Below are 72,089 nucleotides of genomic sequence, written 5' to 3'. Positions count from 1 at the left end.
TCTGAGAATGCCATCCAATGGCCATCTGAGCATGTAATCATCAAGAAGGCTGCTACGGTAAATCAGGTTGATACTTTAAATACACTAACGCAACAAATTATTTCTTTGGCACAAAAGTTTGAAACTTTTCAGGCGAATACACAACAACCAAGCCAATCTGAGGCTTGTGACATGTGTAGAGGAAATCATCAGAACCATAAATGTCAAGCAACCAATCATAATGATGAGCATGTCGATGTCATTGGTTACAAGCAGTATCCTTTTGAAAGTCCAATGGCACAGAATCATCCAGGTTTTCAATAGAGCAATCCAAATGGTGCTGAGAACTCTCAAAGCTTCCAGAAGCAACAAATACAGGATCCACTCGGATACCAGAATCCAAACCATGGTCAATCAAACTTCAGACCTTATCAACAAGCAACACCATATCAGCAAAGGCCTCAACAAGCTGATCCTAGTCTTGATGACCTTTTGTACAAGTACATTAAGGTCACTGATGAAAAGATGGAGAGCCAAAATTTATCCCTCAAAAATCTGGAAATATAGTTGAGCCAATTGGCAGCTCTTGTGTCAGAAAAGATTCAGGGTCCCTTACCAAGCAATACAAAGAAAAACCCAAAAGAGCACCTTAAGGCCATCACCTTACGGTCAGGTAAGGAACTCGATGAACCTTATGGAGACAGACAAGAAAAGAACCAACCAGAACAACAGGTAAACAATGGTAAGAATATTGAAAAACCATCTAAACCATTAGAGAAGAAAGAATTCAAGAAAAAGGAAGAAAAGAATATTGAAAAATTAACTCCTCTCCCTGTGACAATTCTTTTTCCACAAAAAATGAAAAGAGAAAAGCTTGATAGTCAATTTGCAAATTTTTTGGAGATTTTAAAACATATTCGCATCAATATTCCGTTCACTGATGCTTTATTGCAAATGCCTTCATATGCCAAATTTTTAAAAGAAATTTTGTCAAGCAAAAGAAAATTGAAAGAGATGTGAAGAGACAAACTTGATTCTTAATTGGGAAAAATGTCATTTTATGGTTACTGAGGGAATTGTTTTAGGACATAAAATCACTGCTAAAGGGATAGAAGTTGATAAAATTAAAATTGATCTTATAGCGGGATTACTCCCTCCCACAACTGTTAAAGGCATCAGAAGCTTTCTAGGTCATGCAGGTTTTTACAGACGGTTCATAAAAGACTTTTCAAAGATTTCAAAACCATTGACTAACCTTTTGATGAAAGATATTAAGTTTGATTTTTCAGGTGATTGTTTGAAAGCATTTGAGACCCTTAAGGAAAAGTTATCAATCGCCCCTGTAGTTATGTCCCCAGACTGGAATCAACCTTTTGAGGTCATGTGTGATGCTAGTGATACAACAGTTGGAGTTGTTTTAGGCCAGAGAAATGATAATATCTTTCGCCCCATTTACTATGCTAGTAGAACAATGAATGAGGCTCAACTAAATTATGCCATAACAGAAAAAGAGTTACTAGCTGTAGTATTTGCTTTTGATAAATTTCGATCTTATTTGATAGGAACCAAGGTCACTGTTTTTACTGATCATGCAACTTTAAAATACCTCTTAGCAAAGAAAGATACTCGACCTAGATTGTTAAGATGGATTTTACTTCTACAAGAATATGACCTTGAGATAAAAGACAAAAAAGGAATAGAAAATCAAGTAGCTGACCATTTGTCTAGATTAGAAAATCCCCCCCCTGAGTTTAGCGAAATAAAGGAAGAATTTCTCGATGAACACATTTTCTCAGTTAACTCAATTGTGGCTAAATCACTCTGGTTTGTAGATATTGCAAACTACTTGGTTGGAAAGTGGACACCCCAAGATCTCTCTTACCAGCAAAGAAAAAAGCTTATATCTGATGCAAAGTATTATTTGTGAAATGAACCTTACTTGTTTAAAAATTGTGCAGATAATATCATTAGAAGATGTGTGCCTGAATATGAGATGAACAAAATTTTATATCACTGTCATGATGGAGCAATTGGAGGTCATTATGCGGCAAACCGAACAGCCTTTAAAGTTTTGGAAGCTGGATTTTCCTGGCTGACCCTCTTTAAAGATGCCCGAGCATATGTTGCACAATGTGACAGGTGTCAGAGAACAGGTAACATCACTAAGAGAGATGAGATGCCATTACAATCAATACAGGTATGTGAAATATTTGATGTTTGGGGAATAGATTTCATGGGTCCTTTTCCTTCTTCTTATTCTTTTGAATATATCCTTGTGGCTGTGGATTATGTGTCAAGATGGGTTGAAGCCATCCCCACAAGGAAGAATGATGCTCAAACTGTGTGCAATTTTCTCAAGAAAAATATTTTTATCAGATTTGGCACACCACGAGTCATCATTAGTAACCAAGGGACTCATTTTATGAATAGATAATTTTCTGTTTTGCTGACAAAATATGGTGTGACTCATAAAACATGAACACCATATCATGCTCAAACTTAAGGGCAAGTTGAAGTTTCCAACCGTGAGTTAAAAAGAATTCTTGAAAAAATGGTTAGAATCTCAAGAAAAGACTGGGCTTTAAAATTAGATGATGCATTATGGGCATACCGAACGACGTTCAAAACGCCAATAGGAACAACCCCATATAGATTAGTCTTTGGGAAAGCTTGTCATTTTCCAGTTGAATTAGAACACAAAGCTTTTTGGGCACTAAAAGCACTAAACTTTGAATTAGCCTCTGTCACGACCCAAACCGATAGACCGCGACGGGTACCCGGTACCTTACTCAACCGAGTACCAACATAACATATCTTTTCGTATCATATTATCATTGATAACTGAGCCGTAGAGGCTGCCGTGAGATAGGTAGAATACAACATGTAATACCAACTTATACATAAGACATATGGGCCTCTAAGACCAAAATAACCACTTGTACACTGAACATAGGCCGACAAGGCCATACAATCTTTTACGTACATGACATCTGTCTACAAGCGTCTAAGAATACATAATTATCATAAAGGTCGGGACAGATCCCCGCCATACCAAACAATACACATCTAAATCATACTGACCAAACAAGCAACTCCGAAGCAAATGGAGTGCACCAACATCTTCCGCTGAGCTGATCGCCTACTTGGAGGACTCTCGACCTGTCTATCGAGACCTGCGGGCATGAAATGTAGCATCCCCAAGCAAAAGGGATATCAGTACAAATAATGTACCGAGTATATAAAGAATGAAAATCAGTAAATAATAGACATGAGAGAAACATGGAGTAAAAGACTCGACATGTATGTCTGAATAACTCTGTGAATCATTTCATATTTATAATGTCATGCATATGCGTATAAATATCACACCATGTATATGTATCATAACATCATCAAGCCTCTGAGGGCATCCCATTATATCATCTCGGCAACTGTGGGCAAATCATCAACGTATACCAGCTGATCAGGTGGTGGTGCGTATATAACGCCACAACCTTTTCCCATATCCCATATACATATAATATGCGCGTATATAACACCATCTGGTCATGGGTCAATGTACATTTATAAATACATGAAATGCATAAGAAATGCGTTAATAAGATTTTCTCGAAATGTCATAAAAATAATATGCCTGTCGGATAAAACTTTATCAAATACGTATTTTTCTGAGACCCATGAACAAAAGATATAATAATAATTCACATGAGGAATCAAGAATATATATATACCCCTAATATTTCTATGAATAGTCATTTTGTGGAAATTATGCATTTGCTCGTTTCGTTCGTGCCGTATAGATCATGCCAAAAAGGAAGAAGAGATAGCCTTAACATACCTGAGTCAATTCTCTTGAGAAAGATTACACCGTATTCCCTTAATATTGCAAAATCTCACGTTAATTAAGGTGCTCTGAAATCTCGGGTTTTTGAAGTGTTGAAGACGCTATGGAATATCATACTTTGAATTCCTGAAGAGCCTTGAAATCTCACGTTTTGAAGGAAATATTGAAGCAACCCACGTTGCTAAGATGATAAGAAATTATTTTGATTGAATTCTTGGAGTTTCATCCGTAAGCTTTTGCATCCAAAAATGAAGCTTTGCACTTTAAAATGAATTCTTCAAAAAAGTTACCTGGTAGGCCCTACTAATTTTGATGACTTAGCCCCTTTAGTCTTCCAAATGTGCCATGTTGCTTCTTAATTCAAGAGCCATTCTTTTAGCTCTTATTGGCTTCCCCGTTAGGGGCTTCAACCTTATCCAAAGATTTTTTTAAATTAATCTCCCACTAAAATTTATTAATTATCCTATTATCCACCTAATTAGGAATTATCTCAAATTACTCAAAATACTACTCACTTTTAAAGCACTTTGTATACCTTACTATTATGGCCATGTGGTATCTTGTATGACACTAGTCCGTAAATATCGGGTATTTTAGCTCGGGCCGTATTTTATCTCAAAATGTCAAACTTCGATGAAATTCATTTTCTTCGATTTGCTTACCCTCTCAATTTCACGAATTTACTCATCACTTGTTTGAAATAGCATAATGCTTATAATTTCAAAATAACCTCATTCCCGAATTCACGTTGATTAACTTACGATGAAATTTTAACGTACAAAAATGCGGGATGTAACATCTCATTTCCGAGCTTTCATCAATTTATTTATGGCGTACTTTCACGTACGAAAATATGGGGTGTAACATCATTCCCCCCTTTGGAACATTCGTCCTCGAATGTTGACTGATGTATTTATCATTCTCATTACCCATAGCTCTTGCGAATACTTTAGTACTCCTCTTGCCATCTAGGCAACTGTTCTGTGAATGAATCCCAAATGCGAGGGCATTCCCCCCTTTTGGCCTCTTTCTCACACCACGACTCGTGGTCGGAATCATCCCAATCTTGTAACTGTTGCTATCTTTTATCTTGCAGCCTGTACGACTCTGACTTTGTAAGTGCGCCTATGCGACTCTTCTCTCCTTTTTCTTCCAGCTTTTAGCCAATCCCTAGGACTCATTTTGTGAACATATATAGATCTTAATAAGATGTTCCTCTGGGCATCTATAAGTACAATAAAGTTCTTCGCTCGATACTTTGTTGAACATACGAATATTGTTATATCTTATTTCATAGACCCGGTTATCCATTCGTGACTGTACTGCATCTAGGTAGGTTATACTATACCATAACTCTTACTTCGATTTATCGTTACTGGGGTCTGCTACCAAACTCCAGGTTACTCTTTCGCTGCTTATCATATATGTATAAATCTAAGTCCTTTAATGCTTCCTCATTACTGTTCATCTTATGAATGACGGCCTACTCTCATCTCATATTTTGTAACCCTTATCCATCCATTGTTGATTCACCTCAATATTGATCTACACTCTACAACTGATAACTTGAAACCTCTTACATAATCACTAGGTCTCATGTTGCATTGAGGATCATTTGAAGGGATTTTCCTGATCCACCTGGGGGGTGATACAATGTTATATTTCCATAATTGTATTTCATAGCATCCCAATGTCATTTACCTTACGTGGACAATCGAAGGCCCACACGTCATCCTTCATCTATCACAATTATACCTTCATTCTACTACCAGGGCAACATTCTATCTCTTCTAATGCTGCTAGTCTTAGACTCCTTTGAGTTCATTCAAGCAACACTGAGCTTTCCATAACTTAGAGAAACCATCAGCTCTCTTATTTCATGGGCTTAATCCCGAGGACTTATCCATTCTCGTCACCTCCTCACTCGCCCTTTCTTATCCTTACTACTGCCTTCCTAAAACCTTATCGCTTTACCATACTTTAGCTTGTGACCTACACATATCTATTTATATTACTCGCAACCTTCCTTCAACTTGCTTGCACCATAGATTTCCTTATGTTATTCTGGAACATCAAACGAGACATCACATCGTCTGAAACTCTTCTTTACTCTTTTAACTAGACCTCTCGATACCTAGAAATCATAGGCCGGAAGATATGTCGCTAATGACACCGCTATCCTTCCTGGATACTGAATCCCAACGCTTCTAGCATTCTATCTGAGGTATGAACTATTTACCACTTTCTGCATTTGAGTATCTCGTACGTTGTTCATCTTTACCTTACTTACCTTAAAATCTCGCATCACATCTTCTATCTCTTTCATGACCTCCCTTCCATAGAGGTATAATTCACATCGACAACTTGAAGATCTATTGTAATACTTGCACCTCTAGTACATACATAATCCGGTGAGAGCTTCATACTGACTTCTTATGAGGCTGGTACTCTTCTAACTGGCTTTCTCATAGTGCCGTTATATAATATGGTTGTTGTACTTCTCTCTTGTACCTATGATATTAAGGGTGATCCTGCAATGTTCTCAATCACAATTTCTATAATTTTTTGGATCCAATAATCAAACTCCTGATTTACTTGGTTGATGTAATTCTTTAGGTTTCCTCTTCCTTTTGAGCAGCCTTCATGTAAGCTTAAGCTATCTTTCGATCTGTGGCTCCTGGTATTAGTTATCACTTTAGCCTTTCATGGCGAATATCCATGATATAATCTTCTAACAATACAATCATTTATCTGTGCCCTCGGCTCAGTTCTTTCTTTTAACTTATACCGGAGTCTTCTACGGATGTATGAATGTTAATATATATGCTGCATGGATAATACTTCGAACTCTTAAGTGCGTTCATAACGTAACTAACTCTGGATCATTGATTGAATAATTCCTTTCATTCCATCTCAATTTTCTTTAAACATAAGCAATTACTTTTCCTGGTCTTTCTGCCCCCTTGTTGCGTGCATACTTAGCTTATCTTAGTTCCCATGCATTTCATAATTTTGTGCAATCCATATGGTCTCGAATATTACTTTTGGTTTCATTTTCCGCTCATTAGCCATGCTAGGTGCCACTTCCTTATGGAGTTCATACAATGTTGTAGTGAGACTATTTTTACATGACCATTTCCTCTTTAGGTCACTGTGCTTAGGTTGAAGCCTTCTTCCTTACTTCCCCAGCTAGTCTTTTATTGTAGTATTTAGGGAGGATCCTCTGACTCTTATAAAGTTGCGAGCTCATTACATCATATTCCCGATAGAATTTTTGATGTTCGTACTCACCTACATTTATCCTTAGTTATTTACCTCCACACTTATATGCTTGTAGGGTTGCTTTTGAACTGATATTTTGACTGTCTTCCTAGTGGCAGTCTCTTTTATTTTTGTAACACTCATACGGTACCTTTAACTTCCTCAACTCCTATCTGAATATATGTCAAGTATTACAATGTCATAACTATAAGGTTGAATTTACTATATTGGGTTTTACTATGTTTATCTGGCATGATCTGTTGATTTGTCTGTAACCTCTTGTCTAGCCATAACTAGTCTCTTCCTGAATCAACTACTAACTGCTCGTTGGTCCATTTTCATATCTGTATTTCCGCGTAATCCCTCTTGGGTTATTCCATTTGTCTTAACTTACGTCTTGCACTGGCTCCTTATTTATCAATAATATCTCGGGTAGGAACCCTTACTTCCTTTCCTTGACATCGTGTTTGCATAATGTTCTGGAATCGTAGCATATCTGTAGGATTTGAATCAGTGCAATCTCATTCCTGTTCTTATTTTTTTTGTATTCTTTTACCATTCCATAGTTACTAAAACCGCTTAATTCTGACTTAATGCCACATCACTCCATATCCCTCATTTATGGGAGTACTAAGAGTTGGAGCTAGGACAATCTACCGACATATGTTTTACCTCTTCATCTTTAACGTCTTTTCACATCATCGATGACCCTTACTCGCCTTGCGGTAATCCTTCTATACCAAGGATAACAAAATTCCTTACTCGCGATGGTGACACTTAGTATAACTGGCACATACAGTCCCTTAATCTTAACTTTGCTCATATTGCTTGCTTTAGGGAAGTGTCTTCCTGGATAACCATTCTATGAATTTCTCATGAATCTTCTTCCGTTGTCCATTCTATTATCGTCGGAACGTAATATGAAATTCTCATGATGCTGACTATTATCGAATCACTCAGTCCTTAACTCACGTTTAGTTTATCTTGTTCACCATCCCATACTGATTTCTATTATTCTGGGGTATAACTTTTCCTTCTGGTAGTCGCGTTGGAGTCACAAACTTATTTCTCGAAATAAGGATACGACTTTATGGCCTATACTCTTTTATCGTCTCAAGGCCTGTCACCTCTCGTCTTTTCCTTTACTTGACTATAGACTTTGTAATACTATCATCTTTTTGACCTACCATTGTTATCCATGTATTACATCTTACTCATAATGCTTCATTAACTCTTTTCTTATTTTCCGCTAACATTTATGTCTATCACTTTATTCTGAAAACTCGAACAAGACATTCTTTTGCTTTTAGTTCCCCTTGATCCATCTACTAGCTCTTTGGGTTGCCTAACATTCTTTCTCCACCATGGACGGAAGCTACACTAAGGTAATATTTATCCCTTCAAGGCTTCCAGACTTCCAGTACCTATCTTTGTAGTATTCATATCTAGTTGTACTATTTTAGAGTGCACCCTCTAGGTGCCTCGCAAGGAGATCTATTAGTACCTTTGTAATATCCTTTGGAAATGTCAACTAACACAAACAATCCATTCATTATTTTTGGGTTACCCTAACACCAGTTAGATCCTGATATCCCGCTTTCTCTTATACTACTTCTGTTAGCCCCCATAGGGCATAAATGAGATGGGTGTGGCCAATTGTACATACCTCTATTATTGTTGAAGGTAACTCGAAAATCTTATATTCCTCTGCGATAATCTTCATTAGCTGGGTAGCCCGTACCCTTTTTCATCTTGCTTCTTTTACTTGCTAAACTTGTGTCTATCTTTTGAATCTCTCATTACCTTTCACCATATGGGTGGATAGATATTCTTGCCTTAAGGTTCCTTATCAAGAGTCTTACACGTTTTAGTACACACATGATCTGCTGAAGACCTTATATTTATCCATCATAAGCAGGATGCAAAAATCGAGTTCTTCTGACTCAATTCTTCCACAACTATATCTCTTACCAATCGTCTTTCTGGATGTAGGCATCGTCGTATTATGAATAAGATAGAGTATAGGAAATTGAGTTCTTACAACTGGGCTCTACCACACGATCTAGGGTAAGAAGAAAGAGTGAAAGTCCTAAATGCCCTGTAACCTCCTGCTTATAAGTGTGGTGCACAACACACCCATAAATAAGACTCTACTAGACACGACTTATAGACTCCCTAGGACAGAACTGCTCTGATACCACTTTTGTCACGACCCAAACCGATGGGCCACGACAGGCACCCGGTACCTTACTCAACCAAGTACCAACATAACATATCTTTTCGTATCATACTATCATTGATAACTGAGCCGCAAAAGCTGCCGTGAGATAGGTAGAATACAACATGTAATACCAACTTATACATAAGACATATGGGCCTCTAAGACCAAAATAACCACTCGTACACTGAACATAGGCCGACAAGGCCATACAATCTTTTACGTACATGACATATGTTTACAAGCGTCTAAGAATACATAATTGTCATAAAGGTCGGGACAGAGGCCCACCATACCAAACAATACACATCTAAATCATACTGACCAAACAAGCAACTCCGGAGCAAATGGAGTGCACCAATATTTTCCACTGAGCTGATCGCCTACTTGGAGGACTCTGGACCTGTCTATCGAGACCTGCGGGCATGAAACACAGCGTCCCCAAGCAAAAGGGATGTCAATACAAATAATGTACCGAGTATATAAGGAATAAAAATCAGTAAATAATAGACATGAGAGAAACATGAAGTAAAAGACTTGACATGTATGTCTGAATAACTCTGTGAATCATTTCATATTTATAATGTCATGCATATGCGTATAAATGCCATACCATGCATAGGTATCATAACATCATCAAGCCTCTGAGGGCATCCCATCATATCATCTCAGCCACTGTGGGCAAATCATCAACGTATACCAGCTGATCAGGTGGTGGTGCGTATATAATGCCATAACCTTTTTTCATATCTCATATACATATAATATACGCGTATATAACGCCATCTGGTCATGGGTCAATGTACATGTATAAATGCATGAAATGCATAAGAAATACGTTAATAAGATTTTTTCGGAATGTCATAAAAATAATATGCCTGTCGGATAAAACTTTATCAAATACGTATTTTTCTAAGACCCATGAACAGAAAATATAATAATAATTCACATGGAGAATCAAGAATATATATACCCCTAATATTTCTATGAATAGTCATTTTGTGAAAATTGTGCATTTGCTCGTTTCGTTCGTGTCGTATAGATCATGCCAAAAAAAAAGAAGAGATAGTCTTAACATACATGAGTCGATTCTCTTGAGAATGATTACACCGTATTCCCTTAATATTACAAAATCTCACGTTAATTAAGGTGCTCTGAAATCTCGGGGTTTTGAAGTGTTTAAGACGCTATGGAATATCATACTTTGAATTCCTGAAGAGCCTTGAAATCTCACGTTTTGAAGGAAATATTGAAGCAACCCACGTTGCTGAGATGATAAGGAATTATTTTGGTTGAATTCTTGGAGTCTCATATGTAAGCTTTATCATCCAAAAATGAAGCTTAGCACTTTAAAATGAATTCTTCAAAAAAGTTAGTTGGTAGGCCCCACTAATTTTGATTATTTAGCCCCTTAGTCTTCCAAATGTGCCATGTTGCTTCTTAATTCAAGAGCCATTCTTTTAGCTCTTATTGGCTTCCCCGTTAGGGGCTTCAACCTTATCCAAAGATTTTTTTAAATTAATCTCCCACTAAAATTTATTAATTACCCTATTATCCACCTAATTAGGAATTATCTCAAATTACTCAAAATACTACTCACTTTTAAAATACTTTGTACACCTTACTATTATGGCCATGTGGTATCTTGTATGACACTAGTCCGTAAATGCCGGTTATTTTAGCTCGAGCCGTATTTTATCTCAAAATGTCAAACTTCGACGAAATTCATTTTATTCGATTTGCTTACCCTCTCAACTTCACAAATTTACTGATCACTTGCTTGAAATAACATAATACTTATAATTTCAAAATATAGCTTTTTGGTTTCGTACTTATAGGTATTAATTGGCTAGCTATATGAGGGAATAAATATACTAATAAAAAAAATAAAAAAATAAAAGGAAAGGGGAAGGACTTTGGCAGATATAAGCCAAGTCTCGTTGGATTTAGACTAAAAGTTAGGCAAAGTTACCTTGGACGTGTCTTGAGCAATCAGATGTGGAGTAAATTATGGAAAAAAGGTGAAAAAATCTTGGACGTGTCCAAGCCCCTTTCAACGCATCCAGGGTAAAATTTCAAATCTTTTTCATATCTTTAAAAGAAATCAATGGGACCATAGAATTCTCAGAGTCCTATTTTCACTTTTACTGTCCTGTTTCTAGAAATTCACTGTACCGATCTTCCTTTCTCACTTTTTTCTAAACTTCTCTTCCTTACTTTCACAAATCTTTCAAAGATTAATCATCTTTTTGACCTTGACAATGTTGATGATCAAGTGACTAATAATTTCATAGAAGATCATATTTGGGCAGATATTGAAGGAGATACCAATATATTTCCTTTTGGTATAAATTGGACTCTTGATGGCCATGGAGAAAGGCAAAGCTTGTTGGTGCAAAACGTCGGGTATGTGGCCAGTGCTATTCTTGCTTTTCTAAGTACTAGGCTTATACCTAGTACTCATAAATATTTTGTGTATGTTCCAAGAATAGCACTACTCTATGCCATTTTTAATAAGATGACCATTTATGTTGGTAGAATCATCCATGCTGGTTTTGAGGCTTATAAATTTGATCTGACTGTGCGCAGTATATTTTTTCCTTCCACTATCACATTGTTAGTCAAAGATGCTGGAGTTAAGCGAACTAAGAATTTGTACAACACTCTCTCTAACAGTATGATAACTAAAACTTTTTGGAAAAAACTCGAGAAAACTGATGGTCCAGAGAGAAAAAAGGGGGAGGAAGAAAGGCCAAGACAGGAGAGGAAAACTCAATTGGTAGTTCAACAAACTGATATGATGAGGCAAATGTCTCAACATATGGAAACTTTATTGCAAAATGTTGGACAACTGAGTGGAAGATTTGATAAGGTCGAAAAGCGTTTGAGGAGTATCGAGATAATAAGTGAGCATAGTTTTAACAGACAAAACAAGAATCAGATGCAAGATAATGTGGGATTTGTAAATTTTTCAGGATATGCACATGTTCCTTAGGAAAATCCAGCCACTGATCTTATTTCCGAATTTTGCTCTGTTTTCGACTTTATGGATCGGCAGCTTCAACTCACTCCGCACCAACAATAGCTTCACCAATGATGCTAGTTGTACCTGATCCTATTCTTACACATAATAGAAATTTGTTTGATGATTTTTCTGATTGGGATAATATTTCATTGGCACAAGAAGACCTCTCCAGTTTGTTTGCTCCTCCCAACAAGGTAAAAGGTGTTATAATTCAGGAAAGTGCACGTCCAAGTAAAAAAGCAAAGACGCAAGAGGATGTGGTTGGGAAAGGAAAAGATAAGATGACAGAGGAACCTATTGCATCTGATTCTGATGATGAAGAGGGTATGGATTTGACTTTGGCTGATTGTTCTCAAAGGAAAGAAAAGATGAGGAGGGTATGGATTTGACTTTGGATGATTGTTCTCGAAGGAAAGAAAAAGATGAGGAGGGAATGGATTTGACTTTGGATGATTGTTCTCAAAGGAAAGAAAAAGATGGGGAGTAATTGGTTAGCTCTCACGCGACGTAGTTCTTCTTTTGGGAGGTTCAGGTTATTTTTGGGTATTAACAAGCTTTAATAGTTCTTCTTTTGGGATAATGTTTCTGTTGTTTATGTGCATAATAACTAGCAGCAGAATGGTTTAGAAGCTTGCAAGAAAATGAGTTTTTGTCCATGATAGCTAACCATAGTGTTAATATTTCTTTTGGGGATAATATTTAGTATTTCTTTTGGATGATGTTTCTGCTGATTATGTATATATAGTACTAAAAGTAGAATAGTTAGGCAGCTTGAGAAAGAAAATGAACTTCTGTCCTAGATAGTTGTCCAAATCTTGAAATTATTTGTGTAAAAAACTATGGTTCGCTATGTGAAGTTGTCTCTATTATGAATTATTTTTTTTACTAACACTTGGCTTTGTACTAATTTTTTTTTTTTTTTTTGATTTTGTGGTCAAGATATGTACTCACGGAGAGAATATGGTATGGTATGGGCGATCAAGAATCTCACTTATAATTTTGTTACTACCTATTTTTGATGATGCATAGAAGAAAAGATTTTTTTCTGCCAAGGAAATGCAAAAAAAATAAAAAACGAAAGAGATTTTCTTTTTAGGCTTCAAAGGTTCACTGTAAATACATCTAAAAAAAAAGAAGAAGAAGTATATCCTATGTATATAATTTTCTAATATATTTGTGAATATAAACTACTAATTTTCTTTAGTTTATAATCATCCTTTATTCGTGAGTATTGCTCTTGTACTGTGTTAAAGTGTTAAGATAAAATTTTACATACCTTCGAACATAATTTTTCATGTATGTCATCTAACTTCCAAGTTTGTGATTTTTGTTTTTATGAAGGCAAAGGATGAATATCTCCAAATATGAGAAATTGTTGAAATTGAGAAGTGTACGACCCAAAATCTCACCACAAGCGTCGTGATGGCACCTAGTCTCTAAGACTAGGTAAGCCGATTTCTATCACATTTTGAAGCAATTTTTTTTAAATTAAATAAGTAACCAAAACTAACAGCGGAATAAATATGAATATACAACCTCCCAAGGTTGGTAGGACTGAGTCACGAACTCTAACTAAATATATGGAATGATCACAAGGACCAAATATACAATACTGTTTGATTAAAATTAATAGTACAATAAAATAAAAAGACTCCAAGAGACTGCGACGACTAAGCAGCTCTACCTTAAATCCTCACGATCCCGCTATACTCTGCCCAAGTTCGCTATCTCCAATACCTGGCTCTACACAAAAATGTGCAGAAATGTAGTATGAGTACACCACGGTCGGTACCTAGTAAGTATCAAGACTAACCTCAATGGAGTAGAGACGAGGTACAATCAAAACACTCACTAGTCAAATAATCTGTGCAATATAGCATACAAAAATAATAGAAAACAAATAACAATAAGGGCAACACCAATCAACTCGTGATTTAAACAGCAAGGCAACAGGAACATCATAAATATTACTCAAACGAATGATAAACACACGTACAACCAATTAATCAAGTCTTTCAAAATATACATCTTTTATCTATAAGATTTTCAATGAAAGTCTCTAGAATATAATCCTTTTCAATAAATATATCTTTCGAATATAATTCTTGCAAGTAAATATTCTTCAAATATAATTCTTTCAAGTAAATATCTTTCAAATATAATTCTTTCAAGTAAATATCTTTCAAATATAATTCTTTCAAGTAAATATCTTTCAAATATAATTCTTTCGAATAAAAGTCACAATGTGACGCCTCATTTATCTTTCATGGCGTGAGAAATATATTCAACACATCACATCAAATGTCACGGCAATACCTTCGTGCACTTATCTCATTCTCACCTAATATATATATATATATATATATATATAGATCAAATCAATTGGTATGGCAACACCCTTCGTGCATTTATATCTTTCTCACAGTACATACATACAACAGTACCAACTAAGTGGGAGAAGTGCCAATAACAATAAAGAGATTAAAGTAGAGGCACACAGGAATCAACAACGACTACAAGTCACATAGAAAACATAGGTGCACAATAACATCTCAAGATAAAGGCATGAATGTATACACAACAAACAATATCACAATATAATGTAAGTCTCTCGTCCTCTCCCTACACGGAAACACCCTTCGTGCCATGAGTATATGATAATATAAAAATAATTGTACGGCATCACCCTTCGTGCTTTTACTCTCATCCTCACCAGATAATATAAATAAAACGGCACGGCATCACCCTTCGTGCTTTTACTCTCATCCTCACCTGATAATATAAATGAAACGGCACGGCATCACCCTTCGTGCTTTACACTCTCAATGGCACGGCATCACCCTTCGTGCTTTACACTCCCCCTCACATGATAATATAATTCAAATGGCACGACATCACCCTTCGTGATTTACACTCTTCCTCACCAAGCACATGTATATCATTAACAAGCAAGGTAGGAAGCATAAATAACGTCAAGGAGAGTGTTTAATCCACAACACAATACAACAATTCATATCACAATTTGTCACTGACCACAATCAAGTTCCAAATATGTAGCAGAATCAATAAATTTCTCAATAAATAGCCCAAGGCTCCACACAACGTATATAAAACCTCAAAACAGTCAACAGAGGTGAAAAATACTCAGTATAGGGCAACATCTTCATTAATCCACATTCTTGATAATTATATTAACTCCTCAATTTAAACTTATTTAATAAATATTTGCAGATAAGGATTCCATCATGAATTTAGTATCAAGAAACATATCAAATCAACAAACACACGGAATTCGCATAAAATCCAAATAATAATAATACCAAATTATCATATAAAATACAAACTTGACAAATAAGGAATGCAGCATGATAATTCAAGGATTTACTAGTACCAATAATTATCCAATTGAATACATAAAGATTCCTAAAACTTTAAACCAATAAAATTTACACATATAAGCCCGAGTACGTACTCGTCACCTTGCGTACACGGCTTCCAACCACACTATTTTCATATAAGACTCAATGCCTAAGGGTTAATTCCCCTACTCGAGGTTAGGCAAGATACTTACCTCTTTGAAGTTATGCCGATATTCCAAAATTGCCTTCTTACTTGAATTGACCTCCGAACCGCTCAAATCTATCCAAATTAATTATATAACTTCATTAAAATTCATCGAAAATAATTCCGGATAATAATACGTCGACTTAAAATTTTATTCCAAAAAAGTCAATAAAAGTCAACGCGGGACCCGCCTCTCGGAACCCAACATAATGTTTATGAAATCCGAACACCCATTCCGATACGAGTTCAACCATACCAATTTTATCGAATTCCAATAACAACTCGACTTCCAAATCTTAAATTTTTGTTTTTGGAAGATTTTACAAAAATCTTGATTTTCCTCCATTAAATCCGAATTAAATGATGGATTTAAAGATATAGTCATGAAAATTAATCAAAACTGGATAAGAATCACTTACCCCAAACACCCACGCAAGAATCTCTCCAAAAATCGCCTTCTACCGAGCTCCAAATTTGATTTTGAGTTATGAACTCAAACCCCTTTTCTGGGGCTTTTAATTCTGCCCAGATAGGCCTTCTTCGCATTCGCGACCATTGGTTCGCGTTCGCGAAGGCCAAAACCAAACTGCCTCAAATCCTTCATCACGTTCGTGACCTCCTCGTCGCCTTCGCGAAGACCAACTGTTTCTGCCCCATCATTTCCTCTTCGCGTTCGCGAACACCTCGTTGCGTTTGCGATGAGCAGCTGACCAACTCCTTCGCGTTCGCGTTCCACGCTTTGCATTCGCGGAGGCCAAACGACCCCAGGCGCCAATCTTCCTTTCTTCTCCGCGTTCACATTGCCTGGGCCGCGTTCGCGAAGGCTTGCCCTGCTCCTTCTTCACGTTCGCGTCCACAGCTTCGCGTTCGCGAAGGCCAAACCATCAGTCCCTCAAATTCCTCTTCGCGAACGCGGGACTACCTTCGCGTTCGCGAAGAAGGAAACCAGACTTCAGCAACAACAGTCCAAACAACTCCAATTTGGTCTGAAACTACCCCAAAACGCACCCGAGCCCCTCGGGACCCCGTCCAATCATATCAACCTGTTCCATAACATAACACGGACATGCTCGAAGCCTCAAATCACATCAAACAATATCGAAATCATGAATCACACCCTAATTCAAACTTAATGAACTTTGAAACTTCAACTTCTACCATCGATGCCGAAACCTATCAAATCACGTTCGATTGACCTCAAATTTTGCACACAGGTCACATTCGACATTACGGACCTACTCCCACTTCCGGAATTATATTCCGACCTCGATATCAAAAAGTCAACCCCCGATCAAACTTTCCTAAATTTTGAGTTTCGCCATTTCCAGCTTAATTCCACTACAGACCTCCAAATAATTTTTCGGACATGCTCCCAAGTCCAAAATCACCATACGGAGTTATTGACATCATCAAAATTCCATTCTGGAGTCGTTTGCTCAGAAGTCAACTCTCCGGTCAATTCTTTCCATTTAAGCTTCAAATTAAGGATTGTTCTTTTAATTTAATTTCGAATCTTTAGTAAATCAAACTCGACCACACCCGCGGGTCATAACACATATTGCGAAGCTACTCGAGACCTTAAGTCATTAAACGGGGCGTAAATTCTTAAAACGACAAGTCGGGTCGTTACATTCTCCACCTCTTAAACACAAACGTTCGTCCTCGAACGTGCTAAGAATTATTCTGCGGTTATCAAATTGATGATTTTATTTTTACACATATACTCACGGTTGATTCTACGCTACTGCATTTGAGATAAGCATGACAACATCATCTCATTTGAGATTATTTCTTTTATCCATACTTGAAAACTTTAAGGCCATTTTTTTATGCTCCAATATTTTCAAAAGGTCTGATTTCTCACAACAACGCATAGTATTAGTCTCAACTGGCTATAGCAACTCGTACCTATGCACACATCAATCAAGTTTTTTTTTTCATAGTGTTGAAGTACTTAAAAACTTTCTCTGGGTTGCTATATTCTTCCCCCGCTTAGGATCATTCGCCCTCAAACACATAACATATTTATCTCTTCCTTTGCAATTCTCAATACTTCAAATTTTACTAACTCCCAAATTTTTCAAAAATTTCGGCAGAATCTCTCCTGTAATTGGGTCTATCCACATACCAGAGTAACACCAAAATAACTCCTAACAATATATCCACAACCCAATAAAATACCACAAGGTATATATGTCAATAACACTTATCTCAGCATTACAAGCACTGCATTATCACAATGATATCAGGACATGGAGCACATCATATTTATGTCCATCATCTCTAGTCTTAAAAGCTGTTCATAATTAATTCCAGCATCATCAATTAATCTCATATTAACCACCACCTCGTTTCGAATTTTTACAATACTGACAACAGAATGTGAGGCATAAAGACCTCATGATTACTTACTCGGATCAATGAGTCACATTTAACGTCACCTGGGCACTCATCTCATATGTTAAAACTCAATGTTTATAGCACGAAAACAGCTGAATATGTACAGAAAATATACAAGAATTATCAAATAAGCCTAACAGGCATGACTCCCTATTAATACTATTGTACAATTAAATTTCACAAAGGGAAGATTTTTTTAAACTCATAAATATTTCACCACAAGGACCTCGTCCTTACATAATTTCCATCGCAGCTTGCAGCCCGGTTTAAATATTTCACATCATGAAAAAAAATGCGAGGATCTCATCTTCAACTCCGAATCACAAGTATGTTGCATATTGTGCCAACTGAAATTTTTAATTTTCTTTCTTTCTTCTTTTCAATATATTTCGTAAACAGTTTTCACAACACATAATGAATCCTCATACCGGTAGGACATATAATTCATAAAAATTGGAATCAATTATTCCGAAACACATTAAACCCACTGTGATGAATAATAAAAATTACTTTTGTACTTATAGCCCTCAATGGTGCACAAAAATAAAAATGACAGATACGGGCTCACATCCTCAATTCTCCCAACAGGGATAACATATAAGTGGGTCACAAAATTACGAAACTTACCCATAAGCGGAGCATAATAGGAGGACTCACCTCAATATTCAAAACCGAATCAAATTAAGGGAAGATATCCTTTTATAACAAAATCAGGATCGTACCTGTAACGACACCATCTGGTGTCTTGGCCTTAGCCAAATCATAGCGATTATATCAACGGTTCGGGCCTCCACCTCTTAGGCGCTCTCTATCCGCCTGTCCTCCACCTCTAACTGACCATGCACGTGGAGTATTAAGTGGAATAACCACTGTAAGAACCCCGTGCCGATGGTACATTAAAAAAACTTACTGTAGCACCCCGAATATTTAAAATTGTTGTTGTGACCCCGCTGGTACTGAAATATAGAATTATTAAGGACGCAGGAATACCGCAATCCCCAGCATCATCCCATACAAATCTCACCCTTTAATCATATACAAGTTTCGGAGAACCTTTCATTACCACATAAATACATCTCAGGCCAAAACTGATATAATATATGACCTCGCAATTTGATCGTTGATAATAGACTCCCCTCACTTGGCGCGAAGCCATAGGACACATGCCGATGATCCACAATACTAACCTTCACCGGTCATAAGACACCTCAAGCCATTTATTTGGCGCATGTCACCCTCGTGACAGTTAAACTCGCTTTCTCCAGTGCCTTGGCTGCCAGTATGTACCCTTTGCTAAATAGAAATCTCATACGAACTACATAGTCTCTAATACCACAAACTATCTTTATATCTACATCCACCTCATGACCCTACCACGCTTGTGGTGATTAGGCAATTAATTAAACCTTCTTAATATCATACTTATCAACCAGATGTCAGAACCTGCTGCACCCCAATGTGCACAACTGACTGATCTCTCAATACTTCCGCATCCTCGATCTGGACGACATGTTGTAATAATGGTTGAGAAACCCTGGCTCCCTTATAACCCCTCGGTAGTATCACAAACCGTTAGCGCATAGTTGATACCGAATGCGCGATTTCATACATGAGTGGATGCAAAAGGACATAAGATATATGCTTCAAGCTGAATAAATACCGCACGATATGGAATGAAAGAAGTGAAAATTTTTCCTACTAGTTCTGTAGCCTCTCGAAGATAAGTACAGATGTCTCGGTACCGATCCGAAGACGCTACTAAACTCGCTCGTGACTCGTAGAACCTATGAACCTAGAGCTCTGATACCAACTTGTCATGACCCAAAATCCCACCACAAGCGTCGTGATGACACCTAGTCTCTAAGACTAGGTAGACCGATTTCTATCACATTTTGAAGCCATTTGTTTTAATTAAATAAGTAACCAAAACTAACAGCGGAATAAATATGAATATACAACCTCCCAAGGCTGGTAGTACTGAGTCACGAACTCTAACTGAATATATGGAATGATCACGAGGACCGAATATACAATACTGTTTGATTAAAATTAACAGTACAATAAAATGAAAAAACTCCAAGGGACTGCGACGACTAAGCAGCTCTACCTTGAATCCTCACGATCCTGCTTTACTCTACCCAAGTTCGCTATCTCCAATACCTGGCTCAGCACAAAAATATACAGAAGTGTAGTATGAGTACACCACGGTCGGTACCTAGTAAGTATCAAGACTAACCTCAATGGAGAAGAGACGAGGTACAGTCAAAACACTCACTAGTCAAATAATCTGTGCAATATAGCATACAAAAATAATAAAAAATAAATAACAATAAGGGCAACACCAATCAACTAGTGATTTAAACAGCAAGGCAACAAGAACATCATAAATATGACTCAAACAAATGATAAACACAGGTACAACCAATTAATCAAGTCTTTCAAAATATACATCTTTTATCTATAAGGTTTTCAATGAAAGTCTCTAGAATATAATCCTTTTCAATAAATATATCTTTCGAATATAATTCTTGCAAGTAAATATTCTTCAAATATAATTCTTTCAAGTAAATATCTTTCAAATATAATTCTTTCAAGTAAATATCTTTCAAATATAATTCTTTCAAGTAAATATCTTTCAAATATAATTCTTTCGAATAAAAGTCACCATGTGACGCCTCATTTGACTTTCATGGCGTGAGAAATATATTCAACACATCACATCAAATGTCACGGCAATACCTTCGTGCACTTATCTCATTCTCACCCAATATATATATATATATATATATATATATATATATATATATGAGAGAGAGAGAGAGAGAGAGAGAGAGAGAGAGAGAGAGAGAGAGAGAGAGAGAGAGATCAAATCAATTGGCACGGCAACACCCTTCGTGCATTTATATCTTTCTCACAGTACATACATACAACAGTACCAACTAAGTGGGAGAAGTGCCAATAACAATAAAAAGAATAAAGTAGAGGCACACAGGAAGCAACAACAACTACAAGTCACATAGAAAACAAAGGTGCACAATAACATCTCAAGATAAAGGCATGAATGTATACACAACAAACAATATCACAATATAATGTATGTCTCTCGTTCTTTCCTGCACGGAAACACCCTTCGTGCCATGAGTATATGATAATATAAAAATAATTGCACGGTATCACCCTTCGTGCTTTTACTCTAATCCTCACCTGATAATATAAATGAAACGGCACGGCATCTCCCTTCGCGCTTTTACTCTCATCCTCACCTGATAATATAAATGAAATGGCACAGCATCAACCTTCGTGCTTTACACTCTCAATGGCACGGCATCACTCTTCATGCTTTACACTCTCCCTCACATGATAATATAATTCAAATAGCACGACATCACCCTTCGTGCTTTACACTCTTCCTCACCAAGCACATGTATATCATTAACAATCAAGGTATGAAGCATAAATAACGTCAAGGAGAGTGTTTAATCCACAACACAATACAAAAATTCATATCACAATTTGCCACTGACCACAATCAAGTTCCAAATATGTAGCAGAATCAATAAATTTCTCAATAAATAGCCCAAGGCTCCACACAACGTATATAAAACCTCAAAATAGTCAACAGAGGTGAAAAATACTCAGTATATGGCAACACCTTCATTAATCCACATTCTTGATAATTATATTAACTCCTCAATTTAAATTTATTTAATAAACATTTGTAGATAAGGATTCCATTATGAATTTAGTTCCAAGAAACATATCAAATCAACAAACACACGGAATTCGCATAAAATCCAAATAACAATAACATCAAATTATCATATAAAATACAAACTTGACAAATAAGGAATGCAGCATGATAATTCAAGGATTTACTAGTGCCAATAATTATCCAATTTAATACATAAAGATGTCTAAAACTTTAAACCAATAAAATTTGCACATATAAGCTCGAGTACGTACTCGTCACCTCGCGTACACGGCTTCCAACCATACAATTTCTACATAAGACTCAATGCCTAAGTGGTAATTCTCCCACTCGTGGTTAGGTAAGATACTTACCTCTTTGAAGTTATGCCGATATTCCAAAATCGCCTTCTTGCTTGAATTGACCTCCAAACCGCTCAAATCTATCCAAATTAATTGTATAACTTTATTAAAATTTATCGAAAATAATTACGAATAATAATATGTCGACTTAAAATTTTATTCCAAAAAAGTCAACAAAAGTCAATGCGGGACCCGCCTCTTGGAACCCGACATAATTTTTATGAAATCCGAACACCCATTCTGATACGAGTTCAACCATACCAATTTTATCGAATTCCAATAACAACTCGACTTCCAAATCTTAAATTTTCGTTTTTGAAAGATTTTACAAAAATCTTAATTTTTCTTCCATTAAATCCGAATTAAATGATGGATTTAAAGACATAGTCATGGAAATTAATCAAAATCGGATAAGAATCACTTACCCCAAGCATCCACACAAGAATCTCTCCAAAAATCGCCTTCTACCGTGCTCCAAATTTAATTTTGAGTTATGAACTCAAACCCCTGTTTTGGGGGCTTTTAATTCTGCCCAGATAGGCCTTCTTCGCGTTCGCGACCATTGCTTCGCGTTCGCGAAGGCCAAAACCCAACTGTCTCAAATCCTTCATCGCGTTCACGACCTCCTCGTCGCGTTCGCTAAGACCAACTATTTCTGCCCCATTATTTCCTCTTCGCATTCGCGAACACCTCGTCGCGTTCGCGATGACCAGCTAACCAACTCCTTCGCGTTCGCGTTCCATGCTTCGCATTCGCGAAGGCCAAACGACCCCTGGCCCCAATCTTCCTTTCTTCTTCGCCTTCGCGTTCCTTGGGCCGCGTTCCCGAAGGCTTGCCCTGCTCCTTCTTCGCGTTCACGTCCACAGCTTCGCGTTCGTGAAGGCCAAACCATCAGTCCCTCAAATTCCTCTTCGTGAATGCAGGACTACCTTCACGTTCGCGAAGAAGGAAATCAGACTTCAGCAACAACAGTCCAAACAACTCCAATTTGGTCCGAAACCACCCCGAAACGCACCCGAGCCCCTCAGGACCCCGTCCAATTATACCAACCTGTTCCATAACATAACTCGAACCTGTTTGAAGCCTCAAATCACATCAAACAATATCGAAATCATGAATCGCACCCTAATTCAAACTTAATGAACTTTAAAATTTCAACTTCTACCATCGATGCCGAAACCTATCAGATCACGTCCGATTGACCTCAAATTATGCATACAAGTCACATTCGACATTACAGACCTACTCCCACTTTCGGAATCAGATTCCGACACCGATATCAAAAAGTCAACCCCCGGTCAAACTTTTCAAAATTTTGAGTTTCGTCATTTCAAGCTTAATTCCACTACGAACCTCCAAATAATTTTCCGGATACGCTCCCAAGTCCAAAATCACCATACAGAGCTATTGACATCATCAAAATTCCATTCCGGAGTCGTTTGCTCAGAAGTCAACTCTCCGGTCAATTCTTTCCATTTAAGCTTCAAATTAAGGATTGTTCTTTTAATTTAATTCCGAATCTTTAGTAAATCAAACTCGACCACACCCGCGGGTCATAATACATATTGCGAAGCTGCTCGAGACCTTAAGTCACTAAACGAGGCGTAAATTCTTAAAATAACAAGTCGGGTCGTTACAAGAAGTATTATGATCACAAACAGGTAGAATCAATATAATTTAGCTAGAACTTGCCCCAAATGTCTATCGAGGCGAAATTTTAGACAATATTGATTTTTAAAAATTAGGCTTTCTTTGTTTAATTTTTTTTTAGCCTCTTTATTCGAAAAAAAAGTGTACATGTATATCCTTTTAGCACCCAAATTAGAGCCTTCAATTTCATTGTTACACCATCATGAAGAAAAGTAAGAATGAATACAAGAGTAATATTCTTACTCCTTTCAGCTATCTATAATTGAGTAGAAATGGTTATCAAAGCAAGGGATGGAGAATTATAAATAAATAAATAAAAAAATAAAAAAATGGGCATTCTGAAAAACTGTGCTTTATGTAAATATGAATGTCCCATAGAAAAATACAATTTTTTTTTGTATATATGCTTGTGAAATAAATTTGTGGTTTACAAAATAATTAACTCTAATGATAAAGCTGGAAAGAACAAGTCACTATAAATATATCCTTTACCCTTACCAGCATTAAGCCAAATAGTATAAAACCAAAAAAGCCCTTAGAAGATTTTAGAAATCAATGTTGATCTTATATTAGTGGAGACTGACATGAAGGGCAAGCTTATGGGAAAATTTGAGAAACTCAAGAGTTGTGATAATAAAGTTATCAATCTCAAAAGGTTCATCAGGAATACGAGATGCAAAATTTCTTTTGCAAAATAAAAGCAGAAGCAGAAACAAGGTAAAGATTTGGTGAACTTGAAAAGGTTATTGGTGTTGAACTTTATGTGAATTTTTATTTTTTCAATTTTCTATTTTACAAGAAACAATAATTACTAATAAAGTTATTCTCCTCGAGGACGAGCAATGGTTCAAGCATGGGGGAATTTGATGAATATAAAATATTCACTTATTATATACTTTTAATATCCTACTTTAAATAATATACTTAAATTATATTTCAAATTTTGCCTCTTTCTAACTATTTTTGCAGAAAAAAAAAGATTATAAATAACGAAAGGAAAAGACAGAATGCTCGATGAAAGTCTGCTATAGCAAACGCAAGAATTGAAATAACAAATGGAAGTCTACAAAAAAAGTTTCGACATATCCAAACTCGTTCCTCGGACACATCCAAGCTCATTCCTTAGACACGTCTAATCATTTAATGCTTGCAAGATTTTTCTATAAATATAATGCAATTTGGCATCGAAGGGGGGAGGAGAACTACTTTTCTATAAACTTTGGTCTTAACTGCTTTCTTTAACTATTTTATTTTCTTCTTGTTAGTTTCTGGATTTTCTAAGAGTATTGGCAATATTCTAGAATTCTTTTTTGTTGTGAGATTTAAATACTCTATAATAGAGTAATCTCGTTTGTTGGGATAGTTGATGAAGCTTGATAAATATTTTTATAATATTATTTCAGTTTTAACACATTCTTGGCTTGAAATTTTCTTTTTATGATTCATAGTGTGCTGAAATAATAGTTTCTAATTAATCATTATTATTACTTCTATATATTTTATTTAAGTTATTCTTATATTAATTTTGTAATTCTCACGGGGAAAAATTAATATATAATAACCAATGAATAAAATCGTAAAGTGAGAATAATTTTTTGTAAAACTCTTATTTCAAATCTGTAATCTTGTTTGTCTCAGTTTTAATTCTCACAGAGAAACTGTTATAGGCAAGATTACTGATCTTTAGTAAAAATATTCTCACGAAGTTTTTTCTACCTTTTAGCACAATTCAAGCAAGAAAATATTTCGATTTGATCGTCACTAGTTTTAACTCAATTAATTACATAACCTCACGGAGTGCTATTAATTGACTTTTTCTTAGTGAGCAAATATAGTTGTATTAGCAATAAGCAATTATTCTTTAAATAAATACAACTCTTTTTAATTTATAAATCTTTCAAAAATTATTTGTTTTGCTTTAATTAATTAACAAGTTTTAAAATTCACCTTTCATCAATTTGGTTATCTCAAATAGTAGTAAAAATATTAAAAGTCTGTAGCCTAGATTAACCAATCTCTGTGGGACGATATCATAAACTATACTAGAATTTGACTGAGTACGAGCAAAAAAATCCTATGCACATTGGTCTCGTCAGTCCGAGTCCGAAAAAAGCAACAAGAAGAGTACCTCGAGCCAGGGTACCGGACTCTGACTCCCTCTACCAGCTCGGGGATTACCCTGAAGATGACGATCTAGAGTTTGTCGCCCATGGGCCAGCTATTGATGAGGAAGAACAAGCGACAACCAGAGGAAGTGGCCGAGAGACCGATCCCTCTTTAGCCCAGGAGCCAGAGGGAAAATCCAAGTCTACAATCTCCGAAGCTATCCCTACTCCGAGGGAAGTTGCCGGTGTCATTGACATTGCAGAATCACCGTCCCATACAGAGTCTTTATTCGATGAGGCTCAGGCCGTCAAGAAAAAGTCAAACGAGATGGCGCGGGCCGCAGAAGAGGCCCTCAACATGTTATTTGATGGTGTGGACATGGGCGTGTTAGAGGATTATTCCAGGTTCGGTCACCTGGAGATCCCGAAAAAGGATGTGTCGTTGGGAGAAAGAGAGCCGAGTTCGAGCCTGAAGCTGGTGAGGAAGTTCCCTGCTCCAAGCGTGGATCCCGATCGTAAAAGAACAATTGTGTTTACTATCCCGGCGGACACCCGGGTGTTGTCTACTCCGGTGAGTATGGCCAGTTACCTTCGTTGCCTGGTGACCGAAGAGGACCAGGAGAAGATGAACGAATTGAGCGTATAGAGCCTCTTCAACGAGGCATAACAGGCATTGAACCAGGTAAGTTTCCCATTCCCTGTAACTTTCGTGCATCTTATTTAACTTAATCATGTCCTCATGGTCTTATCGATTTGTTTTTCAGGCTTCGGTGCTCCACCATGAAAGCTTCCATCGGTCTCAGATGGAAGTCAGCCAGTTTGAGTTCGAGCTCACGGAGCAAGTCTGGAATTAGGACATGTACATGGTTCTCAGCGAGCAAAAACAATGAGGCCCTCAAAGATCTCCCTATTCTGCGAGATGAGTTGGAAAAAGCTCAAAATGAGGCTTTGTCCGTGAATCGGGAGCATGCCGAACTAGTCGAGAAGGTAAGGATTTTTAGGTTAAAAATGAGAGGTTACCGTAGTGAATAACAATGCAACCTCGCAGGTCCAAGAGAATATAAGCCTAATTGACCAGCTCCAGGCCGAGATGAACGAGCTCAAAACTTTGACCGTTATGCTGAGGAGTAGGATGGACCTTTTGGCCTCGAAAAATAAGGCTATAAAAGAGAAGTTGGCTTTAGTCAAGGATCAGCTCCGGGTGGCAAAGGATAAGGCCGACAAGTGGTCTCGGCTAAATGACGAGCTTCGAGAACAACTGGATTCAACCATGTTAAAACGGGACGATCTCGACCGGGAATATAATGCGCTGAAGTCCAAGTTAGATTCAGCCTCGATTGATTGCTCCGAGGTCGAGGAAATGTTGTCCCAATACAAGACCGATGTGGAAATAGCTGAGGCCCGCTTAATAACAAAGGCCGAGTTTGTAAAACGGCTGTCCCGGAGGGAGACCCTGGAGAAGATTCAGTTTGATTTGTCGGCCGAGATTGAAGAGGCCAAGAGGCTCGAGGCCGAGGCAAAAGAGCAATACAAGCCCGAAGGTCCCGAAGGTTCCGGTGCTAAGTCGAGCTTTGGTAAAGATTAGGCGGAGATGCCTTAGCTTTTCTTTCTCTTTTTTTATTTTCTATTGTATATCTTTTTGTATTTTGATGTTGTTTTATCGTGCCTTTGTAAAGACTTTTTGGAATATATATAAAAAATTTCCCTTCGACAACACTATGTCTTTTATTTCTCAGCATCTATTTACAATTTTTTTGAAGTTCGTCATTAATGCCTTATCATAGAATTTTACGTAATCTAGAGTACCCATAACCCGGAAGCCCCAATGAGGCCCGGTTTCGATCTCCGAGTTGTTTACGCTTAGAAATCTTGATAAAAAATGAAGGCCTTTAAGATACTTGTGTGTTTTAGTCATACGCGACAGTGGTTTGCCGAGAGTAACCTTTTAATAGGTTTTAATCATATGTAAGGGCCTTACTTTCTAAGTACGGACTTAGATGTCTCCGAGCCATTTTAGGTTGGCCGTAACCTTTCATGTTCGGACCCTGCCCAATAGGCTTGGTTCCTCCGGAATTCGATAGCACGAGCTATCCGATCTTTTTATCGGATAACAATCTCGAAGTCGGAGTAGCCCATAATCTCTAGGATTCAGGATCCGTTATTTGTTCTAAGTAACTTCAACGAATGTATCGATGGTATAAAATGCGTAGTGATAAAATATAGAGGTTAAATATTTTTCGTTGCTTTGCATGTAGAGTACATAATCGGAGGCACATAAGCATATGCCATGGCAAGAGTGGGCTACATGGGTACGATTTGTTTGACCATTTGACCCTTACAACGAATCTTAATTACCAATCCTTGGCTTTTAATATTATGTAATAACACCTTCTAAGGATCCTAACTTAGGGGGTAATGGCTCCCAATATTTGAGGCTTAACTTGTGAGGGCTCGGATTTTATTGGTTCAGTGTAGGTGATCAGCAACTCCGGCTTTAGGCCGGCCTTCGAAACTAAGGTAGCACGTTTTACTATTGTCTCGTTAAAAATATTGCCGTAAAAACCAACTTCATAAAAAAAACTAGTTCAAGGGATAAAAGAGTACAACACGTGCTTTCAAACCTAATAGTCATATTTCCCCTCGCCCGAGTACCTACACAAGTTAGTCCGTAATATAACAAATTTCAAAAGGGAATTGTGCTCGTACCTTAGCAGTAGTACCGCTTTAAGTGTGCCACGTTTCAGTTATTCGGTAGTTGTACACTATTTCCAAACTCGAGTTTATATGAACCTTTCCCGGTTATTCTGACAACTCTATATGATCTTTCCCAGTTTGGGCCTAGTTTCCCATTATTTGGGTTCATGATGTGTAGTGTTACTTTCCTTAAGACCAAGTCCCCGACTTGAAAATGTCGAAGGTTAGCTCTTCGGTTGTAGTACCTCCCCACTCGCTGCTTTTGGGCAGCCAATCGGTCCAAGGCAGATTCTCGCCTCTCATCCAATAAGTCCAAACTCGCGGTCATGGCCTCGCTGTTTGACATTTTAGTAGCATACTCCAACCTGAAGCTCGGTTCCCCCACCTCAACCGGGATTAAGTCTTCAGCGCTGTAGACTATAGAAAATAGGGTCGCTCCGGTACTTAACTTCGAAGTTGTTCAATATGCCTACAAGACTTCGAGCAAGATTTCTTTCCACTTTCCCTTTGAATCAGTCAGTCTCTTTTTCAAGTTTTGGAGTATAGTTTTGTTCGTTGACTTCGCATGTCCGTTCCCACTAGGGCGGTAAGGTTTTGATAATATCTTTTTGATTTTGTGGTCTTCGAAAAACTTACTTACCTTGTTGCCGACGAATTGCTTTCCGTTATCGCAAACGATCTCGGTCGATATCCCGAACCGACATATTATGTGATCCCAGATGAAGTCGATGACCTTTTTCTCCTGAACCTTTTCGAACGCCTGAGCCTCGACACACGTAGAGAAGTAATCGGTCATGAGTAGTATGTATTGGGCTTTACCATGCGCCCATGGCAAGGGACCGACGATATCCATCCCTCACTTCATAAACAACCATGGAAATAGGACCGGGTGAAGTATCTCTCCCGGTTGATAAATTATTGGGGCATGTTTTTGACACTCGTTGTATTTTCGTACGAAGTCTTTCGCATATTTCTCCATATCGTTCCAGTAATAACCAGCTCTGATTAGCTTCCAAACTAGGGATTCTGCTCCCGAGTGGTTCCCACAAGTGCCCTTGTGGACCTCTCTCATGGCGTAGTCAGTTTCTCCCAGACCCAAGCACCTAGCCCAAAAAATGGGTAACAATTGAATTTGTACGCGATTTAAAGGATATGTGATTCAATTTAATACGAATGATCTAAGAACAACAAGTAATTGAGTTAAAGATAAAATGAAAGATCAGACCAATTGTAATGTGATGATCAAGTCTGATCTCAGGATGAACAGTGAAATTCAACCTCGATTGGACCTTCGATATAAGCTCGGATGCGAATAAGAAAAGAGAATAACTGAGGAACACCTTGAATAATAGCTAGAAGACAAATTTGACTTTTATTGCTTTGATTTGCATGTCAACAATGTGTTAAATTAAAAGAAAATTTTTTCTTTATATAGTAGGGAAATTTCAGTCCGAGTATAAGTCTAAATAAGGTAAAAATCTTCTTTTCCTAGTAAATGTCGATCCGTGGTTGATGTCGGATGAGATTCGCGTCGTAATATCCGGTTGAGGGCGAATATTACGGCTCCCTGCTTGTCATGCATAACCGTTCTTCGCGATTCCCGTGGTCAAGAAACTTTACTTGGTCTAGGTCTGTTATTTTGCTGTCCCGATCCCAGATGCATCGTTTACTTCTCCCGGGTTCTGATACGAGGGGTCCTTCGGCCTTGCTTATAGTCGCGTCAAACAGTATCTTATTTTCTTATTGGGGAATCGAGGAAACTTTACCTCCGATTTTACCCGTACACAGACATGATTTCACTTAGAGAAGAAGTTAGAGCTTTTGTGAGTGAAACATTACTTCCTTTGAGATACTCAAACAAAACTTTTAGGTTTAATTTTTTAATTTAAAATTAAAATAATAGATAAAATAATAAAGTAAACATTGAATTGCAAATAATATGTGCCCTAATGCCCTTATAACTCGAAGAAAAATTCCTAAAGTATGCATATGATAAAAATTCATTATTTTACATACAAACTTTATAATAATGATATGAGATAAACGTGCAATGCACGTTCAGAGAGATTAATTAATTTAAATAGACGTCACTCATCCGCTTAAACTAAGCATAATATATGTATAATTCACATATAATATATGAATAATCATATATAATTAATTTATAATCTATATTTATATTTTGCACATGTATCTCTTTTCACTCATTACGTAGCTTGTACCTAAGAAAATAGTTATTATAACTTACTCTCTCTATTTCAATTTAAATGACACACTTTTCTTATTAGTCTATTTCAAAAAGAATGTCACACTTCTATATTTGGAAACAAATTTACTTTAAATTTTTTATTTTACCCACTTTACCCTTAATGAGAAGTTTTTATATCTACAAAAATGTCATGGCCCCTTAAGCTTTTAGGACCACATATTTCGAGAGTCATTTTTTTTTCTTCTTAAACTTTGTGCCACTATTTAAATTAAACTAGAGGGAGTATTAATTAACTACATACAAATTTTAAAAAGATTTGAGGTTAAAAACAGAACTCATAGTGTATGGAATAAAATTTATGATTATATTTTTATTATTATTTTATTAGATACATAAATATTATTGGTTGAATCTCAAGTAATTATTTTTATAAATATTATTATTAATTCATGTATTTAAAATATGAAATCTAATCGCATTTATAACTAAAATATTAAATTAATATTTATTGCAATTTGCAAGTATAAAATTATGGCCTTTCGTTTGTAAATGAACAAAAGGATTAGAAACAATTGAAAAGGTCTTAAACATTAAAGAAAAATGTAAGTTGCACTCAATTAGGTTGTTACTTTTAAAATTTTGGACTTTTATGATTATTTCAAGTTGAAATCTAAGTTACTTTTTTCTTATTAAAACCAGTCTATTATTTCTAGGAAGATTTTTAATCTTCTCGAATTAGCTATTTGTTCAAATATATAAAAGGTAAAATTTAATTTACTTGAAAGTCCTAAATATTATGACTTCCAATATAATAGTTCAAATAAGGAAAGATATAATAAGTAAAATTTTAGTTAATTTAAAAGTTTTAAATATTAGGAAAATAATTACACGACTATTTTGTCTAGTATGAACTCTATTTTTGTAGGATAAAAAAGGCAAACGATAATTCGCTAAGCTTTTAATATAATATATATATATATATATATATATATATATATATATATATATATATATATATATAGATAATTTATATACTTAAAATTTACTTTCTCCACTCCCAAATATTACTAGTTATTTTGATAACCTAAATTTGTGGATGAAAAGCGCTAAAAATTACAACTTGTTATTATTAAAAATATGTAGAATAAATATAAAAAAGTTGCGGTCCTATTTGGTTTATGTTACACACTTTTCTTATAGTTAATTTAAAAAATAACATATTCATATATTTGAAAATAATTTATCTTTAAATTTTATTTTTTATCCTTAATAAGAAATTTTAAGCCATACAATTATTATGCTTTATTTAAAATCATAAATTTTCAGAGGTCTTATATCAATACTAATTTTACAGGTAATAACAGATTTAAGATTACAAATTCTAAAAGTTTTTGTTAAAATTTTGTGCTAAATTAAACTAGGTCACATAATAAATTGAAAATGAGAGAGTTAAACGTCTTCACATATTTGGAAACTGATAAAAGTATTTTTAGAACTGGCAGCTTGGACTTTAAATCCTTTTGGCTTTCCTAATCATTCCCGGTATAAGCAAAAGAATTATATACAGTAGAGTCATATTCACCCCTCAAAAACTACAGTGTCTCCGTTTGGCGATCAGCTGCAGGTAATCTCCACCTAAATTTCCAGCAGATCTGAATTCTTCGGTTTGATAATCCGTTATACACTTATTTTTGTGTATGATTTTTCAATTCATTTCTCGCATCTGTACCCTAGGGTTATTACTTTGACAATCATGATTATATATTTACACTGATTTGGCTAATTATTTGATCTATTGTTGCAATTCGCTAATAGGTTTCGAAGTTTCACATCACTCCAACTTCCAATCTCTGCTAGCCATGAATTCTAGAAGGTTCTTTTTCGAGCTTTATCCTGTCTTTCTTCTTAATCAATGATTTTCCATGCAGATCATCTGATTCATCACATTAATTATGTTAGTAGCATAGATTCAATCATTTGGTACCCTTTCTTATATCGAGATAGGATCACGTGATTTTAATTTTTGAATTACCATGATACTGTGGTAAATGGGCCTGCATAGTGTGGGTCATAGAGGATTCATATCTGATTAACCTACCCAACTAGTTTAGCATTGAGGTGTGGTTCGTTGATTAATAATGTGGTAATAAGAATATCGACATGCTAGCCCAAGCCGGTACTCCTTTTTTTTTTTCTGCTTAAGCAATGCATATCACTACTTATGCTCAGTAGAATGCTTTTCTTCATCTACCATGGAGGCATGGATTTTGATATTACTTTAAGAAACAAAAACAATTATGCCTCATTCCCAAGTAAGTTAAGGTCGGCTATATGAATCCTCACTGTCCATGTTGCTCAATTTAATCTCATCTCAAACCTATATTTGACATGCATGACCAGTGAACTAGGTTGATATTACATTATTATGGCCATAATTATATACTTTACGACTCTTTCTTTTCCTTTTTTTTTTCTCGTTTAAAGAAAACTTCCTGTGTTCTGAAGTATGGTTAAGAATCCTGCCAGTTTCCTCTACAGTTTATTCCAACAATGTCGTGTACGATTTTACGCTAGTTCACCGGATGGACACTACTACCCGCAAATATATGTGACCTCGGTAGTATATAGACCTCAAAAATAGCCTCAAAATGTGTAATTAGGTGGCACAAAGTTGATTTTATCTTATTCTGGTCCTACCAATGCTTTATTTGTGTGGACTGTCATTCTTCCACCTCAATTGTTAATCATGTGTTTTCTAAAGCAGTTACATTAAGTAGATTGGATGCAAGCTTTAAGTTAGTATATTATTTAGGACCAAAATTTGCTCTTCTATGGTTAAAAAGGAAAAGTATTATGAGCAAATCCTTCTTCATTTAAATAAAAAAGAAAGTATTATGACTATATCCTGCTTGTGCATTGAATGTGTATGTTCCCCGTGCCTGATCCTCTTTTTATGTAGTATGAGATGTAAAAATGGGACTATAGGCTTCATCCAACTTTGGTGGTGAACTTTATCATTTCTGTTGCAGCCTTAGACTCTCATATTTGACATGGCAGGGGTAATTTGAAGTGGCAAGAAGACCCCAAAAAGTTGAACTGGCAACTTGTTTCTAGCCTTTATCCATGCTAACCTACTGGGGGTGGGGTGTGGTGACTTCATAACCAGGGCTGTTCTTTGTTCTTGTAATTGTAAAGGAGCATTCTTATTTGCACCCATCTCTTCCTATTGCTTAACAATCCTTGACTTTAGGGAACGTAGCAACAGAGCAGCACTATTTGATGGAATTGAGGAAGGTGGTATAAGGGCTTCGTCGTCATATGCTTCACATGAAATTGATGAACAAGAGAATGAGAAAGCAATGGACGGGTTGCAAGATAGAGTTAATCTGCTGAAAAGAGTAAGTCCTGCACATGTAGAAGCTTTTAGTTTTATTCAGCTTAAGTTTCATTTTTCTATGTTTACTGGCCAGGTAAAAAAGTACCATAATTTTTGTTGTGTATTTGAACTATAGACTCCTCTTAAAGGGTGATTGAGGTTCCAAAGGGGGAGAACTTTTTCGTAAGTAGTAGTAGATGGAGCCTAACTATTTGATTTCTCATGGGGTAAAATATAGACACTCTTCCTCGAAGAGAAGATTCCTTTTGTCTATTCGATGCTATGTAGTTGTTTATATGCTCATCTCCTATGTTTGGCATGGAATGTTAGTAGACAGCTGATGTTTTTGGGAGGTCAAAATTATTCATCTTTCAGTAATTTTCAATGGAAAATATAGTACACCATTTTTAGAACATCTTTTATGAAATCCTAGATTGAGCACACTCTCAGATATCCTTTTATGCTTTAGAAAGCTCATTTCTCAACTTACTTATTGTCATGTATATTTAACTATGGCAGTCGTTCATTAGGTTGGAAAACATGTTTTTGCTTTTTGTTGCAACTTAAGTATTTGAGTTCTTGTAAGTTTCTTTCTCTCTTCTGGATCATCATTCAATATGTGTGCGTCAACTAACGTAGCTGTGTGTTGTTGGCAATGAGCATCTTGAACTTTTGAAGAGTTTTAGATTTGTCCTGATGAAGCTTTAAATCCAACAGTTATCAGGTGATATACATGAGGAAGTGGAGACACATAATAGGATGCTGGACAGAATGGTCAGCACACTTCAATGAAGTAACTTACCTCATGCTTTTATGTTTTTTTATTACTAAAATGTGCGCAATATTTTCCTGTATGGCTATTCAGGGTAATGATATGGATTCTTCAAGGGGAGTTTTAGCTGGAACAATGGATAAATTTAAGATGGTATGTAATATTGGTCGACATTTAAACCAACTTTGCCTTGTATTGCAGAATCTGAACTGTTTCCTTTCCTTTTCAGGTATTCGAGACCAAATCAAGCCGAAGAATGTTTACACTTGTAGCCTCATTTGTGGTCCTCTTTTTGGTTGTATACTATCTCACTAGGTAATTAGCATTGTGAACTAGAATATGTAGTGGTTTTGTGTGCAGAAAGAAATGCTGTTTTTACTCAAAATTCTGCTGCCAATTGCTCAATGTAAGAATCTTGTGACTTGTGGGTCTGTGTAAAAGATGTTTTTGGTGCAACAGATGCTTTTCAGTGTCAAATGGAATATGAGTGCTATGCAGTTAAACATTTTATTTCAGGCACCTAAGTTGATAGAGAGCTAAGATTGTAACTAAGGAAAGTTCTCCTCAGCCCTTTTTACACACCTCGTACCTGGTGGAATGTTATGATCTGGGGTTGATTATAGGTCCATCAATGAACTAATTAACCACATGGAGTGGTCAGTGGAGTCTTAGAAACCGAACTTTTACTCGGTCACTTAAAGACGGTCCCAATTTCAGCGAATCTGGAGGGTTTTCTTGGATGATTGTGGGAAGTTTTATGTAGTCGAGAGATAAAAAGTATTTATATAATTAGGTCACTTTTAAGTTAACTATTGGTAATTGTTTTTGTTTATAATAAGTACTGTGACCTAATTAAGCTAACTATAGGTAATTGTTTATAATAAGTACTGATACGTAGGAAATACTCTTGCACGGTTTACACGTGTGACCTATAAATCTTTCTTTCCTAAAGTAGAATCAGGTTTAAGCTCGATGTAGATTTTTTAGTCATCCGCTTTGACATATGGGTATCTTCACATTTTCATTTTTTCTTCTATTTGTTGGTGTTGGCACTTGGCATTGTTATCGAAAAACATAAGATAACCAGAATTCGTGGTACCGACGCAATTGGCAGGTTGCAACTTGCAAAGGGTCAAGGGTGATTTTTGCTTTTTCTTCTCTCTTTGAGCAAACATGGCCCATGGGGAGGGGGCTGGGGAAACTGATGTACTCAACTTTTGCTTTTGGAGTTGATCTAAATTCTTTCCTCTGTATGTTTTCGTTTAGAAGGAGAAGAATGACATACAGTTTTTTCAACTTTGTGCACCTTTTTGCATACTTTAGTTCCAAGAAAGTTTGGCCCAAAAAAAAAAAAAAAACGTTTTGCACCTGTCCAGCAGCTCCTGTCCTACTAGCACAAGCAGTTGTCAAAAATGAGGAGACTTATCAGGAGAGGAACCAGCCATATCAAAATTGAAAATGAGAGGAATGAAAAATGAAAATTTGCACCAGCCGGGAATCGAACCCGGGTCTGTACCGTGGCAGGGTACTATTCTACCACTAGACCCCTGGTGCATTGGTATCTAACAGAGTATACGACAATAATATTAGTGTATTAGTACCAACAATATCATCTCTTGTTCTCAAAATTTAAAAGCTTTTGGGTGTAAAGAATGAAACGAGAAAAACAGAGAAAAGCTTAGAAGGCAAAGGACTCTTTGTTCTGTTACTACTTAGAAACCAAATTACATTTGACTCTTTAAATAGATAACCCAACAATAAACTACTCTCCACAACTCCTAAAGAAGAGGAAATAACTTGACCTTGTACATTAACTGAAACCCAAAAATTAGGAACACTAATACACGTTTCTAAACTAAGAAACAAACTGAGAGTAAATACTTAGTCCACCAACAGCTATCACATACAACTAACAGCTATAAAAATACTTGACATTCCCTCCCTTAAACTGAAAACTTTCAGTTTAATTTGCAGACTCCTAGCAATTGTCGTAACTTCAGAAAGCTTGCTGACTTAAGGGGTTTGGTAAACATATCTGCGACTTGCCTTTCACTTCTACAATAAATCAATTTAATCTTCTCATCCTTGGTGAGGTCACGCAAGAAATGATATTTTACATCGATATGCTTACTCCTCCCATGTAGCACAGGATATTTTGAGAGATTAATTGCAGAGTTATTGTCACAATGAATAACTGTAGGACCTTCCTATTTAAAATGAAGTTCGCCAAGTATATTTCTCAACCAAATAACCTGACTCGCACAATATGCAGCAGCTACAAACTCTGCTTCTGTGGTTGATAATGTGACAATTGGTTGTTTCTTTGACGACCATGAAATGACTCCTGAACCCAACATAAAAACATACCCGGAGGTGCTTTTTCTGTCATCTAAATCTCCAGCATAGTCACTGTCTGTGTACCCAAGCAAACTTCCAATTGCATTCTTTTTGTAAAATATCCCATAACCATTTGTACCTTTCAAGCATCGAAAAATTCTCTTGACAGCTTGAAGATGCACTTGTTTTGGACAATCCATAAACCTGCTAATGAGGCTAACAACATGCATTATATCAGGTCTTATTGCGGTTAAATACATCAAACATCCCACCATTTGCTTGTACAGAGTGCTGTCCACATTTCGTCCATCAGGCTCTTTTATGAGTTCTGCCCTTTCTCATCTTCAAAGTTTGTTGGAATTTGTTGAGGGAGATCATCATTACTCCAATTCCACGTTGCTTCTTCATCAAAAATAACATCTCGACTAATAACAATTTTTTTGGTGATAGGATTGAATAATTTATAAGCTTTTGATTCATCACTAACACCAAGAAAAATGCATTTTTGCCCTTTGTCATCCAATTTCTTTCTTGTTGCATCTGGAATGTGGGCATATGCAATACACCCAAAGATTCTAAAATAAGCAACAACTGGTTTACACCCACTACAAGCTTCACGAGGAGTCATATTTTGAACAGAAAAAGTAGGACTTCTTTACAAAATATGAACACTCCAAAGAACAGTTTAAGGCCAAAAGCTTTTCAGTTTCAAAAGACTTCGCACCATATTAAGAATCGTACGATTCTTTCGCTGGCATACACTATTTTGTTGAGGCGTATGAGCTGCTGTAAGTTGTCTTTTAAGTTAAATTCTCCACCACGGTCCGTGCGAAGAACTTTAATTTGAGAATCAGCTTCCTTTTCAAGCAGTACTTTGAACTTCTTAAAAATCTCAAATGCTTTAGCTTTCTCCTGCAAAAAATACACCCAAGTATTTCGGCTAAAATCATCAATAAATATGATGAAATACCGTTTACCTCCATTTGATGTTGGATTTATAGGGCCACAAATATCTGAGTGAATTAATTCCAACACCTTCTTTGCCCTCCAAAATGTGCTTTGATTGCGATGCTGTTTGCTAACAACACATTCCTCACATACTTGAGATGGAATATCAATTTTTGGAAGTCCAGACACCATATTCTTCTGATGAAGTGTCTTTAGTCCACCAAAACCCAAGTGACCATATCTAAAATGCCACAACCATGAAGAATCTTTTATTTCCGCCTTCAAACAAGATTGAGTACTCTCAGTATTCAAGGGAAATAACCTGTTTGAACTCTTTTTACAACAGTTATAGCACCTCTCGTAGGGCTATAAATCTCACAAACACCATTTCCAATCATAAGAAAATATCCATTTTCTTTCAATTGACCAACACTCAACAGGTTGCTTTTTAAAGCCGGAACATATAGCACATCTGAGATTATTTCTTCAAAATCGTTCTTGGATTTAATTTTAATGTCACCTTTTCCAGTTGCATCCATAGTAGAACAATCACCAAAGCTAACTTTAGAACGGAAGCCTTCATTTAAATAAGAAAAGCAAGACTTACTTCCACTCATGTGATTACTGCAACCTGTGTCCAAATACCAAGCATCTCGCTCGGGGTTCTTTTTCCACTTGAATTGCCATCAACAAGGTCTCTCCTTCATTGTTCTCAGCAAAATTAGACTTCTCCTCCTTTTCTTTGGCATTAGGCAGACGAGTACAACATTCAGATGCATAATGACCGAAATTGTGACATCTATAGCACTCTACCTTGGATTTGTCATGATATCTACCTCTACATTTTCCTTGAGATTGATCATTATTGGTTTTGAAATTCCTGCTGGAATCCCTGCCTCCACGATCTCCTCTTCCTCTGGCTTGACCTCGACCTCTACCTCAACCTCTTCCTCTAAAATTGGAAGAAGAAATAAAAGTAGAAGCCTTCAAGGCCTACTCATCGGAAGTTGAATTACGATTCTTCTTCTGCTCATGCACCAACAAGGAACTTTGCAATTCGTCAAGAGACAACACGTCTATTTCTTTTGACTCCTCAATTGAGCAAACAACATAATCATACTTCGGCGCCAGGGAGCGTAATATCTTTTCAACAATTGTGACATCGCCCATTTTCTCGCCATGGAATCGCATCTTGTTGCATATCTCCATGGTTCTAGCATAATAGCTAGTGACTGATTCTCCTTCTTTCATCTGCAAAGTTTCGAAGTCCCTCCTCAAGGCTTGAAATTGTGCTCGCTTCACTCTTGTAGAGCCTTGATACCTTTTCTTCATAGAATCCCATATATCTTTGGAAGTTTCTTTGTAAAGAATGGTTTCCAAAATGGGATGCTCAATAGTGCTGAAGACTGAAACTACAATGTACAAAAGCTAGGGACTAAACTACACTTTAGCAAACTTGTAAAACTACAATGTACAAAAGCTAGGGACTAAACTACACTTTAGCAAACTTGTAACTGAAATTAGGAAAGTAGTTATTAACTACCTTGTGCTAGTTACAGATATGAAAGAATTTGTAGAGCAGATTCTTCATGTATATATACTCATGATCAACTCATTGTATAGAGAACAATTGAATGAAATGAGTACAATACACTTTACTTCCTCATCTCTCAAGATTTTCTAATTCTCACTTCTTCCTCGACTCCATTTCTGCTTCTATTCTTTCTTCTTCTTCTTCTTCTTCTTGAGTTCTTAGTTCGCATAGTACTCAAATCAGTTCATGGTATCAGAGTAGTAAAGCCTCATAGTTTGAAGATCGAGTCAATTCCGTAAATCATTTGAAGAAAGAAAGATATTTAAAATCAAAGAAATAAGAATGAGTAATACTGCAGATCAAGAAGCAATTGCAAGTGCTGCTGCGTCTAGAGGAGGAAACAGTTAAGCGTCTTTGGGAATCGACTACAGTCACCCTCTGTTTCTTCATCCATCAGATGTTAGTGCTATACAAATTATCTCCTTTCAACTTACAGGTATCATCGAAAACTATTCTATTTGGTTTCTATGAGAATTTCTCTGTTAGGAAGGAATAAACTAGGACTTGTGGACGACTCTTGTAAAAAAGAGAATTTTCCTGAAGCTATGGGAAATCATTGGGAAAGGGTTAATGCCATAGTTCTTTCTTGGATAATGAGTTTAGTTGCTAAAGGACTTCTAGGAGGTATTATGTATGCTACTAATGCCCAGGCTATTTTGGAAGAATTGTATGAACAATTTAACAAAATTGATGGTTCAAGAACCTTTAATATTCATAAAGAGATTGATACTTTAACGCAAGGAACTACTTATGTGTCTAGCTATTTCTAAAAATTAAAATACTTATGGGAAGAGTTTGAGGCATTAGTTCCTGTTCCTAGCTGCAACTGTGAAATATCTAAAGAGTTTAGACTACATCTGTAGAAGCTGAAGCTGTTTTAATTCTTAATGGGGCTTAATGACTCATATGCCCAGGCAAGAAGCCAAATCTTGCTCATGAGCTCAATGCCATCTGTAAACCAAGCCTACTATATGGTTATAAGCGATGAGAGACAAAAATCAATCAAAAATGTGATTGGTATCCTAGGTGCTAATCCTGCAGTAATGCCAAGAAACTTTGAAGCTGCTATGTTCACCAGAAATGGTGGTGGAAATAAGAATCACAAGTTCAAGAAGAACTATAATTTGTAGTGTGAAGTATGCAAACTTAAGGGGCATACCAAAGAAACCTGCTATAGGGTGGTAGGATACCTTCCTGAATTCAAGAAAAGGAAATTTAGGAAATCTATAGCTTATAATGTACAGATGGACAGTTGTACTTCTCATGGTAGTCAGAATAGTGGCTACAATAATTTTTCACAAGCCAACTTTTCATCGACTAAACCAAGAGTGGATTACTCTGATATACAGCACAAATCAGACGCTCTTAATGGACAAAATACCAACACTGTCCCTACATTGTTTACCAAAGAACTGTACAATCAGCTTCTACAAATGATAAACAAAGAAGAAGCAACATCAACTTACTCAGCTAATACAACAGGTAAGCATAATGAGTGCATTGCTATTAAGACTCTTCAGGAATAGATCATTGACACAAATGCAACTAATCATATGGTGTCAAGCTTAAGCTGTCTGAATAGTGATACTATAATTAAGTCTGAAATACCAAAAAAGGTGTTCCTACCTAATGGTGATGTGTCTCTAGTCACACATGTAGGAACAAGTAGTCTGTTTAACAAGGATACTATCACAAATATTTTTTATCTACCACAGTTTAAGTACAATCTTCTGTTTATCTAAACTAACTAAAGAGATAAATTGGATGGTTGCTTTCTTCCCTGAATTTTGTGTTTTTCAGGATCTTTTGAGTGGGAAGGTGAAAGGAGTTGGTAGAGAAAAGGAGGGGCTATATCTGTTTGTGATTGGTGCAAAGGAAGACACCAAAATTGCAAGCTTAAATGTTCAAGACTCAGACTGCAGAATCAACAATAATGAAGCTGATATACAACTATGGCATAGTCGACTAGGACATGTTTCTATTTATGTAATGAAGAAACTTCTATCTGTTTCTCAAGAGGCTATAGCAAATAGACTAGCTAATGCAAAGTATGCCTATGTGCAAAGCAGACTAGGCTTCCATTCCTTAACAATGATATTAGAACTAATAAATATTTTGAAATAGTTCATATGGATGTATGGGGGCCTAACAAAGTTTTTACTTTTGATGGATATAAATACTTTTTGACTATAGTAGATGATCACTCAAGAATGATATGGATTTATCTATTTTCTTTGAAGTATGATGTATGTGTACTTATTCAGCAATTTATTCAGCTCATTAAAACACAATTTGATAGAACTATAAAGGTGGTCAGAACATATAATGGCTCGGAGTTTGTCAACTCAGTTTGCAGTGAATGTTTCAGCAAATGTGGGATCATTCATCAAAAGATCTGTGTTTATACACCCTAACAGAATAGGGTAGCAGAAAGAAAACATAGACATATTTTGAAAGTCACTAGAGCTATAAGATTTTAAGGTGCTATACCAACCAGGTTTTGGGGACTTTGTGTACTAGCATCTGTTTACATTATTAATAAAATGCCTAGTTCAATACTACAACACAAGTCTCCATCTGAAAAGATATACAAAAGAAATCCATCCATTCAACATATGAAAGTCTTAGGGTGTCTATGCTATGCTAAACATGTGCAAGAGACTGATAAAATGTTATCTAGAACAAGAGTTGCAGTGCATATGGGGTATGCAGAAAATTAGAAAGGATATCTTCTTTATGTTATTGAAAAAGTGAGTTTTTCATCAATAGAGATGTAATATTCAAAGAAACTTTCTTTCCATTCTCTCTCAGTACAAACAAACAACAAAATCAGTCCATCTTTAATGATACTACACAACGCCAGCAATATCTATATACAGAACTGTATACTACATATGATAGACAACAATTCAATATTGCTAGTCCTAATGATAATCAAGCTGTAGAACAAGACATCCCTATACAACATGTTCAACAAACTTTAGAGCCAGAAGCTGATATAGCTGCATCTCCATCACTAGTGTCAGTACCTCAGGAAGACACAATGCAACTATCCACTCAAGGTAATCCAGTAGAGCCACACACAGATATTCATGCAAAACCACAAGTAAATCAAAGAAGATCAGAAAGGGAAAAACAACCACCCATATGGATGAAAGATTTTGTGTCACTCAATATTCACAAAGACACACCTTATGCCATATCTAACTACATTACCTATGACAAACTAAATCCACAACATCAAGACTACATTGCAAAAATTTCAACTGTGACAGAACTAAAGTCTTAATCTGAAGCAATAAAAGATCCAAGATGGGTAGATTCTATGAAAGATGAGATTGAAGCATTACAGAAAAACCATACATGGGAGATCACTTCACTACTAGCTGGAAAAACACCTATAGGTTGTAAATGGATCTATAAAGTAAAACTATCAGAAGCTCTGCTGAAAATGGGGTTCAAACAGAGTCAGTATGATCATAGTCTATACTTGAAACACACTCAACAAGGGGTTGTTCTAGTATTAGTGTATGTTGATAATATGCTCATAACTGGAGATACACTCACTTTGATTTAAGACACAAAGGACAAGCTTGCACAAGCCTTTAAAATGAAGGATCTAGGAGAATTAAAGTTCTTCCTAGGAATTGAGTTTGCAAGGACAACTCAAGGTACACTAATGCATCAAAGAAAATATACTTTGGAGCTTATTTTTGAGTTGGGATTAAGTGCTTCCAAACCAGCCTATTCACCTATGGATATCAATGTCAAATTGACTACAAAAGAATATGATGATCACTTGGCAAAAACAAGAACTGACACAACTGTTGATCCTCCTACTGATCAACATGCATACCAGAGATTAATTGGAAAGCTAATGTATTTAACTATGTCTAGACCTGACATCTCATATGGTGTTCAAATACTAAGCCAGTACTTACATCAACCAAAGAAATCACACATGGAGGCTGCTATGAGGATTGTCAAATATGTGAAGAAGGAACCAGGAAGAGGCATTCTACTATCAAGCAATAAGTCAGAAGGAATAACTGCATACTGTGATGCAGACTGGGCAACATGTGCACACTCAAGGAAATCAGTAACAAGGTATCTCATCAAACTAGGTGATTCTTTAATTTCATGGAAATAAAAAAAATAAACTACCATATCCAGAAGTTTTGCTGAAGCAGAATACAGAAACATGACAACAACTGTTGCAAAATTAGTTTGGATATTGGGACTCATGGAAGAAATAAAGGCTGAAGTTAAGCTACCTGTTGTGATTTACAGTGACGGCAAATCTGTAATCCAAATTATAGCCAATCCTATTTACCATGAAAGGACAAAATACATAAAAAATTGTCACTTCATAAGGGAGAAAATAGCTCAAGACCTTGTCTCAACTCAATATATTTCTACAAAAGAACAACTGACAGATATCCTAACTAAGGGATTAAATAAGGTGCAACATGAATATCTTACTTCCAAGCTAGGAGTATTTTAATATCAAAGGAGTATTGGCCTATTTTCGAAGACGGTATCGGCGCTCCGACGAAAGGCGAAGTTCTGACGAATGCTCAAAAGGCAGAGTTCGAAGCAAGAAACCTGAAAGATTTAAAGGCAAAAAATTATCTCTTTCAGGCTATTTGAACTGATTTGAGTACTATGCGAGCTAAAAACTCAAGAAAGAAATACATAAGAAGAAGAAGAAGAAGAAGAAGAAGAAGAAGAAGAAATAATAGAAGCAGAAATGGAGTCCAGGAAGAAGTGAGAATTAAATGATCTTGAGAGAGGAGGAAGTCAAGTGTATTGTATTCATTTCATCCAATTGTTCTCTATACAATGAGCTAGTCATGAATATATATATACATGAAGAATATATATATACATGAAGAATCTGCTCAATTCATATCTGTAACTAACCCAAGGTAGTTAATAACTACTTTCCTAATTTCAGTTACAAGTTTGCTAAAGTGCAGTTTAGTCCCTAGCTTTTGTCATTGTAGCTTCAGTTTTCAACACTTCCCCTCAAGTTAGGACTTAGTGAATATGTTCCATCAACATACTCCAATGGTCATAGTGACCATCAAAGCGAGGAATTGATGCTTGCACAAAGTTACTCTCTGCAGCCATAGATGAACAAATATTTAAGTAAAATTTTCTCAAAAATATTTTTCTCTTTTCTGGATTAAACCTAGCTCCTGATAACAAATGTAAAGAATGAAACGAGAAAAACTTTTAAGGCAAAGGAAACTTTGTTCTGTTACTACTTAGAAACCAAATTACATGTGACTCTTTAAATAGATAACTCGACAATAAACTACTCTCCACAACTCCTAAAGAAGAGGGAATAACTTGATCACAAACATTAACTGAAACCCAAAAATTAGGAACACTAATACACATTTCTAAACTAAGAAACAAACTAAGAGTAAATACTTAGTCCACCAACAACTATCACGTACGACTAACAACAATAAAAATACTTGACATTGGGCTCGTTTGCGATAAAACCATCTCAATCAATGCATTTGGTATCATCCAATTGAAAGTAATCTACCGAGGAAAATTCTTTAAGTTTGACCTTAATGAGATTTAATTTGAATCTTGACTCCTAAGGGATTTCTCCTCCCTCAACTAATTCAAATTCTCAATTAGTTCGAGACGTGAGTATGGAGATCATCTGAGGAGGGAGTTCTTTGTTCTGCTTAGTGCACTTTTTCAACGCAGATTTAATTAGTGGATGTCGGATACCAGATGTTTAAAAGAATGGTGATTAATGGAAGCTTGTAAGAAATCATGAACCGTCGCCCTAACTGCCATTTTATAGTTGATAAACGACAAGTTTAAGTTGGCAACATTAGGATTAATTATTAATTGAGTAATTCTACAGATGTATTTGTAATTATTTGCAATTCACTCCATAAGCAGAAACTTTCTTAATTTCATTTACAGTTGAAGATCAACAGACAATTAAGTTTCTATTAGAAAAACATCTAGAGAGAAGCAAGGAGGATGTGAGTACTACTGTTAGATTCTAATTAATAACGTAAGATATGTTGAGTTTTATCTAATTAGATAAGAGGAGTGAATGGAAAATGGAGAAAAATGAAAAGTTTGAAGTTGTTTCCTTTACTAATGCACTTTGTCCCTCATCGGAAAAAGAAAAAACAATCTTTGTGCTTATATAGAGAAGCACATCTTCTAGCTCTTAAAGAGTAGAGAAGAAGTAGTGCCTCGCACCGTCGTCGTTGTCGCTCGCTCGGCTTTCCTAATGCATAACGGTCGTTTTTGAATTTAAAATTCGTGACCAAACAGAAATGTTTTCTACCAAAATGGCACCTCATGTGAACAAGTACTTTCGCACCTATTCAACCCAGATTATTTGGCTATAAATTCAGAGGTTTGGCCTCACTTTCTGTCCAACGAAATCTGCATACTCTCCCCTCTCTCTTCTGCATTTCTGCATTATTTTTTCAAAAGCAAAAACGTAAGCATCAGTGTGGTTTACTGCCGTTTGTTGAGTTCAATGAAGTTCTGTAATTTCTATTGCCGGTATTACAGAATAGTTGTTCCGTTTTATCCTGGAAGGAATTAATCCAACAACCTTGGGCAACAATGAGGGGATTAAATTCCTTAAGGAAATACAACTTTCTGTTGGGCTCGGAACTTATTCATTTGATTCTATTTCTGTCTTTGATTTTTGGTTTTGTTTTATTTTGCAGAAATTATATTTTCGAATACAGTTACTAACAAGTTTAAGGATTTTTTTTAATATTCTGTATTCATCTTACTTTCTACTTTGGGAAACTAAAATCCTAGAAATTTTCTACTCCCGTTTTGGAGATTAAAATCTTTGGATTTTCTACTCCAGTTTGGGATTAAAGTCTTTGTGGCTTTCTACTCAATTCGAGATTAAAATCCTAGTGATTTTCTACTCGGTTGTTTGTATTCGGTTTGAAGATATAAAAACTTCACCGACTTACTAATTCTGGTTGTGTCAATTTCTTTTACAAAAAAATGATGACAAGTACGAAACAACAGAATGATTCTGTTGGGACTACTACTGCTGCAATGGCTGCGTCTTCAAGTCGCACAATGCTTGCACCTGCGATGGCACCGGCAGAAAAGCCTGAAAGTTTTCCGGCGTAAACTTCAAGCGCCGGCAGCAGAAAATATTCTTCTATCTGACCACACTCAGTTTGTAGCGCTTTATTAGGGAGGACGTTCCAGTCTTAGGAGAATAAACTCCCAAAAATGAACGATTTGTGGTCACAGAAGCATTGAAGCATTCTGACTTCTTATGCAAAAACTATATTTTAAATTGCTTGGAAAACGGCTTGTACAATGTTTATAGCGTAATGAAAATATCAAGAGAGTTGTGGAATGCTCTTGAAAAGAAGTACAAGCCTGAAGATTCTGGACTTAAGAAGTTTGTGGCCGATAAATTTCTGGATATCAAAATTCTTGACGGCAAGTCTGTCATAACGCAAGTCTAAGAATTGCAAGTTATTGTTCATGACTTCCTTGCTGAAGGTATAAACCGAATCAATATTTTTGCTTAAGATATTGATTATTTTACTAATTATTAATTTATGATTGAAGGTATGTTCAAAAATGAATCGTTTCAAGTTGCATCTTTTATTGAAAAGTTGCCTCCGCTGTGGAAGGACTTTAACAATTACTTGAAACATAAGTGCAAGGAGATGATGCTTGAAGACCTTATTGTTCGTCTACGGATATAAGAGAACAACAAGGCTGCTGAAAAGAAGTTTCATGGTAACTCAACAATAATGGGAGCAAATATTATTAAGGAAGCATCTACAAGCAACAGAAAAAGAAAGAAGCTGTCTGGTCCAAAGAATTACCCGAGAAAGAAGAAGTTCAAAGGTAATTTCCACAACTGTGAAAAGGTTGGACATAAAGCTATGGGCTGTCGTGCACCGAAGAAGGACAAGAAGAAGAGTCAAGCAAACATGGTTGAAAAGAATGATGAAATGGAAGACTTATGTGCCATGCTATCTGAATGCAACTTGGTAGGAAATCCCAATGAGTGGTGGATTGATTCCGGACCCGCTTTCCATGTTTGTGCTAACAAAGAGTTATTTGCCTCTTATGTTTCCGCAGGGCCCGACGAGACTATCTTTATGGGAAACTCCACAAAAGCAAAAATTGAAGGAGTTGGGAAGATATCTTTGAAGATGACTTCGGGCAAAGTGGTGACCCTAAACAATGTTCTCCATGTTCCTGAAATTCGTAAGAATTTGGTCTCTGCTGGACTTCTTATCAAGAATGGATTTAAGTGTGTGTTTGTTTATGAAAAAGTTGTAATAAGTAAGAATGATGTGTATGTAGGAAAATGTTACCTAACTGAGGGCCTTTTCAAGTTGAATATAATAGATATTGATATCAATAAAGTTCAAGCTTCTTCTTACTTACTTGAGTCAAATAATTTATGACATGCACGTTTAGGTTACGTAAACTTCAAAACTATACGAAAAATGGTTAACTTGGAAGTATTGCCTAAATTTGAATGCGATAATTTGAAATGTCAAATATGTGTGGAATCTAAGTATGTTAAATATCCTTATAAGTTGGTTGAAAGAAATTCAAATCTTTTAGACTTAATTTACACAGATATTTGCGACATGAAGTCAATACCATCTCGCGGTGGGAAAAAGTATTTCATAACTTTTATTGATGACAGCACTAGATATTGCTATATTTACTTACTTAATAGTAAAGATGAAGAAATTGATGCATTCAAAAAATACAAAAATAAAATTGAAATGCAATTAAATAAAAAGATCAAAATGATAAGAAGTGATATGGGTGGTGAATATGAATCTCCTTTTGAAGAAATATGTTTGGAATATGGCATTATTCACCAAACAACTGCCCCTTACTCACTGCAAACTAATGGAATTGCAGAAAGAAATAATAGAATGTTAAAGGAGATGATGAATGCCTTGTTTATAAGTTCGGGTTTACCCCAGAACTTGTGGGGGAAAGCTATTCTTACAGCTAATAAATACTCAACCGAGTTTTCCATAGCAAAATACAATCCATTCCATATGAAAATTGGAAAGACAGGAAACCCAACTTAAAATATTTTAAAGTGTGGGGGTGTTTGGCTAAAGTGCAAGTTCCTAAACCCAAAAGGGTGAAAATTGGACCAAAAACGGTTGATTGCGTTTTCATAGGATATGCAAGAAATAGTAAGGCATATCATTTTATGGTTCATAAATCAGAAAATCTCGACATTCATATTAATACGGTAATCAGATCTGATAATGCTAAATTCTTTGAGAATATTTATTCGTATAAAAATAAATGTGAGTCGTCTAGTAAAAAATCTAAGCGACCTCGAGAAGAAGCAAAAGAAAGTACGTTTAATGAGGAAAATCCAAGACGTAGTAAACGTCAAAGGACAACTACTTCCTTTGCACCAGACTTTCTGACATTTTTGTTAGAAAATGAGCCTCAAACGTTTAAAGAAGCAATATCTTCCTCGGAAGCACAATATTGGAAAGAGGCAGTCAATAGTGAGATAGAATCCATATTAAGTAATCATATTTGGGAATTGGTTGGTCTTCCTATAGGAAATAAACCTTTCGGTTCTAAGTTGATTTTCAAAAGGAAAATGAAATCTGATGGTACTATTGACAAATATAAGGAAATATTAGTTGTCAAAGGGTTTAGACAACGAGAAGGTCTTGATTATTTTGATACATACTCACTGGTAACGAGAATTACATCTATTCGGGTGTTAATAGCGTTAGCCGCCGTGTATGGTCTTGAAATCCATCAGATGGATGTGAAGACGACCTTCTTAAATGGATATTTGGAGGAAGAAATATATATGGAACAACCTGAAAGGTTCATGGTTCCCGGAAAAGAAAACAAGGTGTGCCAACTTGTTAAGTCACTTTACGAATTGAAACAAGCACCCAAACAATGGCATGCTAAATTTGACCAAACAATATTGGCGAACAAATTTAAGATTAATGAGTGTGATAAATGTGTTTACATTAAAAACACTCCAAATCATATAGTCATTGTATGCTTATATGTTGATGACATGTTAATAATGAGCAAAGACATTGCGAATATAAATGCTACTAAGCGTATGCTTGCTAGCAAGTTTTATATGAAAGACTCAGGAGTTGCTGATATAATTCTAGGAATTAAAATCCATAGGACTCCTGAAGAAATGACAATGTCTAAATCTCATTATGTTAAAATGGTACTTGAAAAATTCAAGTACCTAGATTTCAAAGTCACAATGACCCCGATTGATGTAAATGTGTCTCTTATAAAGAATCTAGATCAAAACAGATCTCAACTAGATTATGCTCATATGCTGGGAGTTTAATGTACATCATGAATCGTACATGTCCTGATATAGCTTGTGCAGTAAGTAAACTGAGTCGTTACATAAGTAATTCCGACCAAACTCATTAAATGGCAATGAAATGAGTTTTGGAGTATCTAAGGCATACCCAAGATTATGCTTTGCATTACAGTAAGTATCATGTGGTAATTGAAGGATATAGTGATGCAAATTGGATCACTGGATCATCAGAAACAAAGTCCACAAGTGGATATATTTTTACCATTAGTGGAGGAGCAGTTTCTTGGAAATCATCCAAATAAACATGCATTGCTCGTTCTACAATGGAATCTGAGTTTATAGCTTTAGATAAGGCTGGAGAACAAGCTGAATGGCTCCAGAATTTCTTGGAAGATATTCCTTTTTGGCCCAAACCAGTGGCTCCTATATGTATACATTGCGATAGTCAAGCGACAATAGGAAGGACTGGAAGCGTTAAGTATAACAGAAAGTCTCGTCACATACGACGGAGACATAATACCATTAGACAACTACTCTCTAGTGGAATTATCACAATTGACTACGTAAAGTCAAAAGATAATGTGTTGGATCCACTTTCAAAAGGCCTAAATAGAGAGGCGGTTGACAAATCATCGAAGGGAATGAGACTACGGTCGAGGACAAGTCACTTTGGCGGTAACTTGTAACGACCTGACCGGTTGTTTTGAGTATTACAATCCCATTTTCACATCTACTGCTCAATTTGTTCTTTACAGTTTTATGAGACTCGCCAGGGTGATTGGTTCGGGTCCGGTGAGGTTTTGGAATGATATGGAACACTTAGTTCCAAGGTTTAAAGCTTAGGTTAAAATAGTGACCGGATGTCAACTTATGTGTAAATGACCCCTAAATAGAGTTTTGATGATTCCAATAGCTCTATATGGTAATTTTGGACTTTGGAGCGTGTCCGGAAAAGTTTTTGGAAGCCGGTAACTAAATTAGACTTGAAATGGTTAAAATAGAAATTTAAGTTTGAAAGTTTGACCGGGGAGTTGACTTTTTGATATCGGAGCTGGAATCTGCTTTTGAAAATTAAAATACCTCAATTATGTCATTTATGACTTGTGTGCAAAATTTGAGGTCAATCGGACTTGATTTGATAGGTTTCGGCATTGAATGTAGAATTTGGAATTTGTTAGTTTTGAATAGGCTTGAATTGGGGTGAGATTCGTATTTTAGTGTTGTTCAATATAATTTGAGGCATCGACTAAGTTTGTGTCATATTATGGGACTTGTTAGTATACTTGGTTCGGGGTCCCATGGGTTCGGATGAGTTTTAGAGGAGTTTTTGGAAGAGTTAGATATTTTGAGCATAATCATGTAATTATCCAAAGGTCCATCTTTAGTTCTAGAGATCGAAATTCGATTTCGAGACTTCCGGAATTTTGATAATGAATTATAAGAGTGATCTGGAAAGTTTGGTCTAATTTCATCAAGTCACGATTGGGTTTTTAGCATGAAACATGAGTTAATTGTTTAACGAGCGAAATTAGTATCGCATTGAGCAAATGAGCTCCGAATTGAGGTTCGACTGAACGACTCGGTTCGTATTATTATTTGTGACTCATAGGAATAAGAATAGTCAAATTTTGAGTTCGTATGATGGAGTTAGAGTTTTTTAGTGAAAAATAATAACTGCTAGTGCAAGCAAGTTTTGGTGTGGACTTTTAGTGACAGAAAATGGACCTTTAGTGATGGAAAATGGACTTTCAATGAAGGATGGGCAGAAATTTAAGGACCAAAAATGGCCATTTCCTTCATTTCATTTTAGATTTTTGGAGCATGGTTCTTGGGCGATTTTTAGAATTTCTTCATGACTTCGACTTGGGTAAGTGTCCTATATCCAAAAGTGATTATATTTTATAAATCCATGGTTATATTCATCATTTATTTCGGATTTAAATGGAAAAAATCAAGATTTTTGCAAAACATTTCAAGAACGAAAAGTTTAGATTTGGAGGTCGAGTTATTATCGGAATTTCATAAAATTGGTATGCTTGGACTCGTAATTGAATGGGTTGTCGGATTTTGTAAGTTTCATCAGATTCCGAGACGTGGCCCCTACGGGAAATTTTGAGTTAAATTTCGAATTTTGTTGGAAAATTAGTATTTTCATATAGAATTAATTCCTATAATTAGTATTGACTGAATTTAATTATCTGTGGCAAGATTTGAGGCGTTCGGAGGCCGATTCGCGAGGCAAAGGCATAGAAGAATAAAGAATTACACAGTTTGAGGTAAGTAACAAATCTAAATTTAGTCCTCAGGGTATAAAATCCAGGATTATGTGTTATATGATCAGTTTTGGAGGTGACGCACATGCTAGGTGACGGGCGTGTGGGCGTGCACCGTAGGAATTGTGACTTGGTCAAATTCTATGAAACTGTGTAGTTGAATAATTTGTGGTTATCTGTACATTCTCCATGTAGTAGAGAAATTGAAACACATATCATGTTTAGATTATGTGTTGGCACTGTAGGGACCCACAAAGGTCGTGCACATATTGAATTATCTCCTAAATTGTTATTTTGTACTCAGTCACACTTTACTTGTTGATTTTATCTCCGTCTCTATTGTTCATTATTGATGCATCATATTATTGTTGTTTGGGCTGATTTTCATGATCATTGAGTACCCGAGAGACTGGAGAGATTTATGACTGAGTGAGGCCGAGGGCCTGATTGTGAGATATTATATTATAGCACGTGAGTTGTCCGTGCAGTACGTGAGTTGTCTGTGCAGATCCATATATTATACTATAACACGTGAGTTGCCCGTGTGGATCCTTATATTATACTATAGCACGTGAGTTGTCCGTGCAACACATGATTTGTCCGTGCGGATCCATATATTATTGTCACGACCCGAAATTTCCCACCGACGGGACCGTGATGGCGCCTAACATTTCACTTGATAGGAAAGCCAATGTTAGAAAAATCGTTAAAATAATTTCTTATTTCCATTTAGTAAATAACCATAATTAACTAAGATGAAATATAATAAGTGCAAAATATCATAAATCTATATTAACTACTACCACCCGGATTTGGAGTCACAATTCACGAGCATTCTAGAATTTACTACAAGTAATATCTGAAAGAAATACAACTGTCTGAATGAAAGAAAACAGTAGGACATAAAATATAGACGGGGACTTCAAGGTCTATGAATGTCGACAGATCTACCTTGAGTCTCCGGACAGCAGACCAGTAGCAAATCTCGATCAACTTGAGCCGGTATCAAAATCTGCACAGAAAGTACAGAGTGCAGCATCAGTACAACCGATCCCATGTACTGGTAAGTATCGAGCCTAACCTCGATGAAGTAGTGACGAGGCTAAGGCACGACACCTACAAATCAACCTGTAAGATTTAACAATGTATATACAAATAACAGAAATGAAGAACTTAACAGGAAATGTTGGGAGGGGAACATACTGAGGGGAATACAAGATAAGGAACTGCAACAAAGTGATCACCAGAGCAGTCAATATACCATGAATCAACAGGAATAGTGAATACAGTAAGGAAAAATGCACGGCATCACCCTTCATGCTTTTACTCTCAATCTCACCATAAAATAAATAAAAACGGCACGACATCACCCTTCGTGCATTAACTCTCATATCATGGCACGACATCACCCTTCATGCATTAATACTCACAATATGGCACGACATCACCCTTTGTGCATTAACACTCACAATATGGCACGACATCACCCTTCGTGCATTAACACTCACAATATGGCACGGCATCACCCTTCGTGCATTAACACTCTCCCCTTACCATAATGCAATGCATAAATATCAATAGGGAGATAGAATAACAAGTACAAACCTTACCTCAACATTTGGTTCCATAACATTAATCTCAACTTTGAAAGAAAAAAACTCAATTATCACTAGAAAATCTGTAAACATGATAAGAACGATAAATTGAACACCACTAGTATAACACATCACAATTAGGCATAGGAATGAGACAATATAAGAAAAACTGAGAAACATGGAAAACATGTAAATTTGGTGGCGCATAAGTACTCGTCACCTCACATATACGCCGCTCACATAAATTTCACTTAATAAGTAATCTAAGGTTCCTAATTCCCTCAAGTCAGGGTTAGACACAAAACTTACCTTGCTCTAAAGGCCACTTAATTCTCAATCACAGCTTTTCCTTTGGAATTCACCTCGTATCTATTCAAAAATGACTCAATACTATCAAATTTTGCTAAAGGAATCAATTACATTGCATAAATTTAGATTTCCTAAATTTTCCTCCAAAAAGTCAAAAATCGACCCCGGGCTCGCTTGGTCAAAACTCGAGGTTCGGACCAAATTCCATTTACCCATTCACCCCGAGCCCGAATATATAATTGGTTTTGGAATCTGACCTCAAATTGAGGTCTAAATCCTCAAATTTAGAAATTCCTAAGTTCTACCCAAAAATACTAATTTCACCGTAAAAATTGTAGATTCTAGGTTGAAATCTTGTTATAAGATGTAAAAGATTGAAACAAAAGAGTTAGGAATCACTTACCTATGATTTGGGGGAAGATTTAGTCTTTGGAAAATTGCCTCTTACGGTTTAGGGTTTTGAAAATGTGAAGAATGAATGAAAAATCGTGTCTAAGTCCCTTTTACTCAGCTGCAGGTGTCGCAATTGTGACCTGAACTTAGCAAATGCGAAGCTCGCAAATGCGAAGGAACAATCGCAATTGTGATGACCTTCACAATCTGGCTGCCTTCGTAAATGCGAGGAAAGTGTCTCATTTGCGACCACTGAACCTCGCAAATGCGAGTAGATGTTCGCATTTGCGAACCTGCCCTTCCCAGACTCCCATCGCAATTGCGAGAACATGCTGGCCCAGGCCTTCTTCGCAATTGCGATAGATACCTCGCAATTGCCAGGCCTGCTTATTTCGCATTTGCGAAGCCTGATCTCGCAATTAAGAGATCAGAGGCCTGCAACAGGTTCTGTTATACCAGCAGCATTTTCTAAGTTCAAAGCATCCCGTGGCCTATTCAAAACTCACCCGAGCCCTCGGGGCTCCAAACCGAACATGCACACAAGTCTAAAGACATCATACGAACTTGCTCGCACGATCAAATCGTCAAAATAACACCTAGAACTTCGAATTTAATACCAAATTAAATGCAATTCTCAAGAACACTTCAAAATTCATATCTTCTCAACTGGACGTCCGAATCACATCAAATCAACTCCGTTTCTCACCAAATTTCACAGACAGGTCTTAAATATCATAATGAATATGTACCGGGCTCTGGAATCAAAATACGGACCCGATACTAACCATGCCAAATATCAATCAACTCTTAAAAACAAATAATTTCCAGACTTTTAATTTTTCATCAAAAGTTCATAACTCAAGCTAGGGACCTCCGAATACAATTTCGGGCATACGTCGAGGTCCCATAATTCAATACGGACCTACCAGGACTGTCAAAGCACAGATCCGGGCCCGTTTACCAAAAATATTGACCGAAGTCAACTAAAATCAACTTTTAAGGCAAAAATTCTTATTTTCATTAGTTTTCAACATAAAATCTTTTCGAAAACCTGCCCGGACTGTGCACACAAATCGAGGAGGGTGAAAATGAGATTTTTAAGGCTTAATAGTGCATATTCGAGTTCTAAAATATAAGATGACCTTTTGGGTCATCACAATTATACTATAGCACGTGAGTTGTCCGTGCAGCACGTGAGTTGTCCGTGCAGCAGGTGAGTTATCCGTGCGGATCCAGATATTATACTATAGCACGTGAGTTGTCCGTGAAACACGTGAGTTATCCGTGCAAATCCAGATATTGATACTATAGCATGTGAGTTGTTCGTGCAATACGTGAGTTGTCCATGCAGATTATAGCGCTTGGGCTGTAGGAGCCCCTCCGGAGTCTGTACACACTCCTAGTGAGTGCAGATACCTACTGAATGCTGAATGAATGGAATGGCTAAGTGACTGTGGTCCTGAGAGGATGCATTTGATTTCATTACTGTTGCACTTCATCTATCATATATTGTTGTTTTGGAAATTTTTGAGAGATATTATCTTATGTTTCAGTTGAACTTGACATAAAATTACTGTTTTGGCCTTAAATGTTGAACTTGAAAGCATGTCTATCTTATTATGTTGGAAATTACTGTAATTGGACTCCGCTGTGAAGCTCGTCACTACTTTTAGTTCGTTATTTAGTATTGTTACTTGCTGAGTTAGTTGTACTCATACTACACTCTGCACTTCATGTGTAGATCCAGGTGTTCCCAGACATAGTGGGTGCTGATTCTTTCGTACAGTTGATTTTCCAGAGATTTATAGGTAGCTGTCATGTTTCGCAGACCTTGTCTCTCCTTCCCTCTCTCCTTGTTTACTGTATTTGGTCTCAGACTATTATATACCGGGTTTTCCAGGCTCGTATTCATTTTATATGCTCATGTACTCAATGACACTGGGTTTTGGAAGTATTTATATTTGTGCTTGTAAGATTTCTTCCGCTGAATTTAATTATTGTGTTTTTAAATTTAAAAGATATGTGGTTTATTAAGATTGTCGTCTTGCCTAGTATTGAGATAGGCGCCATCACGACGGGTGAGAGTTTGGGTCGTGACAAGTTGGTATCAGAGATTTAGGTTACATAGGTCTCATGAGTCATGAGCAGGTTTAGTAGAGTCTTACGGTTCGGTACGGAGACGTCTATACTTATCTTCGAGAGGCTGTCGAGACCTTAGGGAAAATTTCACTTTCTTGTATTCTATCGTGCGGAAATGATTCATCTTGAAAAATAAATCTTTGAATTCCTTCTATACATTCGTGTGCGCATGTGAGCGCTTGGTATTAGTTGTATATCACCGGCTTGTGATTCCATGAACAAGATTCGTGATATGTATTCTGTGTTTTGGTGATGGGCTAGTCTGGAGGACTTGAGGCTAGGGTTAGACTGCAACTTAGGTTTGGTAGTTTCAGTTGTGTAAACTTGTATATTTGAACTCATATGTACAGAAGTGTTCATATGAGTGGAATTTTTGGCTCAATGAGCGGTTGAATAGCCATATGATAAGCATGATGTGACTACGGAATGTGTTCAGATGGTTTGATGGTGCCGAGAATAGTTTGCTTGAGATGTAAAAAGGGGCATTGGGTGCTTGATTTCTATTTTGATGTGACGTACGATCTCGAGTTATGAGTGTGTTGAATGATCTGTCATGCAGTTTAATTATGGAGCGAAGTAAATTTTTCATGTCATGTTGAAGAGCTCAAACTCAGAAAGATTAAGTGATTGCGTAGTAACTGTGGCTGCGAAAGGGTATAACAAGATGCCAATTTGAGGCTAAGCAGGTGGGTTATCTCCTGCGGAGTAATCTACGTAGGTGTGTTTCTTATAATGTTGAGTGGAGAGTTTCTTTTCTACCAATAGAGTGTATGTGTTGAGATTTGAATTTGAATTTGGTTGAGAAAGTTGACTTGACTGTCACGATAATGAAGGTGAGCTTAGTAGATGAATTGAGGTATTTTATGGTTTGTGTTACCTGAGATTGTGAAGAATATTCGTTGAACTGCTGCAGTATTATGGTAGTAATAAAGTATGGATATTATGAGTTATGGGATGTTTTGTTCTATGGATTTGAGCCAAGTGGGGGAGCCTGCTATTGACGATTTGATTTCATGGTTATGTGTTATACTGGTTTCGGTTTGAGGCATACATGTGCATCGGTTATGACTTGCAGAGATTGAGATCGAGGATGACTCGAGTAAATAAATTCCTGGGTACGAGTTATATTGCACTTTATGAGTATATAAAAATTATGGGATGATCGAGTTATTATTGTTGTATGTAGTACGCACGGAGTATGAATTGATTGGTGATGTTAAGGCAAGGTTACCTCTTTGAGTGTTGTTAAGCTAAGGGAGCACGTGGCTTTCGGCCCGTTTGGGCGGTGCAATTTAGATTTGATCAGAGTGGATGACTCTCTAGAAGTTTCTAATGAGTTCGAGGTTTATATATAGCAATCGAGAATATTATCGGATTTGTGTATGGATAGAATCTGAGATTTACATTTGATGGTGCCGGGACTTGTGGTAATTCTGTATGACTATGAATTCTACATTCCAGTATAAGAAAGGTAAAAGAACAATTTTAAATTCACATAAGGTATTTTCAGAGTGGGCGTTTCAGTTGTGGTACTTATGAGGGTGCTTAAGAAGAATACAATGACTCACGGGCCTTAGGGCGGTGTGGTTTTATGTTAGGATGTCTTGTAGTGAGCTTTGGGTAAGGATAGTAGTGTTCTGACAAGGAGAAATGTCAACTTGAGAGTAATTTAGAAGAAACTCGGAGAAAATAATACAAATGGGTAACATGCTAGATCAGTATGGTAATGGTATGCTCGGTTCTTTTGGTTCTTATGATGAGGTGGGGCTTTACAGGTATTTTGTGGCAATATTCTCGTATTTGGCAACCTGTGTGTCTTGGTCGGGTTGGAGAAATTCAATTCTGATAGCTTGGTTATGTGCAAATAGATTTCAAAGTATTCTTGATGGTTTCTACCATGGTTTGAGCCGGATATTATTTTACCGGTTTTGGAGAACGTGTTGTGTATTGTGATTTCCTCTTAGAAGGAAGCAAGGGAAATGTTTCTAACTATCCAAGTATGTAATTTACTGGTGACTTAGAGTTCATAATGAGATTCTTGTGCTTGTCACATGATGGCATGATTGATGTGGTATGTTGTGTGGGATTAAGATTTACATGTACAAGGTGGCAGTTCGGTCTTGAAGGGAAGGTCATGAAGTTTGGACAGAATAGTCAGTTTCAGATATTTAGATGAATGTTGTAACTACTCGGTAATCCCTGAGAAGGGTGTGCACTTCAGAAGGGGCATAGTGTTTTGACTTACGGATGTGCATCGGTATTGTGGTACTCACCTGGTTAATAGACTGTTGATATTCTAATTATTGCTATGTGGCACGAATTCTTTTTTTTGGAAGAATTCCTCATGGGATGATCGTGCATGAAAGATGTGTTAGTCATTTGAGTGCTGGAGTTGGGATCAGTTACAGTGGTTCATGTGTTCTATGAATTTGGAGACTGGGAGTTCTCAGAAGCATATTGTTTCAGGGTTGCGGCCTGTTTGAGGTGAGTGTTTTATTTAAACTCAATGGAGGCACTATTTGCATTAATTATTTGTGATAGCTACGCGCTATGAGTGCGCATATATGTATGGGTTGAGCCCATGTGCAGGCATCTGAGCAAGTATTCATACTTGGAAGAATTCCTAGGCTATGATATGCTTAGAGTTGACTGTTAAGCATAAAGTTATAGCATTTTTCGTATTCGTACCTTTGTCGAGAACTATCTGGACTACACTTGAGGTTACAAAGAGGTTAATTCCCTGAATAAATTGGGTAGTTACTATTTCTGCGTTAACTTGCCGATTTGAGTGGTGATAGCACACTTTGCATCTGCCTACTCTATGACCTGTTATTTATACCAGTTCAGGAGCATGAGAATCATAATTCATTTATCATATACATGTGTACTTATTTTATTGCTCCAGTATGATATGCTTGGACTGGAGGCCTGTGACCATGCCGGACAGATTATATTATTGGCACGTGAGTTGTCCGTGCGAGTGATGTTAATGTGAGCTCTAGAAGAGCTGGTTACTATTATTAAATTCGTGTGTCTTGGTTATACTATATATAATGAGCTTATAGCATTGCAGTTGTGGTGGTGCTCGTTGACTCACAATACGGTTCTCTACTTTGAGACATCTTCCATTTTGGGTACAACATTGCGCAGTTGTGGCTTGAGTTGCATTGGTATGGCATGTCAGTGGGATAATTTTGTTTAATAATATATGGTCATTGGACCTATAATGGGTACTATCAGATTTTATTACGGTATATTGGGAGGATAATATTGAAAGTTGTCTTAGAAGGTGATTATGATTCTAGTTGGGGCGAGAGAGCTCCATGACTTGTTGACCTGATGAGTGGTTATGAGATTTCGTGTGTTTCTTTCATTATCAGTATTGTACGAAGGTTTTGGAATGAAGTTTTGTTCGGTATGGGGTTTAATACTAGTACCAGGTTAGTTTTGAGTAGTTACTGTGATCCTAAATGGTGCTGCGAGTATGCGAGTTGTGTAGTATGTTATGTGACTATACTTGGGGTTTGATTATAACTTGATATGTCTTGTTTAGACTTATACAGTATGTAGATGTGAGATTCTTGTCTTGAAAAGAATTCTGGATGTTGGAAATTTGGGTTCTAAGTTTTACGGAGTAAAGTTAAAGTAAGGATCTTCAATTATGTTGTATTATCAGGCCTATATGGAATAGGGTGGCGTGGGATCACCCCCGGGTATATGCGTGGTAAGATGGAATAGTGATGTGATGGCTTGGAAACAACTCTTGGCACGTTCGAGGACAAACGTATGTTTAAGTGGGGGAAATGTAACGACCCGACCGGTCGTTTTGAGTATTACAACCCCGTTTCCACATCTACTGCTCAATTTATGCTTTATAGTTGTTATGTGACTCGCCGGGGTGATTGGTTCGGGTATGGTGAGGTTTTGGAATGAATTGAAACACTTAATTCCAAGATTTAAAGCTTAGGTTAAAATAGTGACTGGATGTCGACTTATAGATAAACGTCCCCGGAATAGAGTTTTGATGATTCTAATAGCTCCATATGGTGGTTTTGGATTTAGGAGTGTGTCCGAAAAATTATTTGGAAGGCCGTAGTTAAATTAGGCTTGAAATGGCTAAAATAGAAATTTAAGTTTGAAAGTTTGACCGGGGAGTTGACTTTTTGATATCGGGGCCGGAATTCGATTCTGAATTGGAATACCTCCATCATGTCATTTATGACTTGTGTCCAAAATTTGAGGTCAATCGGACTTGATTTGATAGGTTTCGGCATTGAATGTAGAATTTGAAATTTGTTAGTTTTGAATAGGCTTGAATTGGGGTGCAATTTGTGTTTAATTATTGTTCAATATAATTTGAGGCATCGACTAAGTTTGTGTCATATTATGGGACTTGTTAGTATACTTGATTGGAGTCCCATGGGCTCGGATGAGTTTTGGAGGAGTTTTTGGAAGAGTTTGGTGTTTTGAGCATAAGCATGTAATGATCCAAAGGTCCATTTTTAGTTCTAGAGATCGAAATTCGATTTCGAGACTTCCGGGATTTTGATAATTAATTATAAGAGTGATTTGGAAATTTTGGTCTAATTTCATCAAGTCATGATTGGGTTTTTAGCGCGAAATATGAGTTAATTATTTAACAAGCGAAATTAGTATCGCATGGAGTAAATGAGCTCCGAGTTGAGTTTCGATTGAACGATTAGGTTCGTATTATTTTTTGTGACTCATAGGAATAAGAATCGTCGAATTCCGAGTTCGTATGATGGAGTTAGAACCTTTTTAGTAAAAAATAATAACTGCTGGTGCAAGAAAGTTCTGGAGTGGACTTTTAGTGACGGAAAATGGACCTTTAGTGACGGAAAATGGACTTTTAGTGACGGATGGGCAGAAACTTAAGGACCAAAAATGGTCATTTCCTTCATTTCGTTTTGAATTTTTGGAGCACGGTTCTTGGGAGATTTTGAGGATTGCTTCACGACTTCGACTTGGGTAAGTGTCCTATATCCAAAAGTGATTATATTTCATAAATCCATGGTTATATTCATCATTTATTTAGGATTTAAATGGAAGAAATCAAGATTTTTGCAAAACTTTTCAAGAACGACAATTTTAGATTTGGAGGTCGAGTTGTTATCGGAATTTGATAAAATTGGTATGGTTGGACTCGTAATTGAATCGGTTGTCGGATTTTGTGAGTTTTATCGGATTCCGAGACGTGGGCCCCACAGGCAATTTTTGAGTTAAATTTCAGATTTTGTTGGAAAATTAATATTTTCATATAGAATTAATTCCTAGAATTAGTATTGACTGAATTGAATTAATGGTGGCTAGATCTGAGGCGTCTGGAGGCCGATTCGCAAGGCAAAGGCATAGCAGAATAAAGAATTATACAGTTCGAGGTAAGTAACAGTTCTAAATTTGGTCCTGAGGTTATAAAACCCCAGATTATGTGTTATATGATCGGTTTTGGAGGTGACACACATGCTAGGTGACGGGCGTGCGAGTGTGCACCGTAGGAATTATGATTTGGTCAAATTCCATGGAACTGTGTAGTTGAGTAATCTGTGGTTATCTGTACATTCTCCATGTAGTAGAGAAATTGAAACACAAATCATGTTTAGATTATGTGTTGGCATTGTAGGGAGCCCCAAAGGTCTTGCACATGTTGAATTATCTGCTAAATTGTTGTTTTGTACTCAGTCACTGTTTACTTGTTGATTTTATCTCCGTCTCTATTATTCATTATTGATGCATCATATTATTGTTGTTTGGGCTGATTTGCATGATCATTGAGTGTCCGAGAGATTGGAGAGATTTATGACTGAGTGAGGCCGAGGGCCTAATTGTGAGATATTATATTATAGCACGTGAGTTGTCCGTGCAGATCCATATATTATACTATAGCGCGTGAGTTGTTCGTGCAGATTCAGATATTGATACTATAGCACGTGAGTTGTCCATGCCGCACATGAGTTGTCCGTGCGGATTATAACGCTTGGGTTGTAGGAGCCCCTCCGGGGTCTGTACACACCCCCAGTGAGCGCAAGTACCTACTGAGTGTGAGTGTTGAGTGCTAAGTGCTGAGTGAATGGAATGGCTAAGTGACTGTGGTCCTGAGAGGATGCATTTGATTTCATTAGTGTTTCCCTTCAACTGTCATATATCACTGTTTTGGAAATTTCTGAGAGATATTATCTTATGTTTCAGTTGAACTTGACATGAAATTACTGTTTTGGCCTTAAATGTTGAACTTGAAAGCATGCCTTTCTTATTATGTTGGAAATTACTGTAATTGGACTCAACTGTGAAGCTCGTAAGTACTTTCAGTTCTTTATTTAGTATTGTTACTTACTGAGTTGGTTGTACTCATACTACACCCTGCACTTCGTGTGCAGATCCAGGTGTTCCCGGACATAATCAGTGCTGATTCTTTCACACAGTTGATTTTCCAGAGATTTATAGGTAGTTGTCATATTTCGCAGACCTTGTCTCTCCTTCCCTATCTCCTTGTTTACTGTATTTTGTCTCAGACTATTATAGGTCGTGTTTTCCAGGCTCGTATTCATATTAGATGCTCATGTACTAAGTGACACCGGGTTTTGGGAGTGTTTATATTTGTACTTGTGAGATTTCTTCCGTTGAATTTAATTATTGTGTTTTCAAATTTAAAAGATATGTGGTTTATTGAGATTGTCGGCTTTCTTAGTATTGAGATAGGCGCCATCACGACGAGTGGGATTTTGGGTCGTGACATAACTCTACCTAGAAGACTGGAGATCCCAAGATATATGTTCAAGGTGATCAAACAAAGTTATTAGTGACGGCTCAACATTGTCAAATAAAATTTTGGTCTATTCTTGCGATGAGACAATGTTAAGTACCAAGGATAAAGCGTTAAGACTTTTTAATGGTTTCTAAGTTTGATACAAAGTATATCAAATAGTGTATCTATGGGATAACACGTTTAGGAATCACCTATATAAATGTGAAGTGTAAGACGCTTCAAGGAGAATTCTGTAAGGCCAGTTCTCTATGCACTTATGAACCAGTCGGTGTTCAAGGCTGAAACGAACACAACAATGAGAACCAAAGGCAGTTAAAGGGTTGATTGTGTGACTTATGGATGAGGTATACACCAAAATTTGACGGTCAAAGATATCAAATCTACCGATTGACCGAGTATATCCGACATAAGTTCACTATGGAAAGTTCAAAGGGAAACCAACTTATCTAGATGCAATTAATCTTTGCTTGTAAATCACACAGTTTTTCATGCATGTATATTTTCAGATAGCCATTCCCCATTCATGTGGGGGATTGTTGGGTTTTTTCCAATTAGATAAGAGCTGTGAATGGAAAATGAAGGGAAAAGATTTAGAGGGAAACAAAAAGTTTGAAGTTGTTTCTTTTACTAATGCACTTTGTCTCTCATCGGAAAAAGGAAAAAAAAAATCTTTGTGCTTATATAGAGAAGCACATCTTCTAGCTCTTAAAGAGTTGAGAAGAAGTAGTGCCTCGTGCCGTCGCTCGCTCGCTCGCTCGGCTTGGCTTCGGCTTCGGATATAATTGATTGATAATTTTTTGGACCAAATTTATTTCCCATTTTCCGTTATTTATTTTTCCTTTTTTTTTTAATTTTTACGCACGAAATCTCTAATAGGTTGAATTTAAAATTCGCTACCAATCAGAAATATTTTTTGCCAAAATGGTACCTCATGTGAACAGGTACTTTCGCACCTATTCAACCCAGACTGTTTGCCTATAAATTTAGAGGTTTGGCCTCACTTTCTGTCCACCGTAATTTGCATACTATCCCCTCTCTCTTCTGCATTTCTGCATTGTTTTTCCAAAAGCAAAAATGTAAGCATCAGTGTGGTTTACTGTCATTTGTTGAGTTCGATAAAGTTCTGTAATTTTCATTTTCGGTATTACATAATATTTGTTCCATTCTATCCTGGGAGAAATTAATCCAATAAAATTGGGCAACAGTGAGGGGGTTAAATTCCTTAAGAAAACGTAGTTTTCTGTTGGGTTTGGAACGTTATTCATTTGATTCTATTTCTGTCTTTGGTTTCTGGTTTCATTTTATTTTGCAGAAATTATATTTTCGAATATAGATACTAACACGATATTATAGGATTATTTCTTGGCCTTTTAATTTGGTGAAGTCCAGCCCGGGTCAAGGTCAGATGTTCAAGTGTGCTCGGTCTAAAACTAGAACTACTGGCCAAATGGAACATGCTTCATTGCCGCCATTCTAGTTCAAATATATATCCCCTTGCTAAGGAGTTGAACATAACCTAATAAAATTGGAATTTTTTAAAAGTTTTTATTTAAGCCATCACCAAGGAGGGGTTCCCAGACCCCACTTATGAGATCCCACTGGGTTTGTTGTTATTGTTACTAAGGAGGGGGTTCCTGAATTATTGGGGGGGTTGGGGGTTGGCAAGGCCCCTACCATGTATATAGAAGGTAGGGGTGGCAAACGAGCGGGTCGGGTCAGATATGGGATGGGTAAAAAACGGGTAATACAAAAATGGATAAATTACCTAAATCCGACCCATATTTAATAAGGATAAAAAATAGGTTAATCATTGGATAATATATTATCCATGGTTTCTTGTATATGATCAATTTTGGGAGAATTCCTAGTCTCCCAATCTTGAGGAACCCCTAATTTGAGGCTTTATAAATGTAAAAGTTAAATCCATTAGTTATCCATTTGGTTATCCATTTTCTAAGTGGATAATATAAATCTTATCCATATTTGACCCGTTTTAAATAGTTTATTATCCAACCCATATTTTAATGGATAATATGGGTGGATAACTATTATTTTAATCCATTTTTCCACCATTAATAGAAGGTAAAGATGACAAATAGACCTTTCATAAACACAAGACTGACAACATGACGGTTTTCAAAAATCTATATCTATATATATATATATATATATATATATATATATATATATATATATATATATATATATATATTTGAAAAGCTGAATTTGAATTAAAGGATAATTTTGAATTTATAGATAAAGTTTTCAAATTTGAATTAAAATAAAAAAGAAATTTATCTTTTATTATCATGTTATCATACTTAATTCGGTTAATGTTCATACGCAATCATGTTAGGAACTCTTTCACATTTAAAACCTTATAATTATAGTTCTTTAAAATACTATAGCTAGATTTGAATAAAGCGAATTTCTTTTAAAATAAATGTATAATATATATATATATATATATATATATATATATATATATATATATATATATATATATATGTGCCTATGTTTATCTAGATAACAAAAGGAGCTTAAAAATCGAATAAAAGTTTACTTACATATATAATGAAGTAAACCTACATGCTGGAGAAAGAAACATCGCAAAAATCAGTGAATATTCAATTTTTTTTCTTTTGAAGAATGTTTGTTTGAATAGTCAATAATTATAAATGGACATCAAATAAATAACAAAACATTGGTTGTACAATTGTATCATTAATTTCAATTTAGCACCTTCTAGGAATTGAAGGGTATAAGCTGAAACCTCTTTATTTAGCTGCAACCAATCCAACATTACAAAGGTATAATATTTTTTTTCATTGAAGAATATTTGTTTTGAATCATTAGATTATGTGAAAGGTTTTTTTTCTCGAATTCAACAAGAGGAATATTGGTTTCTAATCGATATTTTCTATAACGACCCGACCGATCGTTTTGAGCTCTAGCGCAACGTTCGACGGTTTGATGCCTTGAGTAGATTCACTTCAGGTATTATGACTTATACGTGTGGTTGTAATCGAACTCCGGGAAGTTAGAAGTTGCTCTGGAAAGGAAATTCTAATTTCGGAAGCTTTAAGATGGGAAAATTAGCTAAGGTTTGACTTTTTGAGTAAACGACCTCAGAATTGGGATTTGAAGGTTCCAACATACTCGTATGATGATCCTGGTCTTTGGAGCATGTCCGGATATTGATTTGGAGGTCCGTAGGTTATTTCAACGTCAATTGATGAAAGTTGGAAATTTGATGATTTTGGGAAGTTTGACCGGGAGTTGACTTTTTGATATCGGGGTTGGATTCTAATTATGGAAGTTGGAGTAGGTATGTAATGTCAATTAGGACTTGTGTGCAAAATTTGAGGTCAATCGGACTTGATTTGGTAGGTTTTGTCTTCGACTGTAGAAGTTAGAAGTTTTAAAGTTTATTAAGCTTGAATTGGGGTGCGATTCGCGGTTTTAGCATTATTTGATGTGATTTGGAGGCCCGAATAAGTTCGTATGATATTTTATAACGCGTTGGTATAATTGGTTAAGGTCCCGAGGGCCTCAGGTGGATTCCGTAGGGTTAACGGATCGAGTTTGGGCTTGGGGGAAAGCTGAGGCAGCTGGTGTCTGGTTCAATCACACCTGCGAGAAAAGGGCCGCAAGTGCTAGACCGCAGAAGCGGCCCAGGGGTCGCAGATGTGGGATGGAGTGAAGGTGGATGGATTTTCAGGTGTGAGAAAATTTCCGCACCTACGGGCTCGCAGATGCGGGCGAAGGAGCACGGAAGCGAGAGCTGGGCTGAGGGGGAGGGCCGCAGAAGCAGCAGTTCGTGCGCGGAAGCGCATTTTGGCACTCAGAAGTGGAGATGGCCCAGGTGAGGGATGATCGTAGAAGCGAGTTTTTACTCGCAAAAGTGAGGCCGCATATGCAGAAATTCTGTCTGCAGAAGCGAAAACTAGGCAGAACATAAGGGATCGAACTTGGTCATTACATCATTTTCGTTTGGGATTTTTGGAGCTTGGTTGTTGGGCGATTTTGAGGAGTTTCTTCATGTAACACAAGGTAAGTAATTTCCCACTAGTTATGAGCTAAATGTAAGGTTTACATGTGGATTTAAGGAGGAAAATTTGGGATTTTGGTAGAAAAGGCTAGAAATTGATATTTGTGGATTTTGACCACGAAATATGCCATCGAATTTGGGATAAATTATATATTTGAGTTCGTGGTGTTATGGGTAAAGTTATCTTCAAAAGGTTTTCAGAATCCGGGAACGTGGGCCCGAGGGTTGATTTTATAGATTTTTCGAGCGGAGTTGGGAATTGTTTATATTGATTAACTATGGGTATTAGAGAATATTTTTGATTGGTTTGCATGTTATTTGAATAGTTTTGGACCGACGGGCATCGGTTTGAGGTATTGGAGTGGTGTTGGAGCTGGTTATGGAAATTCAGAGCGAGGTAAGTCTCCTGTCTAACCTTGTGAGGGGGAAACTACCCCTAGGTGATATTTATTGTTATGTGCAACTAGTTGTGGGTGCTACGTACGCTCGAGGTGACGAGAGTCCGTACGTAGCCATAGCATGTTTATGTCCGGGTAGACCTAGGATCTTATCCTGTAATATTTGAATTATTTGAACTCATGTTGCTGAAATTAATTAATCGAAGTTATAAATGAAATTGATTTAGAAATAATTATATGTATACTAGGCCAAGCCATAACCCTTTGAGTTGTGGGCAAGTTATTTGAGAAATGGTAAAAGATTATATCCATTTTGTACCCACATACGGTGTTGTAAATACGTGTCTCGTAATTCGGTAACATCCTTATTTTTCTTGTGGAGCGGGCTGAATGCCTCGGCAGTATATAGGTGCATCTATGGTTCATGCCGCTCGATCCTCGACAGTGTACACATTATTCTGGATCGGGCCGAACGTCCTCGGCAGCATCATGCGTTATATCGCTTGTATCCCGAACATTCACGAGTTAACCTCTCTACTGATGCCCGATATTTTATTCGGTACTCTGGGGTTATTTGATGATGACACTTGACAACTTCTGGAGATACTAAGATAGAATACAAGATGGAGAAAAATTCATGCTTTAAAGGAAATAATTGGAAACTTTTGAGATTTACTGCAGTATTGCTGTGCACTTCATACCTGTTATGGATTATTATATTATTGCTTGGACCTCTAGTAAGTATCGATGTCGACCCCTCATCACTACTTCTCCAAGGTTAGGCTAGATACTTACTAGGTACACGTTGATTTACGTACTCATGCTACACTTCTCACTAAATGCGAAGGATCTGACAGGTTCATTGATGACTACCTTGACGCGTAGGCGCACCTGCTAGAGAGACTTCATGTGAGATACATTCCAGACTACGCATCACAGTCCATCTAGTTTCCATTTTTCACGACCCAATTCTCCATCCGTACGACGTCGTGATGGCACTTAGTCTCTACGACTAGGAAAGGCTAACAAAATGCGGAAATAACAAAATAGAAGTAAAACTTAACAACTAACTGCAACAGATAACTAAATAACTGGTAACAATGCCGCTTGGCATGTACAATAACCAACACTCTAGTAATACATAGTATTCCCAAAACCCAAAACATCATGAGTCACAAGCTACAGAAGCAAACTAGAATCTCTATACACCATAGTCTAATAAAAGAAATACGGAAGGTAAATGACATATGAGAGAATAGAGGAGGACTCCGAGGTCTGCAGACGCGACAGATGTACCTTGAAGTCTCCTTATAGCAACAAGCACTCTCGGCTAATAGCGAGGATGATAAGAAGCACCTGGATCTACACACAAAACATGTGCAGAAGAGTAGCATGAGTACACCACAATGTTATCCAGTAAGTGCCAAGCCTAACCTCGGTAGAGTAGTGATCAGGTCAGGTCCGAACTCTACTGGAGATATAATAATAAGACAGATGATATAATAAAATAAAGTAAAATGGGAAATTTAACAGAAAAAATTCACAGAGAAATAATAACACAAGACAATGTGATAACAACATGGGCGCTATCGAGATACCGTCTCGTAGTTAAAAAGAAATAAATACTCAATAGGGAATCTCCCGAGATACTGTCTCGTAGTCCCAAAAGTAAATATGTGAGGAGATCTCCCTAGGTACCGCCTCATAGTCTCAAAAGTAAATGTGCAGGGGGATCTCCCGAGGTACCTCCTCGTAGTCCCAAAAGTAAACATGCAGGGAGAACACCCGAGGAACTGCCTCGTAGTCTCAAAAGTAAATGTGTAGGGAAAACTTCCGAGGAACCGCCTCATAGTCTAAAAAGTAAACATACAGCTCAAACTGATAAATACAATAGTTAACAACAAGATTTCTACAGTTAATACTGATAAAGAACAAGGAAAACAAACTATAAATGAACTAGGCATGCTTCACATAGTTCAAATAAGTAGTTAAAGCATGTAGACATGCGATATTAGACTAAACATGATAATTATACATATTGGTATAGCTCAATTAAGAATGGAAACAGACTAATACTCATTAAAATAGTATAACTCAAATTAAAAGAAAAACATGTTGATACTCAGTAAAAATCGGGTTTTACAACAAATAGCCCGTGTACGTACTCGTCACCTTACGTACACGATGCTCACATGTCATAACAATACCAAATCCTAAGGGGATTTCCCCCACACAAGGTTAGGCAAGACACTTACCTCAAACCAAGCTCACTCAATCGGTAATAATGCCTTTTCCACGAATATCCAGCTCTGAATGGCCCAAGTCTAGCCAAAATCAACTACATACCATAAATACAACTATAAGAAACTGATCTAACTAATGAAATCAAAGCTAAAGCAAGAATTTAGAAAATCGCCCCAAAAGCCTCCCTAGGCCCATGTCTCGAAATCGGGTAAAAATCATAAAATATGAATATCCATTCACTCACGAGCCCGGTTATGTAATTTATTTTGAAATCCGATCTCAATTTGAGGTCTAATTCCCCATTTTACAAAAATTCTTAATTCTACCCAAACCCCCCAATTTCCACCATGCAAACATAGGATTTTAGGTTGAAATATTAGGAAATGTAGTGAAAGATTAAAAGAAATTAGTTTAGAATCACTTACCAATGATTTGGGGAAGAAGGGTTCTTTGAAAAATTGCCTCTAGGGTCTCTTGTTTTTAAACTTTGAGAGAATGAACCAAAATCCCGTCTAAGTCCCATTTTGATTAGTTGCAGATGTCGCATTTGCGACCTGGGTGTAATGACCCAACCGATCATTTTGACATGTAGAATCTCATTCCCTAAAATAAAACTTCCTGTATGTGCTTTTTAATGATTTATGACTTGCGGGGATGGTTGGTTCGGGATTTGGAAGTGTTTGGATTGAAATCGGAACACTGAGTTCCTTAAGTTGGCTTTAAAAGGCCAAGTTTGACTTCGGTCAACATTTTGAGAAAACGACCCCAGAATAGAATTTTTATGATTCCAACAGTTCCGTATGGTGATTTTGGACTTAGGAGCGTGTTCAGAATTTTATTTGGAAGTCCGTAGTTAAATTAGGCTTGAAATGGCTAAAATAGGAATTTAAGTTTGAAAATTTGACCGGAGAGTTGATTTTTTGATATCGGGGTCAGAATTCTGTTCAGAAAATTTACATAGCTCCGTTATGTCATTTTTGATGTGTGTGCAAAATTTGAGGTCAATCGGACTTGATTTGATAGGTTTCGGTAATGAATATAGAAGTTGGAAATCTTAAGTTTCATTAAACTTGAATTGGAGGATGATTCGTGATTTTAGCATTGTTTGGTGTGATTTGAGGTTTCGACTAAGCTCGTATGATATTTTAGGACTTGTTGGTATAATTGGTTGAGGTTCCGAGGGGCTCGGGTGAGTTTCGAACGGCTAACGGATCATTTTTGGCTTTTGGAACATTGCTAATAGCTGCTGGAAATGTTCTTGTGATTTCCTTATACGCGATCGTGTGGGTTGGGTTGCGATCGCGTAGGCTTAATTTGGAAGCTGAGAATTTGTTCTATGTGATCGCGTGGGCAAGTCTGCGATCGCGTATGTTGGATTCAGTTGTGCTATGCGAACGCGTGGCTAAGGCCGTGTTTGCGAAGAGGAAACAAAGCAGAAGCTGACCACGCGCTTAATGCTTTGCGATCGCGTAGGCTTGCGGAGGTTGTGATTCGCGATCGCGTGGGATTTTTCGTGAATGCGT

General features: G+C 36.7%; 3 protein-coding genes, 1 non-coding gene and 1 pseudogene across 5 annotated transcripts; 3 read left to right on the top strand and 2 right to left on the bottom strand.

The window, feature by feature from the left end:
* Positions 1-26,067: 26,067 nt before the first annotated feature.
* Positions 26,068-27,681, top strand: LOC138908442 (uncharacterized). The gene is made up of 3 exons (XM_070199110.1): positions 26,068-26,501; positions 26,861-27,083; positions 27,145-27,681. Exons 1-3 carry the CDS (start codon positions 26,068-26,070, stop codon positions 27,679-27,681), a joined length of 1,194 nt encoding a protein of 397 aa, XP_070055211.1.
* A 4,803-nt stretch (positions 27,682-32,484) lies between these two features.
* On the top strand, positions 32,485-35,657 carry LOC104110047 (bet1-like SNARE 1-1). 2 transcript variants are annotated; one of them, XM_009619465.4, is made up of 6 exons: positions 32,485-32,623; positions 32,815-32,872; positions 34,259-34,397; positions 35,093-35,149; positions 35,241-35,300; positions 35,377-35,657. In XM_009619465.4, the coding sequence occupies exons 2-6, from the start codon at positions 32,859-32,861 to the stop codon at positions 35,464-35,466; spliced, it is 360 nt and encodes a 119-aa protein (XP_009617760.1). In that variant the 5' UTR covers positions 32,485-32,623; positions 32,815-32,858; the 3' UTR covers positions 35,467-35,657. The 2 variants fall into 2 exon arrangements, with proteins under 2 accessions (XP_009617760.1, XP_009617759.1); XM_009619464.4 differs by having other exon boundaries at positions 34,250-34,397.
* A 973-nt stretch (positions 35,658-36,630) lies between these two features.
* On the bottom strand, positions 36,631-36,701 carry TRNAG-GCC (transfer RNA glycine (anticodon GCC)). The gene has a single exon. It is a non-coding gene; the product is annotated as a tRNA-Gly (tRNA).
* A 404-nt stretch (positions 36,702-37,105) lies between these two features.
* On the bottom strand, positions 37,106-39,641 carry LOC138908437 (uncharacterized; annotated as a pseudogene).
* A 3,710-nt stretch (positions 39,642-43,351) lies between these two features.
* Positions 43,352-45,161, top strand: LOC138908428 (uncharacterized mitochondrial protein AtMg00810-like). Its single transcript, XM_070199096.1, has 4 exons — positions 43,352-43,493; positions 43,605-44,133; positions 44,200-44,329; positions 45,033-45,161. The coding sequence occupies exons 1-4, from the start codon at positions 43,352-43,354 to the stop codon at positions 45,159-45,161; spliced, it is 930 nt and encodes a 309-aa protein (XP_070055197.1).
* The last annotated feature ends 26,928 nt before the right edge of the window (positions 45,162-72,089 follow it).

This window comes from Nicotiana tomentosiformis, chromosome 1 (genome assembly GCF_000390325.3).
Source record: "Nicotiana tomentosiformis chromosome 1, ASM39032v3, whole genome shotgun sequence".
Taxonomy (NCBI): Eukaryota; Viridiplantae; Streptophyta; class Magnoliopsida; order Solanales; family Solanaceae; genus Nicotiana; species Nicotiana tomentosiformis.
Note: the sequence above shows the minus strand (reverse complement) of the source record. Positions and strands in the feature narration are given on the sequence as shown.

Excerpts from the sequence above, each read along its gene's own strand:
- LOC138908442 (XM_070199110.1), top strand. The coding sequence starts at position 26,068 with ATGCACATTGGTCTCGTCAGTCCGAGTCCGAAAAAAGCAACAAGAAGA. Across the intron at positions 26,502-26,860 it reads GTGTTAGAGGATTATTCCAG|GCTTCGGTGCTCCACCATGA; the intron begins GTTCGGTCACCT and ends TTTGTTTTTCAG. Across the intron at positions 27,084-27,144 it reads ATGCCGAACTAGTCGAGAAG|GTCCAAGAGAATATAAGCCT; the intron begins GTAAGGATTTTT and ends GCAACCTCGCAG.
- LOC104110047 (XM_009619464.4), top strand. Across the intron at positions 34,398-35,092 it reads GAGTTAATCTGCTGAAAAGA|TTATCAGGTGATATACATGA; the intron begins GTAAGTCCTGCA and ends TAAATCCAACAG. Across the intron at positions 35,150-35,240 it reads ATAGGATGCTGGACAGAATG|GGTAATGATATGGATTCTTC; the intron begins GTCAGCACACTT and ends ATGGCTATTCAG.
- LOC138908428 (XM_070199096.1), top strand. The coding sequence starts at position 43,352 with ATGAAAGATGAGATTGAAGCATTACAGAAAAACCATACATGGGAGATC. Across the intron at positions 43,494-43,604 it reads GAAAATGGGGTTCAAACAGA|ACACAAAGGACAAGCTTGCA; the intron begins GTCAGTATGATC and ends CTTTGATTTAAG. Across the intron at positions 44,330-45,032 it reads TTTACAGTGACGGCAAATCT|CTTCAGTTTTCAACACTTCC; the intron begins GTAATCCAAATT and ends TTGTCATTGTAG.